Raw genomic sequence first — 72,089 nt, forward strand, 5'->3', positions numbered from 1 at the left:
ACTCTCACATGAAAGTGGCAATACAAAACACGATGTTGGTCGTTATATTTTATTGTTTTACAGCCTTAAATAGCATATTATTTATATGCCACCCTGCATGACCTCTTGCCACTGTAAAATGTTCTAGATCCACCGCTGGCAATGTAGTTTGTAGAAACAGACGGGTGTACAAGCAGTTGCGTTTTCTCCTGGAGGCCAAGGGAAGCCAGGCTTCCCCTGTTTTTTTGGATTGTAGTAATAATTTTAATAAGTAAATAAAAACACTTCGTTTAGTTTCGGAAATTCTTTGCTGTGTGTTGCTGCCGGCCCGTCTCTCCCCCATTCTCATTGAGTATTTTACAAAGAGTGAAACAGCGCCCCTCTAGATGTTATGGTGAAACAGTAGATTGCACTCTCTTCTGTTGCGAGAGGAGGCCAGCCGAAATTGGCTTCCCTTGGGTAGTACCATGGATGTATAATAAGAACTAGATACAGCGTGGGAGGCGGGGCCTCATTCATTTCTATGAGAGTTGCTCATTAACGCATGATGATAAAATGCCCAACTTTTGAGAGCGAAACGTCACAGATTACCCGGCATGCCTGAGAAGTACCCGTATGTGCGCTCATAGCGCATGCGCAACTTTAACCAAAATGCTCGTTCACATCAAGCACGTCAATTTGCATACACGTAACAGCACCACACGTTCATGACAGCATGGTAATGGCTTGTTGTTGTTATCATGGATTTGATATTAACGAGGCGGCAGTTAGCAGCTAGCTAGTAATGATGCTAATATACACATCAATCGTTATGTACTTATATTACGCTGTAACAAGTCTAGTGATATCCAAGCAACAGAGCTTCATTTAGCATGAAAGAATTATTGCACTGTATTCTTTCACACACAGTGACGTCCCGAGCTACCCACAATGCAACCCACGCATATAAATACGACATTTTCCTGGAGGTGCAAATATCCTGGAGGTGCAAATATAAACAGCTAGCTAACGTAGCCAGGCAGAGCGCACTAGATTTTTTTCTGAATTAACGACCGAAGAAATCGCTGCATGTCTTCGGATTACATCTCTGCTTGAGGGGTGTGCTTTAGGTCGTTACCAGCGTAAACTAGAGCTGTGTGGGTTGTCTGATTGCCCTTACAGACTGCCTGCAGATGTATGGATAAACGACCCCCGAAAGTGGCCTTCGTCGATTTTGGCTGCATCTACGTCTAATTTCTGGAAACACCAGGTGAATCACTTGTCACAATAATATTATCATGCCATTGCATATATGTGGTATTTTAGAGTTGACTAGATATTGATTAAGGCAATAGACTATGATATTCTGCTTGCACCTCGCGTGAAATGGCAGATACCGGAAGTACGGTGTCACCCTCGGCCCAATACCCGTATGTGTGTGTGAAAGAATAGCCTATATATACACACACAGTGCAATAAGCTTCTTAGTGCAATAAGAAGCTACAGGGACGTTAATCTAACGTCGGTAATATTAACTTTATTTAATACAACATTTACGGTTTAAGATTTAATCATACATCCCATGTATATAATATTTTACAAATTATGAATTACAGCAAACATGTGCAATATATCCATTATTAGAGCTCCATGGGCTGGCAGTAAGGCGATATGGGTCCGTCGTTATTGTGCATCCATGGGTAAAGATAAACGCATGCAGTGCTGAACACCGAACACGTAACATGAACGTGCAGGGGGGCGCTGTCCCGTAGGTTAGATACGCGTTCATAATGCAGAGGGAAATAACTCTCAGAATAACGTTATTAGCACATTTTTACAACTTGAGAAACGAATGTTTTTAATAAGGGCTATACAAGTGTTCATACTGGGTAGTTTATTTAGTTTAAAAAAAAGTATCCAACAATTTACAGACCACTCTTTCCCAATGTAAGTCAATGGGAAAAAGTGTTTCCGGGCCTGGCAACCAAACGGATGTGCAGTACCGCCGTTTGACTACAACGAATATTTTCATCTGAGTCCGGCGCACTTCCTGGAGGCTTGGGTAGTACCCCTCACTGCAGTGCGCAGTACCTCAAGATGGGCGGGAGCTCAACATGGGCGGAGCCTCAATGCCCCTCCTTCTCAACCTTTGAGGCACGTGACGGGACGGCCCTCCTTCTCAACCTTTGAGGCATGTGACGAGCTTCACAGATGACTCGTTGCATCCTGTTTCCGGGGTAGCAGTTCTGTTCTGTTAATCATAGCGTCAGAGTATTAACTATTTTAACATATTATATCTTATATTATTAATATATATATATAATGATACCGGTAATATAATGATACCTTGAGGTCTGTGATGATGGCGAGTGATCTGTCGCCATGGCAACGGCATTTAAAAATGTAAAACTCAAATTAAACACATTAACAGCCTTCAAATCATATTTTAATGTCTATTTGCATGTTAATTGCATCAATTATTTCAGTTATGACTTCAAGAAAGGGCCTTCATTTGTTTTTTAACGTACACCTTTTTAATTTTAATTTCAGAGGCAATATTGTATATTTACTCACTTTTTACTGAAAAACATGTGATATAAATGAAATCATATAGTACTGTATTTCCTACCAGTATTTAAAAAATATATATTAAAAAAGTGCCATTGTATTGACAAATATCAATGGTAATATAATACTGTGAACAGAGCCATTCCGCATGTACTTCTACTTTTGATACTTCGAGTACATTTAGCTGATAATACTTATGATAATACTCTTTTACTTAAGAAACACTTTGAATTCAGGACTTTCAATTTTATTGAACACAGATTCAACAACTTCTACCTGCATTGCCTTTTCCTCCCGTCGCCTCTTGCAGTCTTGCAACCTCTCTTCTTCAGACCTTGGTGAATGAAAGACAAACATTAAAAACATTCATTAAAAATGATATAGTCAGGTTACAGTGTAACAAATAGTCTCAAGAATGGAAATGTAAATTGTAAAATTAAAGAAACATACGGCATGGGAAAGTTTTTGAGGAGAACTAGGCACCACCAGTGCCTAATTTGCTGCATGTTTGTCCTGGAATATAAAAAGCACACAACCAGATGGGTCAACAACACATGTCTTGTATCCACAAGTGATATCAATGAAAAACTGAAATATGAAACCCTTATTTCTACATACCTCATTGAAATCAAATTGGGCTCTTGCCACAATGTAAAATGCGTACTGTAAATAAAGAAATAGTATATTATGTTAGGTTGTATAATATATTGTGATGCTATGGTGTTCATTGACAAATAATATTCCTCCGTGAATGTTGTTTTGGATATAAATAAATCACAGCATGTCTCAAACTATGAGCAATAATGGAGTGCATAGCATGCTGAAAGCAGTATACATTTGTATACATTATTATAAACAGAAAAATAGGACTACTATATGTATACTGTCTATCCAGTATCTTACCATCAAAACAAACCCCACAGTTGCTCGAGAACCCTTGTCTTGGTAGGCCTGTAGTGTGAAAAGTCAAAAGTGTCAATTACATCATACTCTTCAGTAGAATAATTTTAACAAATCTAACCTGGACATCATCCACACCAAGACTTGCCCAAGGCCCAGGGCACAAGATCTGAGCAAGGTTTCTGTGAACACAATGCATGTGAAAGTTAAGAATAAGTACAATTTAATTCAACTTTATAAGTACTCGAAAATCATGCAGAAAATCTTTGAACACTGTTGGAACAGGAACAAACTTGAACTTCCAAAAAAAAGTCATTAAGGGGTAAAACAGAACAGCCCCGCTGTCAAGTGGCATCTATGGTTCTGTTCAATGCCTTTTATTCAATACAATGCATCCCATGTTAGTTCAAATAAAACAGAGCCATAGATTCAAAAAAGATAGACAAGTGGTCTAAAACAGAACTACCACTGTCCGGATGTGATGTAACTGTGCGCCAAAAGACCTGAATGGTTTGGTGCGACTATCATCTCTCCAGCCAGCGCCACGGAGGGGATCTAGAAAGAAAATCTCCCTAGCTTGTGGCCTCAGTATCTGTTAATATCACACGTTCCAATATCAACAGGTATACTTTGACATACAAACGTTATATTATAAAGTTGTAGGATCTGTATTATACAACTAAATGAAGCGTTTAAAGATAGCAACACTATTTGCGGCATGGCAAGCTTCATTGTACAGTAAACAAACAAAAGACTGAACTACATGTACTCACACAGAGTGTCCATGTTCCCACGCTGGAAGGAGAAGCCGTTGGAGATTTGCTGCATTTTCCTGGAAAAGCAAAACAACAGTTGTGTTGTGACTTCAGTAATGAGTTGGAGAGTTCAAGAATATGGAGCAGCAACATGGATAATCATGATACAAACACCGGCAGGTGTTGCATCGGATTCAGCGAAGATGGTGGAAACCAGGCAGCTATAACTGTTGGCAGCAAACACGCCATCTACTCCCTGTAACAGATGTAGTTTCATAATGTAATATCTTATAATTGTTTGGTATAATATAGTATGTTTTATACATATATTTACATATTTTAGAACAGCTTCAATACCTTCTCAATAACTGTAAGACAGCTGTTCAGGATCTGGCCGAATACAAACACACAGTCAGTCAAATACAGAGTACATGAACCATGGCAACAATTAAAACAAAATCAGTTAGAAGAAACAAAGAGCGTGATCACTCTGATTACCATCCCATCCATGTCATTAGCCAAACCCAAACTCCAACGATCTGAGAACCATCTTGCTCACAAAGGCTAGATGTGTGTTTGGGCTTTGGGTCTTGTGCAGAACCTGTGCCTGTAACATCCCGTCATGTCTTCTAAATTGTTCATGTCATGTTAATCAGGTTCATGTTATTGTTTCACGTTTAGTTCATAGCCCAGGTTAGATTTATGTTTAGTCAAGTCTTTTGTTCACCTGTCTAGTCCTGTCATTGCACTTCCTGTTTTATTTTGTACTTACCTCTGGTCTCATTTCAGGTCCCCTTACTTCCTCCCTTTGTGTGTTTTCCCGCCATCGTCAGTGTCTGCCCCGCCCCTGATTGTTTCCACCTGTTCCCCCTTACCTCATGTATAAATAGTCCTGTCTCCCTTTGTCCTGTGCCAGTTCGTCTTGTGCCTTGTGCCATTTAGAGAGCCAGCTTGTCTCGCCCAGAGATTATTGTATTTTGAGACCATAGTCAAGTTTATTTAGTTTGTAATTTGCTTTGCTATGTTTTGCCTCTTAGGAGTGATGTTTTGTTTGAACTTTATACTTTTCCAAAGTAAAGACTATTTTTGAACAAACTTTCTTTTGAGTCGTGCGTTTGAGTCCAAAGAGGCTTCTCAATACTCAAATGTCCCCTCCTCGACTCCTCGGTCCTCCGGTAGTGACCCGGAAATGAATTTCAGCGCGCCATTTTGAAGGACGTCTCATTTCTCTAAATGCACACCGAGGACCGAGGACCGAGCGTCGAGGAGGCTCTCTGGAGGAGCTATAACCGAGGATACACTGATGGTTCCTCCACGGCTCCTCCGCGGATGCATTTCCGGGAACGGTGGAGGCGTGACACACGGCCGGACTTATCTCAGCCAATGACAGCTCTGCATGCAACCCCTGGATATTATTTTAGAAACTGCTCTCATCGCAACGCGATGTTTACAGTGAGAACAGCTGTGAGGCCCTGCAGAAAGCAGAGCAGTGTGTAAAATATATCACTCAGTATAACCAGGCCTACATTATTCTCTTTATTTGCTTTAGTTTAGTAGATATCTACAAACAAAGAGTCGATATTTTTCTAAAACCATTTAGTGCTTCACATAATAAAATACACAACGGCTGTAGCCTGATTATGCTTTAGGAGCTGTAGGTGTGTGTGGTACAGTGTGTAGGTGTGTCCTGTACAGTGTGTAGGTGTGTGTGTGGTACAGTGTGTGCGCAGATGCGGCGGACAGACAGGTCTTAGTTGGTTTGGTGTCCTCTGCTTACTTTTAATCCTTGCAAATACAACTTTTGGCCTGTAATTTCAATTCCCCATTTCAGCGACCAGAGAGAGAGGGGGGGGGGGGGGGATATATCCAGTCTCTGATTGTGTTACGTTATTATGAGAGTGCTCTCATACTTTAAATTGCATATATTTATATAAATATATTTGTGTGTGTGTCCGCATCTGTAGCCTGTTATTGTCTCATTATACCGCACTCTCAATTAATTCAAGGTAAATATGTGGGGGAACAATGTTCAGATGATCTAACAGAGATTATAAAATATGACATTGTATTTTGTTCATTTTGTTGTGTTTTCTTCTTGTTCTTTATTTGTTGTTTAAGGGCGGCTGGCAAACAGCTTTTAAGCACAATACCGCCCCCTGTATTATATATAGTGTAATGGATACTGCCCTGAGTCAGTGACAGACTTTTTTCCCACTCATAAAAAAGGCGTATTCGTCGTGTGACAGCACGTGCCGAACCGTGACGGTTCGGGACGAATACGGATACCGTTACACCCCTAGTCGTTACCCATCCCTACTCCCTATTTACGTCCCAAGTATAGTATGTGCATTGTTGGAGGCGCCTGGGATTTAAAGGGGAAAGGAAACACCAATTACAGTTATAATATTCCAGTAGTTTATTCATTTTACAATGGATATTGATCGTAATATTTATTGTATATGATATTACTAGCCAAAAGAAAATTAATTATCCGCCGGCCGGGTGGGGAATTCCGGGACCAGGCCGCCGCCATTAGGGGAGTCCCAAATGGTGACGTCACTGGCTGTGTTTTCGCTCCACCAAAAGTCAACACAACGTAGCAGATATGGCAGCGATGGAGGAATTTTGCAATGAGATCGACGTTTTGAACGATGAATTTGACTATTCGTCGGGAGATGACATTGATGTGGAAGCATCTACAGTTACCAGGCATCCCATGGCCTATGCTTATGAACCGATTCGGTCGAATAGAGTGGCATACGATCCGGAATAAAAAAATTTAAAAAACACAATGCTAACAGTGAGCCTCTGAATTAGCCCCGAGCGAAAATGCTAACCTATTACTGCACCGATAGCTCCCTTATTACTTATCCTAGCCGCACATCCAACACATCGTTTATGATCGCAAGGAGACACAGAATCTAACGGTGCCCACCTCAACACTGAAAGATACAAACTCGCGAGGTTATCCACAAAAACGTACATCAAAACAAGTGGCGCTAGGTACTAACATACGCCAGGCTAACGGCTTACCTTCCTCATTGTCTGGTCTAAACTGGTCTTCAATGGCATTACAACGATAAAAACGATGATGTAGTTAATCCATAGGTTAATATCCAATGGGGCTGTGTCCCCTTTGAAATGTTCTGATAATCTATAAGCAATACAACTGCAATTCCATTATCTGCTGTCCGCTCTGTGCTCCGTGCGCTCTGGGTCCTGCAATACCATCCATCAATAGCAATACTAGCCTTTTTAGGGCTGTTTTCGACAGATGAGCGTGTGTATGCCAGTTTAATTAGTTGAGCTATAGAACACCCCCAATTCTCTATTGTACGTCATAATAGCTACCATTTAGTTTGGACGCGATTGCGTTAATTAATAAGGTCACACTGTGTCAGTAAATACATGTGTGAGCTAGTAATCTGGTAGTGCTGCAATATTTACCTCTCTCTCGGCAGCTGAAGCAACTCGTTTGGTGGCTCGAACTTCACGTTTGTTGACACTGTCATTGTCTTGCGCGGCCGACGTGCTGGGACGGTCGGTGTTCCCGACTGCATACGTTGAGAAATCGAATATTGTGGGAACAGATCCTGGCTTCAAATCCAATGTTTTGTATTGAACCAGGCATCCAGACTGGACTTTGAGCAGCTTCTCATCCTTTAGTGGCAGCCTATGGAAATGTACTTCTTCCTTCTTTGTATAAAATCCATTTGTGCAGCCTGGGGCAATACAATAAACTCCTGACGACGACCGTTTTCTTGTAATGTAAACTACTGGTGCATTGCACGCCATGTTGTTTGTTATTGAGCTTTGGCCCAGGAAGCCGTACCCAATCAGTGACGTCACTGGGAAAGTCCCGAGCAATGGAAGCGCCCATGGTCATTAGGCACATATTTCAAAAAGTAAATTCGCGTATCTCGATCGTTTATATTGGAAATAGACTAGATAAATACATTTCCTAATGGTAATATTGTCGCATGGAAAGCAGTTTGAAAAGTGTTTCCATTTCCCTTTAAGTCAACATAGGCACAAGACAACACTGAACTAATAAGTTAACTTAACACATACACTAGACCAGTGGTGCCCAAGGCACACCAAAGGACAAGTAAAAATCTCAAGGCACACCTATTGTGCAAACTAGCCCTTATAACACGTGTTATCACTCATATCATGTAAAATATGTGTAAATGTGCATCATTATTTACTAATGCCAAATAAAATGTGACAAAGACAACTATATTACTCATAACATATTTATTAACGAAATATTTCAGAAATTAATTTGAAACTTTATCAAATTAGGCTTCATCAAAGCAGCAACACACTCATTTAAACCAGACAGGTCACACAATTAAAAATGAGGCAAAGGAAACTCAGCAGAAATTCAGCACAGAGAACTGTCAATGCAAGGAAGCTGCATTGTCCATGGTCCTGAACTACAAATTATAAATGTAACACTTCAGCAATCAGCATTGAAACATGTGCTATTGTAAATATTTTGGCGACTTACAAATTAGTGAGATACATGTGCCTGTTGGGCGCACAGATTTTTTGTAATCCTTGGTGGCACTGAGGAGAGGGCCACTCGCAAGTCCTGTTCAACAGAGAGCTGTGACCTCCTGTTGTTCCGCATGTAAACCAGAGTAGAGAACGCCAACTCACACAGGTAGGTAGTGGGAAAAAGAATAAGTTGCTCAATCACGTGGTGGGAGATGCTTGGGTACTCCGATGCAGAAGCCAACCAAAACTGATCCAGTGGGAGCTCACTAAATTTGAGTTTCAGTGTGTGGTCCACACGGAGCTCCGCGCACTCCTCTCTCTCTTTCATAGTGAGCTTTTCTGTTGAGGATTCCTGGTGGAATGGGTCTCGGATCCAGTCATAGTCCTCGATGTCAGCCACACGTGGAAAATAGCGCTCAAAACTCTCTTTTAAGGTCTGAAGGTGTTCGGCATATACAGCGCGCTCCCTAGCTGCCTGCGGCGCAGCTGATGCCAGCGGGAACATGTCCATATGTCTGCGAGGTAAGCCAGCCTGGCGCACCACCTCTCATCCGCGAGCTTGTCTTTATGTGGGACAGCGTGTTCACGGGAAAACTCCAAAAGCTCTTCCCGAAGCTCATAAAGACGGGATAGGACTTTCCCCTGTGACAGCCAACATACCTCTGTGTGGAGGATCAGGCTTTGGTGGTCGGCTCCCATCTCGGCGCACACAGCTGGGAGAAGAGGCGAGATTTCAGGGGCCTTGATTTGATGTAATTCACCATCTGCACAGCCTGATTCAGCACCTCAGTCAACTCCGGGGGAATGATTTTGGCAACTAATGCCTCTCGATGCAAAATGCAGTGGTTTGTCACGATATGTGGGTTTTGTGCTCTCACCTTAGCAATAAATCCTTTCACTCTCCCCGTCATGCTTGCTGCACCATCTGTGAAAAGACTGACGCACATATTCCAGGTCAGACTGTTCTCTTTTAAATAGTTATTAGTTACGCTGAATATTTCTTCTCCCGTAGTATGGCTTTCCATTTCTTTGCAGAAGAAAAATGTCTCTTTGATAGAGTCAGCATCAACATATCTGACGTTTGAAGTTGGGCAGCCCCACTTATGTCAGTAGATTCGTCTATTTGTAGGGAAAATCTGCCGCTCGCCTGCAGTTTCTCTGTCAAATGTTGCTCAATGTCTTCTGACATGTCGTCGATTCTTCTTTTGACTGTATTATCAGACGACGGCACCTTGGATAGCTCATTTGCGGCATCTGGACCCAGCATGACACCTGCAATTTGTTTGCAAGCGGGGAGGATGAGTGTCTCCGCTATTGTGTGAGGTTTCTTCTGCTTTGCAATGAGCTCCGCTAGCATGTAACTAGCCTCCATTGCCTTTTCAGACACTTTCACACAATCTAACAAACGGTCTTGCTGCCTCTGGTTCAGATCCCGCGCTCTTTCGAAGTAGGCCAAGTTTCTCTGGACATGGAAGGGATGTTTGGTTTCCAAGTGCCTCTTCAGCTTGCTTGGAACCATGTTCGCATTAGCTAACTTCTCCCGACAGACGACGCACTCGGGCTGAGGATTGTTGACATCCCCGGTCCAACTGAAGCCATAAGACAGGTAACTTTCATGATACTGTCGGCTGACAGTTTTTTTCCTCTTTTCTTTCGGTGGTGGGTTGTCGGCAGTCTCTGCACTGGTGGTTGGTGGTTTGCTCCGCACAAGAAAGCGCTGCATTTTCCCTCTTGCGTGTTTCTCTGTTTTAATGTTGTCCTTCAGCCTTTGATGTGTCACGGTCTTATAATTCCCACCTGTGCAACTGCGTTAACAGCGAAATATGGGGTTCTGTGAGATTTTTTTTTAGGTATAGAGTTTGCCTCTGTATTATGAAATGAGTGCATACAAAATACTGATATGGTAAATGAAAAAAATATTATTTTTGTGTAGTTGTATATTGCAATAATAACATATGGTTGTCACAAAATCCCACGGCACACCGTTTGGGAACCACTGCACTCGACATAACAGGTTTACAAGAAGTCACTCCCAGTTTATATCATGGAATAACAGTCACGGAGCGTCCACACTACAGCTCCAAAAATAGCTTGGAGCTGGGCGTGTCTGGAGCTTGGGGATTTTATTCAAGCAACACGGCCAACAACCAATCACATGAATCTCCCGCCCCCGACATACAAAGCAAAAACCCCCGGGGATTTTATGCGAGCAATATATATATAAACTCCCCAAACAGGCGAAAACCTACCAGTTTCCCCCACTGTCTCTGCCACCTCCCTCCATGCCTGGTTCCTCCGGTTTGTATCCCGGGAGGTGAAGAGGGTCTGGTCATACAAAACCGGGTGATTCGCTACGGCGATAGTTAGTTTCTCCTCCGACTTTTTTTGAAAATATAGAAATGAACGGCGGGATATCTCTCCCAGCTTAGGCGCGGTTTGATTGGCTAGCGCTTCAGCTGTCAGATTTTGGGAAACGGGATTTGATTGGCTGGCGCTGGCTACTCCGGCGTCCAGGCGACCAGAAGTTGAACAATGTTCAACTTCTGGTCGCCTGGGTCGCCTGAGACGCCTCGCTCGGCTACCCACAATTCAGTTCGGCGAAAAAGCGCGGCTACGTGACGTCACCCCATTGAAAGTGAATGGGCAGCTTGGAGCTGCTTGGAGCTTTCGACGCTGTAGTGTAGACGGGCCGTAACAGTGTCAGGGTTTGAGTTTTGTTGTGTCTAGTTGTGGGGTTATTTTGCTGTTTTGGTCTTCCTTGTTTCTTGTCTGGTCCTTCTCCCTGTGTTTTCCTCTTGTCGTTAGTTTCCCTGGTGTGTCTAGTTGTCTGATTGTGTTCACCTGTGGCCCTTGTGTTTCTCCTCCCCTGCCCGGCTGTTTCTCATCTCGTGATTACCCCTCCCTATATTTAGTCTTGTCTCTTCCTGTGTTCGGTGTTGGTTCATTGTTTGTTTTTCCCGTCTCCCTCCATGTCAGTCTTCGTCAGCTTTTTTGTATTATATCTTCCTTGTGCTTCCTTTGTGTTTTTGCCATGTTTTTGCAATCAGCTTTTAAAATAAAGCTCGCTTTTGTTTTTCTAGACCAACCTACCTTTTTTTTGTAGTCTGCTTTTGGGTCCTACCTTTTCCAAACCATAACAGAATGAACCGACCACATATGGACCCAGCAGATGATCCATTTGAAGTGGAGTTGTACTCATTTACCTACTTGCTGGCTTGCAGCTATGGTAAATGGAGGGGAGCAACCAGTGTGGAGCAAAAGAGGGCTGCTCTGGGAGAGGGCAACAGAGAAACCAGGGTTAGTGAAGTTCTTACCTGGCTGGATTATGGAATTCCTACAGACATGCGTTTCCCGGCCTGCTAGCCCCCTGCCTGCCACAGTTCCCAACATAGCTTCTTTCGAGAACGCTTTTGATGGGTCTCGTCTGGCTTTTGGAGGTCCACGGAGCCTCCAAAAGGCTCCTAAGAGAAGGAGACCCAAGTCCATGTTTCCGGCTCCAGCACCGGCTCCTACAGCCATGTTTCCGGCTCCAGCACCGGCCCCAGCAGCCATGGTTCCGGCTCCAGTACCGGCCCATACAGCCATGGTTCTGTGCTCCAGTGCCGGCCCACACAGCCATGGTTCCGTGTTCCGGTTCAGTGCCCAGCAGCCATGTTTCCTGCTCCAGTACCGGCTCTCACAGCCATGGTTCCGGCTCCAGAACCGGCCCACACAGCCATGGTTCCGGCTCCAGTACTGGCTTTCCGGCCGACGCCAGCTCCCCGTATCCTGTCGGCGTACTGGCCGACTCCAGCCCCTCGTCTCCTGTTGGCTCTCCGGCCGACGCCACAGGAGGCCGCAAGCGGAGAGACGCCCACAGCAACCGCCTCGGCGTCAGACTCGCCCTTCGGCGGCTGCAGGGGCTCTGTCCCACGTCTCCGCTCCCCCGCCACCCCAGAGACAGGGTCTCCCAGCGGCGAGTCAAAGGGGAGTGAGGCTCCCCCGCTCCTGGTCTGCTCCACGAGAGCCTCCGAGGAAGCAGAGCCGGTAATTAAGCCGGCTGCCACTAATCTGTTGATTAAGTAGACAGCAGGGCTCCTTGCAGAAGCCTGCCGGTTTTAACCTCGGTTAATAACCTGCAGAGCTCGCGGCATTCCTCTGTCCGAGATACGCCTCCTACACACGGTCATAATAAACCCATGAGCGCCGTTATAACGCCTCGTGTGGACAGCACTGCACACACCTCCATCCATCCCCTGAGCGTGTACGCGCCTCATGATGAGAGCCGGAATGAAACGCAGCGTGTGGAGGCTCCCTGGCGTGGCTCGTCGCATTGACGACCACAGAACATCTCGAGCATGTGCGCCCGCTCTCAGAGTGTTTCTTTGAGTGGCAGCGCGTGTGTCTGATGGGCAGATGGATGAGCATGCTGATCAAGAGGGTACACCCTGCAGTTCGCCCCCCCCGCAGTTCCATGGGATACAACAAACACTCCTGTCATCCCAGGAACAGTGTCTTGCGCTCCATTCAGCGCTGCTGGAACTCCTTTTGAAAGAGGATATTTCCAGGGTTCCTCAAAGGGAGGAAAATCAGGGGTTTTCACTCCTGTTATTTTTCTAATCCCGAAAAAGACTGGGGCAATGAGACATCCTCGATCTGTCAGTATTCCACATGCTGACGATCAAACAGGTGCTGGAATGTGTTCACCAGGACGACTGGTTCACTTCCACCTGAAGGATGCATACTTCCACGTACCCATCATCCCGAAACACAGGAAATTCATGCGTTTTCCATTTCAGGGAATATCAGACCAGACAATCGTCTGCCGTTCGGATATTTCCTGGCTCCTCGCATTTTTGTGTAGAGAAGGCTGGAGCCGCTACACAGGAGGGATGAGAGGGTGTTTTCCTCTGGACGACCTGCTATTTGCTGGCTCGCTCCAGGGAGGAAGTCGCTTTACAGACGGTACATCTCGTATCGCATCTGTCAAAGCCTGGGTTTCATAATAAATTGGAAGAAGAGCTGTCCTCTTCCCTCTCAGACAAATGTGTATCTGGAGTGGAATTAAACTCAGCCAGCAGAGCAGCTCTCGCGGCAGCGAGTGGAGGAACTGCTGTTTTTAACCTATTGGTTTATAAACTGCAGAGCTCGCGGCATTCCCCTATCCCAGATATGCCTCCTACACACGGTCATAATAAATCCACGAGCACCATTATAACGCCTCGTGTGGACAGCATACACACACCTCTCATCCTCTGAGATGAGAGACGGAGTGCAATGCAGCGTGTGGAAACTCCCTTGCAGCCCTTTTGCCTCACGGGCAGCGGCGGCGATGGCGTGGCTCGTCACCATGACGACCATTACGGCACATCACAGAGAAGCCTCTCCCCCCAGCAGTTCCATGGGATACAAGAAACACTCCTGTCATCCCAGGAAAGTGTCTTGCACGGTTTTTACTCCGCTATTTTTCTAAATCTCGGAAAAGAACGGGAGAGTCGCCCCGTTGCTGTACAATCAAACATGTGTTGATTTGCACAGACAACACGGCTATGGAAGCAGCCTGCCTCAATCGCCAGGGAGGAGTACGATCTGCGCAGCTTCTGAACGCAGCCAGGCGGCTGCTGTTCTGAGCGCGCACACACGTTGCTCTCCATCAGAGCAATGTATATTCCCGGCGAATTGAACAGAGGGGCTCGCAGAGCGCAGCAGCCGGTGTATGCGAGGAGTATGGAGACTCAGACCTGTGTCACGCGCACTGGCGCCTCAGTGGGCTTTGGCTTTGGTGTTACGCGCACTAAGCAAAGCCCCATTTGAACCTGATCAGGTTCCCCTTAAACTGTTGTCAGCCAAAGTAGTACTACTTTTGGCTCTATCAGAGAAAAGGGGGAGTGATTCGTCTGCTCTCTCTGTGGCTCCGTCATGCCTCCGGATCCAAGGAGATGGCAGTTCAGCTGTTTTACGCCCTAACCCGGCTTCATGCCTAAGGTCATCACAAGCTCTTTAGAGTCGAGAGTGATCACCCTGGCTGGCTTATTCCCCCCTCCTCACAGGTCGGAGGAAGAAGCCACATCTCATCTCCTCTGTCCGGTGCGCGCGCTGTCCTGCTACAGTGTATGTGGCGCGCACGGCTGCCTTGCGCCGTTCTCAGCGCCTGTTTGTGCACTATAGAGAGCGCTCGATCGGGCAGCCGCTGTCGGCACAACGGCTGTCACACTGGCTGTGTGAGGCTGTGTCACAGGCATATGTCTCCTCTGGGGTGGAGCCCCCGCAGAACATCAATGCGCACTCCACCAGAGGAATGTACTCCTCCACGACTTTGCACGGAGGAATGTCAGTGGAAGATATTTGCACTGCTGCATCTTGGTCTTCCTCCTGTTCATTTATTCAATTGTATTTGAGGGATGTCTCCCATTCCTCTCTGACGCACCCTGTACTGGGTGTCCTGTCACAGTGAGTGACATCAGGGATCCAGCTGTGCGCTCTCCTGCCTGTCTGCACGCAGGGAGCTGCTGTTCCCCGTCTTTTTGTCACTGGACACAGTATGAACTTCGTCTCTACTTCTCACAGCAGCAGGTATGTATTGTCCCCCTTGGAGAATATTCATGTTTTGCTATGTCCCAGGGACGGTGATGCGCCATTACGCATGGCACAACAGGCAGGGGGTGTTATTGAGCAGGTGTGTCTGTGCTTCTAGTGCCGGGCGGACCCAGTGGGGCGCAGACTACATCATGCTTCGCCCTTAACCCAATAGTGATAGCCTTAGAGGGCGAAGCCATATACGAAATAGAACTGGGGTTACCTACTGTAACCCAGCTTCTATGAGTAATGGCGCAGCCCTCTAAGCGCTGGGCCCCACTGGCTCTACGAATAGCTGAAGAAAAGTTATTTTGTATGGGAGCAGATTGTCGGGCCGCCTTCCTATTTATACCGGAAGGAAGCCCGAGGGTGGGGCCCACCTTGCGGGTGGGCGTGGACTACAAGTGTTTCAGTGCTGCGCGGGGCGCAGGGGATTACCCAATAGCGATAGCCTTAGAGGGCTTCGCCATTACTCATAGAAACTGGAGTTACAGATAACCTCAGTTTTATTCCGTAAAATAATGACATCACTACACTCGCGTTTATGTTGGCGCTCCGACACATTGCACGTGATTGGATAAGGGGCGGGAAATCTCCAAGCGGTTAATCAATCACAGCAGCGCCGGCCAGCTAACTAATCAGACAGAGGGTGAAAAGAGGTGCTGCAGGCAGTATGAGAAAAATAAAGAGTTTTTGAACATTAAAGCATGTGAACATGTCATAGTAGAGGCACTAAATGAGCATAATATGTCCTAAATAACAATGTAAAAAAATATTTCTTGTGATGTAGCTAGTTGGCTTGTCTTACCAACAGATTTTATTTTTGGTCTGTGATGTAAATCGGGAGACAGTGGCATTTTTGGGAGATCTCAATAAAGGGTTTCAAATTCAATATATAAAACAGTAATTACAACCTATGGAAGCCCATTTCAGCCTCCAACAAATAAATATGATGATGAAAATGTACCCTTATGATGAAAGAAAAATTATCCTGTTCTGTTTAAGGACATAAATATAATAACCACTTTGTACTGCAAGATAATGATTTTGTATCTCAAGAAAAGGACATATTATTGCAAAATGATGACACAGTATTTCAAAATGTATAATAACTTCCTATATGTAAACATGAATTGAACGTTTTTCATTATTATGGATCATGAATTAATTGATTTTACTAGTCACTATAGCAGGATCTTTTCCCCCAACCAAAATTCTTGAACTGGGCCAACATAAATTAAAAAGTTCAAAATAACAAAACAAAATAGCAAAATACATAAAGAAATATAACAGATAACCCAACGATAAAGAGATATACATGTTTAATTTAACTGAGCACCACAACAGCTTTCAAACATTTGCATAGTTTTAAATTCTCTCACAATAATGACGTTTTGGATTTTATCGGCACAAATATTTTTCTTCCTTGCGAAATTTAAAGTAAAACATGACAATTCAGCATTTCAGCAGTTTTCAAGTTTGTAAAGTGCTAATGCTGTCACACAAAGACTGTCTCTACTTTAAAAATGTATTTAAACATCCTTCATTAAAGGACATCCTACGAGTATAATGACGGAGAGACACTAAGGAGAATAAACACCATGTTTGTTATTACTCTGAATATTCTTGGCAGCCAGTTCAGACACAACTAACTAAAGTGAATCACTTCTACTCATCTATCACCAGTGACAGACAGTGTGGACCTGAAGACCAGCCTGTGATCTGAAATGTGTGAACTATAAAGTGCATCATGTGTTTCTACATGTCTCTGTGGAGGAATGTGCAACTACTGTTTTTGGACGCAGAGCTGCTCTGAGGACAGAAATAAATAATCCATTTGTCAATCAAATCACGAAATTAGTTGACGCCTGAATTGATTAGGGAGATTAGGGAGTAACCGAAGTGGAGGAATCAAATGTAACGCTCTTTGATAATCCACACAATCCAGTGTAAACAGTTTTTATGGGGACTACTTTCAACCAAAGAAATAGTCCCTACTGAAAAGTGATGGCAGTGGCACTTTTGAACACGAGTTGAAACCTTTTAGACAAATGATTTGGCCTATATATAATGCAATCCTCAATATTTTCTTTATAAAATCTCAAATTATTTTAATATCACTTGTATATTTGAGCATGTTTAATTGTATTCTGTGTTGGTAAAAGTGTGTTGCATTTCTTTTTAGTGAAGCATCTCTTGACGTGCTCTAATGATAACATGTTATTATCTAATGTGTAACCTAACATAAACATAAAAAGCTGCATAACTGTTTTGTTCTCCTCATTTAATAATACAAACAAATGTTATTTCTGTCTCTGGGGAGCTCTGACTCAAACGTGGGAGCTGAAACAGAACTCAGCAATGTGGTAACTCTTTGTAAACAAGTCCAACATTTAAGAGAAATGTAATATGGTGTATTTGGGTCACCTAAGGTTACAAACAAATAACCTTCGAGCCGGGGGAGGGGGGAATATTTAGGGGGGAAAAACAGCCTTATTATTTATTTTAGTGCAACAAAAACATTTGTCCTGGTGCAAGAAGCACATTCATTCTGGTGATATAAATGGTCTTATTTTAGTGCGAAATGACAGTGTAATTATTTATTTTATTTGAATATTTAGGTTGTTGGCTGTTTTTGTTATTTGTTTTTTTCAGTATTGCCAAGTATTTTATTTATAATTTAAATCTCAGATAATTATCCATTCCCGTAGATTAAAAATGTGTCTTTGGGGATATTGAAAAAGAACATGTTTTCTCTGAGAATATCTGAGGTTTTTTTTTCCAGTGAAACTTCTGATTCTTTTACCATTTTGATTTTGGAGAATATTTTTTCATCTCGCAAATGTCTTTTGTAAATGTTTCACTGTAATCCTAATTCAGAATGTATTTCACTGAATATATATCACCTCCCACGGCTCTGTACTACATGTACTCAATGTTTGACCTGAAATGATCCAAAGCTACCCCGTAGAGGTTGGACTGTTCCTTTAAAGCAGCTGCCTCCCTGTTAAATCCCCTGTGTAGTGTGTGAAGCAGATCTTTCATCTGGATCCTGGTGCTGTGGGTCAGAGGGGGCGGGGCTGATGCAGACCTGCTGTCTCCGGGCTCAGAGCCGGGCTGTGTGTTGCCTTCGAGGGACTCCAGTTCCCCAGAGAAGCCTGCACGGCCTTACGGTGGGCCAGCCTGTGAGTGATGGAGAAACCAGCGTTCCCCTCCAGCTGAGACAGAACCACCAGCACCTGCCTGAGAGAGGAACACCTTCACATGCACAGGAATACACGTTCATACATCGTATCCAGTATTTATCACAAGTTCAATGTGAGCACATTCATGTAGCTCAATACATCTAAACTGAGGAACTATTCACATCTTTTCCTGAAACAATAATCATTTTATAATTAATAGAAATAACAATAATGTTTAACACTAATAAATAACGGTTGTTGTAGATATATTTATAGATTTGATTTAAATTAAATACATTAAAAAATGATAACAGAAGGTTCGGTAACTGAGTTAACGCAGCCTTAAAAACCAAAAAAAGACGACACACAATAAAAAAATATTGAAAATCTACGACCATATCTAGCCTTCTGTCACAATATCAGTATATCTATGGATACATGGCCCAGCCCTAATTGATGTAGGTTATACAAGTTGAACTGGCTGGAGAATCTATTTAAATGACATGAAAGCGGAGGAACTAAATAGTATATCTACTCAATTACTTTTCAACATCTTTGCCTAAAACTTTAGGTAAATAATAATAATATTTAATAATGATACATAACAATCACAGTAGTTATATATTTGATTAATGGTATAATAATACAAGTACACCAATTGGGTTTGGTTCAGGGAATCGTAAATAAAGTATATATATACAGTTATTTTAATGTAAAATATTTTGTAACTCAATTGAATGAGATTTAACTTCAGGGGAGATGGAGAAACTCTTTTCAAGTTTCTCTTAAGATTTATGAGTAATGATTCGATTAAACATCACAATATTAACAGGAAGGCTCAATGTTTTGTCTGACCTAGCATTCGAGCAAACAGACAAACATAAGCCTTGATAATGTTTCGTCATCTGTCCTGTCAGTTTGACAATAGATAGTTTGTAACCTGTGCAGAGGCGGGATGCTGTCGATGGTTTTGAGGCTGCTGCGCGTCGACACCACGTTGAAGCTGTCGCTGCAGTCACATGACACGTGGAGGTGATGTCTCGGGTGTCTGTTCTCCACCATGACGATAAGCCCCGCCCACCCGTGGGTCAGGTAGTAACAGGTCATCCCCTCTCGACCCTGGGGGAGAAAGTATTTGGTAAAAGTACATGAAGCTCACCTTATAACAAATACTCACAGAAAAACTCCTGTGCATTCGAACGCTTACTATTGACAATGAAGTACAATGTTCTTAATGTTCTTCAAGTAAAAGTATTCATTGTGCAGTTTACTGTTCCTTCATTGTTTAAATGCATCATGTTTCTGGAGTAACATTACTGCTGCTGGAGGTTTTCTAACTCCTTTACATTCTGCAGGCCAGTTTCATCTGCAGCAATGCATCATACTCTATCAAATCACAATATGTGTGTATCTTCTCCTGTGAGGAGGACCACAACTTTTCAGTTTCAGGAGAATCTTCTTAACAAAATCGGTTTTCAATGGAAAGCAAAGTAAGAAATACTTGAAATAGTTTTTAATAACAATAATCAGTGTTAGGATCAAAAATATTTGATTTGTCAACATTCTCTTGTCCTAGAAGTAGTGCTTTACTTTGTTGTACAACAGTTGCGGGAACACTGTGTATGTGCGTGGGGAGTGTTGCAGTAGAACATTCCACTGTAGCGCCCGGTACATTAATGGGAAACCCTACATGTTTGAGCACTTTTGTTTTTCTCCAAAGGGGGAAAAAGGGGGCCTGACAGAAAAAGGTTTGAGAACCACTGCTGTAAAGTACCAATAGTGCAATGCATTTTCCAGCATTGGAAAGCAGTTGTTGTGTGTGTTAGGTATGTACAATACATCTGAGTTGACAAACTGACCTCGTGTCTCTCTCCTTTAGTTTCGGTGAGCTGGATGATGGCGTCGGCGATGGTGTTGCTGGAGGCCGTCACCTGCTCCACCATCACCAGCCTGGAGCTGTAGACCGCCAGCATGTAGCCCGGCTGCTCAGAGGCTGGGAACACACAACATTAATACATTTAAATAAGGTGCTGCAAAAGCATCATTCTTATTGACATTTAAACTGGCCTTGGTGGCCGAGACTCTGTATTTTTAACACAAGTTCCTGTTCCACATTATTGATATATTAGGGACATTCAGATAGCCTGCTCGTCTGTTTTAACTGAGAAATATTACGGTTGAAAATCTGCCATTTTCTTGAAAAGAAAACCTCGTGATGTTGCACCCTTACTGTTCCCCTCTGGGGGGCTGCTGTGCCAGTGGTTGAAGGCGCAGCAGAGCACGGCGTACTCTCCCGGCTCCAGCATCACGTCGCAGCCCACGAACCTCCTCACTGAGCGGCGGCTGTGAGCCAGCAGGCGGCCGAGCGTGGGCGACCCCGTGCGGTTGTAGGAAACTCGGTACAACAACACACACAGATCCAGCAGGTGGCTCTCCGCTGTGTCCCACCGCCTGAGGACACAGGAGCAGAGACGGGTTCAGATCGAACAAGGAGCAGTCTGCAGTCATTAAGACATGTTGGCCTCAAAGAGCGATCATGAGAAATAAACCCAAACCAAGGAGCGGGAAAAGAAGGTAATAAAAGTCATACAACTCGTTTTCTGTAAAAGGTAGGACTTTATAAAGTTCTACATTTATGAGAAAAAAAACCTCTTAGCTTACATTGTAAAGCAATCACATACTATTCCTTCTTTTCATCTCAGGGAATATCCAGGCCTTTCTTTCTTTCTAATACATTTAAAATAGATATCATCCCCCGTCCCCGCGGTCATTGCTTTATGGTCGACATATGGAACTGACTCATGACAAGGATTACATGTTAAGATAAATAGGATTGTTTGCTTGTCTGAATTCAATCAAAACATTTGTTGTATTTGTTTAAGAAGGAGAGAAAGGACGCTTATCGCCGTGGTAATACAACTTTATTCTCACTATGAAGAAATGTTGCTGCTGTCAACGATTTCATGACTTTTTTTTTTTTACGAGGGCAAAGGATGAGCTTTTCAGAATTGTATTCAAGTATTTCAAAATGTTTAACTGCAACTATTTCCTGCAAACAGTAGGTTTAAAAAAAGGAAATCATTTTGTTTGTGTTATTATTGACTCTATTGTCTATTGCCTGACTCTAGGAGGAGATGTAAGGTGACCTTGGTAGTACTCACCATCACCCTTGGCTCCATAGATATGTTATCATAGATTTAGTTTTACCTGAAATGGTCTTGATACCCTGAAATAAAACGTGATGGGTTTGTTAAATGTGCATTAAAGAATGATTTGTTTATCAACTTGCTTAAAGCTGTTTTTATTCTCCACCAACATTAGAAACGTGTAGAGCCCAATCTGGCGTACTGTAGTTCTTACTGTCTGAACGTACTATCTCTATCTGACTGAGGGGTACTAGAAGGGTCTCGGGCGAGTAGAGCTGGAGTCCTACCTGCTGCCCTGCTGGAACAGAGCCAGCTCCATGGCGGTCCTCTCCAGCACTGTGATGGACACCAGCGTCAGCGGGACGTCGGCTCCTCGGGGGAAAACACCCGGCGTTCTCACCTCCTGCCAGTCTGAATGAATCTTACAGATATCCACGGAGTCAAAGTACCTGCGGGTCAGACAAACACAGACACGTGTAACGCAAAAACACATAACACACATTTTGGGGGTTTTCAAAATAAGGGAAATTCCTTATTTTCTGACATGAGGAAACTGTGGAACTCCTGAGAAGCAGCTGGGAGGAAACACGTGGGGCTCCCCTTACTAAAAGTTGTCTCTCCTGTGTTTAACGTGGGGGGGGAAGGTTGGACGACAAATAGTTCTGGTGAATGATTATCATTGGCTGAGCCGCTCCGTAACTTATACTCATATTACTTACATTTGACAGCATCGTCTTTTGAAATGACCTTCATTGGTAAAGGAAGGTGGAACAAAATGTGTCAGGATATTCTTTTTAATGTAGTTTCCCCTTTTTTGAAGGAACAAAAAGATGATCTTTTTTTTACCTCGAGTCATAACTTCCCCCTCTCAGGGCTTCCTTAGCAATCACAGTGTTTAACATAGTTTGATCTGAAAATGTCAAATGGATGGACAGAACCTAAAAGATCACAAAGCAATAGAGAAGTGCCGCGTTCTTTACTTCTGATTAGCGCTCAAAGATTTGGAACAAATAATGAACTGCAATTGTTTTAAATGTTATTGTAACTCATTTACAGTATGATTCGCGATATTTGGGGGAATGATCATTTCTGCATCAGGATTTTAATTTCCATTCGAATATTTATATACTTCGTGCAATTTCGATTATTTGGGTATTGAACTGGTCCATATTGAAGGTCGTAACCTTCTGATGAATTGTGCGCTGTGTTCTGGATCTACCTGATGAAGTCCCAGAAGTCCATCCAGAAGAGGCCGTCCTCAGCTCTCTGGGCACAAAGCTGCCTCTTCAGGCTGGGAGGCCAGCTGGGCCAGTCATCGGCCCAGGACCCCGTCCAGGAGAAGCGGCCCCACGGGTTCCTCAGCTGCACTAACCTGAAGAAGAACACCAGATGTTAAAACACTATTAGCTTAAAGAAGTACAGTGCAGCCACAAGCTACATCATAAGCAACCTGTACGCTTTCTTTCATGGACATTTGGGAAGAGAGCACTGGTTTTTTCAAATACCAGAGTTTGGTAATATCTATCAGGAGAGAAAAGTCAGTTTGTCGCATCTTTTTTGTTATTGATAAAAAGCAGAACTATTTCAATTGAATACAAGTTGAAATGAAACAAAGGCACACTAACTGGAGTATCATTTGACTTACTTGAAAACGCTGTCTCCTCACCTGTGAGCGTCTACATCCCTCACGTCCAGCACAGAGTAAGCGTGTCTTGGACGTAAACCCAGGGACTCGTACTCCAAGTCACCCACCTTCATGTTACCCCCCCCACAGGACGCCCCCATCAGGAAACTAGCAGCACGACAAACAGAGTCAAGATGCATCTTTAAGGGGGGACACTACAAATGAATAGGGCACAAATGCATATAATTACATCTTATATTTAAATATGTTCAAACAAGCCTAAAAGAAGACATGTTATAGAAGCAACATATTGGATCAGTGCATGTAGTGTCTTGTCTTTTCAGAGTCTTTCCCCGACGCTCACCCTGCCTCCTTGGAGCTCAGCATTTTGGCCCAGATGAGGTCTGTGTCGATGGGCTCCTCCTTGGGGTTGGTGGTGCTGACCTGCAGAGCCAGAGACTCGCAGGGGGCCCCGGTGAGCGTGGACAGACCCTCGATAGCACGGCCTGCCTGCAGAGCAAAGTAGGAGCCGTGCAGCTTGGCCAGAGCTTTTTCAATCAGAGCCACCCAGAGCTGCTTCCGCTGGGCCTGCGGAGGGAGAAGGTTAAGTATCTTCTGCACTGCAGCTTGAAAAGCACATTAGGGGACCAGCATCTGCATTAAGAGATAAAAGGCAGTGTTACCCAGAGGAATTAAACTCATAAAAATATATATATATATACAGTATATAAGTACTGTTACGTGCCAGGCAGGCTGTACATGTGTGGTTTTCCTTCCCTCCTGTGTTTCTCTCTTCTCCCTGTCTTCTGCACAGCTAATCAGCAGCTGATCGGTATCTGCCTGTGCACCTGAGTCTGATGGCTGATTGGATCCTCTCACCCTCAGCTGGCCTATCAGCAACCAGGGCCGACCATAAAGGAGGCACCCAGGAAGTCTTCTCTCTCTCACTCTGGGCCTGTTGCTGAGGAAGGAACACGGCTGTGTTTAGCAACTAAAGCTATTTGAATAATCTGAACTTTGTTAATGTGTGTGTTGAGAGGTGGAGGAGTTAGGTAAGTCTGGGGTACCCTGTACATTTCTCACCACCGAGCTAACTATTGTTTAGACACACTAGGTAAGCGGATTGTTGCCACCCCTGTATATTGTTTTGTCAAATTCTTTGTAGTTAGTTAGTGAGGGTTTTTGTTTGAGTTTGGTTTCAAAGGATAGTTGTAGAGATAGGCCTGGTTTTGTTATGCTTGTTTCTTTTGTTTGGCACAATCCTTTGACTCCTCCTCCTCCTCCTCAGAGTGTTTCTGTTTAGTTGTATTATATGATAGGTTACACGGAATAAACCTTTTGTCAACCTTTACTCTGACTCTCTCATAATTATTGGTTGTACGTTATTGTCTCCAGGTCCCCTAGACCTTAGTGGGGACGTAACAAATGGGGGCTCGTCCGGAATCTATTTTCCTGAAATAAAAACAACCAATAATTGAGAAGTCATTGTAGGTGTTGTACATTGGCTGAAAAATGGGTTTTGACTTACAGGACTTTATTGAAAGTCCAAGTGTTGATACGTTGTATTCCTGTCGCAAAGATGACATGTTATGTATCGCAGCTCACTTTAACATTACAGTAGACAAGTATAAAGTAAAAAAAGAGATAAGAGAGAAAATCCTGCAAAAACTAGAGGAGTTAAAGATTCTTGTAATCCCAAGCATGTCAACTCAGCCTAGGGCTGAGGTGTCTATTGAAGATGATAGGGAAAGAGTATTAGCTACACCTAGAGTTGACAAGTTTAGTCCTCAAGCTCCTCCTGCAACGCTTCCTAGGTTTGAGGCTTTCTCTCCGGGTAGCTTAGGTGCAAGTAGTGATGCCAAACTAAAAGTTCGTCTTGTCCGTCTTCAGATGGAGGGCCAGGAAAAGGAGCGTAGAGCGGACTATGAACACAGGCTGCAGATTCGCAAGTTAGAGATAGAAGCTGAGAAAGAAATCACGTTAAAGCGGCTTGAAGTTGATGCCCTGAGAATCTCTTCAGAGCAGACATTTGAGAGGTCAAGACCTTCACATACAGTCTCTCATACAAAGAGTTTTGATGTTAGTAAAAATATTGCTTTAGTGCCAACTTTTAGAGAGTCAGAGGTTGACTCATATTTTTGTGCTTTTGAGAGAATTGCTACCGCACTGGTCTGGCCTAAAGACATGTGGCCAATCCTACTTCAGTGCAAATTAGTAGGTAAGGCTCAGGAAGTGGTATCTTCACTTTCTTTGGAAGAAAGCTTGCAGTACGAAGTGCTTAAAGAGTCGATATTGCGTGCTTATGAGCTTGTGCCGGAGGCCTACAGACAAAAGTTCAGAAACCATAAAAAGTCTGCTACGCAGACATTTGTTGAGTTTGCGCGAGAGAAGGGCATTCTCTTTGATAAATGGTGTGCGGCTAATGAAGTGAAGGATCATTTTGAGAGTCTTCGTCAGTTACTTCTCTTGGAAGATTTTAAGAATTCTTTGCCTGAAAGGATGGTGATATTCTTAAATGAACAGAAGGTTACTTCACTGGCTAAGGCAGCTGTTTTAGCAGATGAATTTATGCTCACTCACAAGACTGTTTTCTTCACCCTTGCGCCCAGATAGAGTTTCAATATCACAAACCGGAAGACCTGATCTTGGCCCAACAACTTTTGAAAGGTCTAGAGGACCACCATCACCTCCACGGGGGCCCGTGAGTGTAACTACTGCCATAAAACAGGACACCTTATTTCAGGGTGTCATTTCTTAAAGCGTAAACAACAATTTTCGCAACGCTTTCAAACGCCAAAAGGCATGGGACTCATTAAAGGAGTTTCCCTATCAGACATAGAAATGTCCCAGGAAGATGATGTACCTGATCCCTGTTTCAAACCCTTTATTTCCAAGGGCTTTGTTTCTTTAACAGGGGATCCTAAAGACCAGCTGCCAGTACAGGTACTTAGGGACACAGGAGGTTCTCAGTCCATTATTAGGGAAGGCATCTTACCTTTAACCTCCAGATCATCATGTGGATCAAGTGCTGTTGTTCAAGGGGTAGGCATGACACTAGTTGCGGCTCCTTTGCACAATGTTTATATTCACTCATCTCTTGTCAAAGGATTCTTTAAAGTAGCTGTCCTCCCTGCCTTGCCCATCAAAGGTGTTGATTTCATCCTCAGTAATGACTTGGCTGGGGGCAAAGTTAAGCCAGTACCTGAGGTCATTGATTCTCCTGATCTAAGTTTAGACGCAGAGAAATCAGCTGAAGTACCTCCCGAAATCTTTCCTGCTTGTGTTGTTACAAGGGCACAGTCAAAGAAATACGGAGAGGACTTGTCTGATTCTTTTCTTGCTACAGGGCAGTTTCTTGAAGACATGACAGTGTCGGACCGACTGCCAGAGGAGGCCCGGTCTGCTGGTGCTGGATCACCCAGTAACAGCTCAGAGCTTGTACAACTGCCTGCCACTCGGGAAGAATTCATGGCAGCCCAGTTAAGTGATGAAACACTTTCTAAATGTCTCTCTTCTGTTATCAGTCAGGAAGAGGCCAAGTCAAAGAAGATGGCCTACATTATGGAAGATCACCTATTAATGCGTCGCTGGATTAGTGATGCCTGTGAGGAGTCAGACTCCTTAGCAATTTATCAAGTTGTCGTGCCAACAACCTATCGTTCTCAGGTGATGTCCTTGGCTCATGATCATCCATGGTCAGGTCACATGGGGGTAACAAAAACATATCAAAGAGTTTTAAAACACTTCTTTTGGCCAGGACTTAAGTCTGATGTAGTTCTTTATTGTCGAACATGTCATGTGTGCCAAGTTGTTGGTAAACCTGCTCCTCTCATTCCTATTCCGGTAATGGGAGAGCCATTTGAAAGGGTGATTGTGGATTGTGTGGGACCCTTACCTAAAACTAAAACTGGAAACCAGTTTCTCTTAACTGTCATGTGTGCTTCCACTAGGTTCCCAGAAGCCATCCCACTACGGAAAATTACTGCCCCGGTCATCACCAAGGCACTTCTGAAGTTTTTCTCCATGTTTGGTCTACCGAAGGTAGTTCAAACAGACCAAGGTACCAACTTCATGTCTAAAGTGTTTGCCCGGGTACTTGACACCTTAGGTATCAAGCATGTGACATCCAGCCCATATCATCCTGAAAGTCAGGGGGCATTAGAGAGGTTTCACCAGACTATGAAATGCATGTTAAGAAAACATTGCCATGAGTCTCATAAAGATTGGGATGACGGTGTTCCTTTAGTGTTATTTGCTGCCCGTGAAGCTGTTCAGGAGTCTCTAGGTTTTAGTCCTGCTGAGCTAGTGTTTGGACATGAGGTCAGAGGTCCTTTAAGGGTTCTTAAAGAGCATTTGATCATGCCTACGAAAACAGTTTGCAGTATCCCGGAGTATGTCGCCAAACTTAAGGATCGTCTAAATCGTGCTTGCTCCTTGGCTAGGGAAGCTTTGACCTCTACCCAGGGGAACATGAAGAAACGCTACGACCAGAAGGCGGTAGCACGCTTGTTTCAGCCAGGTGACAAGGTGTTGGTTCTATTGCCTGTACCTGGCTCTGCTCTGTCTACTAAATTTGCTGGTCCTTATGTTGTAGATAAGAAGCTCGGTGAAACAAACTACGTCATTCAAACACCTGACCGCAGACGTCCTACCAGAGTGTGTCATATCAACATGCTAAAGAAGTACTGCACCAGGGAAGACCAAAGTGAGTCTTCTAAAGCTCACCAGGTGGAGACAACCGTCTCTCCTATGGCTTCAGTTTCAAAGGTGAGCTCAAATGAGGATGAGTTGGTGATGCGCAGTGCAACACCACAGGGGGCAAGACTAAGCAATACTGAGGTATTAGCTGATTTGCCCAATTACTTGTCTCATCTTCCTGATATCCAAGGAAGTGATATACAGAAACTGATATTTGACTTTGCATGTCTTTTTAATGACACTCCATCACAAACTTCTGTCCTAGCTCATGATGTGGTTTTGACCAACCCCTCGCCCATCAAACAGCGGGCGTACAGAGTTAACCCAGTTAAGAGAGAGGTTATGAAAAGGGAAGTTGAATATCTACTTAAAAACGGATTTGCAAGGCCTAGTTCCAGTCCCTGGAGTTCCCCTTGTGTGCTAGACACAAAGTCAGATGGCAGTCCCAGATTCTGCACTGACTTTCGCAAGGTTAATGCTGTCACTGTCCCCGATGCACACCCATTACCGCTCATTGATGACTGCATCGATGAAATTGGTCCTGCACAATTTGTCAGTAAACTGGACATGTTAAAGGGATACTGGCAAGTTCCTTTAACACAGCGTGCTTCTGACATCTCGGCCTTTGTGACACCTGACAGTTTCCTTCAGTATACTGTGATGCCTTTCGGTATGTGTAACGCACCTGCCACCTTTCAGAGGCTTGTAAATCTTGTATTAGGACATGTTCCAGACTGTAAGGCATATCTGGACGACATTGTCTATTCTAAGGACTGGTCTAGCCACATGTCTACCTTAAGAGAAGTTTTTAAGTGCTTGTCGGCCGCATCCCTAACGCTTAACCTTGCCAAATGTGAGTTTGGAAAAGGTACCGTTCTCTACCTTGGTCAGCAGGTTGGTCGGGGGAAGGTGTGCCCTGCTGATGCAAAGATCAGGGCAATTGCCTCCCTCCCAGTGCCATCCACCAGGAGGGAACTTCGCCGCTTCCTAGGAATGGCAGGGTACTATCGCCGTTTCTGCAGAAACTTCTCATCGGTGGCGGCCCCACTCACTACGTTGACCAGTCCCTCAAAGTCTTTCGTTTGGTCCGGTGAGTGTCAGCAGTCATTTGAGAGCCTAAAAGGTATTCTGTGTTGTACTCCTGTTCTTTCTGCACCAGACTTTTCGAAGCCATTCAAGCTCGAGGTCGATGCCAGTGGAGTTGGGACAGGGGCTGTTCTTCTACAAGAAGATGCACAGGCTATCGATCACCCCGTGAGCTACTTCTCCCGAAAGTTCAACAAACATCAGTTGAAGTACTCTACTATTGAGAAAGAAGCTTTAGCTCTATTGTTTGCCTTGCAGCACTTTGAGGTGTATCTTGGCTCCAGTGTAAAACCTATTAAGGTATACACTGATCACAATCCGCTGGTTTTTCTTTCAAGGATGTACAACCACAATCAACGCCTTATGCGTTGGTCGTTGATTGTCCAGAACTACAACCTTGACATAAGCCATAAAAAGGGGTCCGATAATGTTCTTGCCGATGCACTATCTCGTGCTATGTAAATAGAAGGTTCATTGTAAGGGCCAAACATACTGTTTGGATTTATATGTGTGGGGGTGTTACGTGCCAGGCAGGCTGTACATGTGTGGTTTTCCTTCCCTCCTGTGTTTCTCTCTTCTCCCTGTCTTCTGCACAGCTAATCAGCAGCTGATCGGTATCTGCCTGTGCACCTGAGTCTGATGGCTGATTGGATCCTCTCACCCTCAGCTGGCCTATCAGCAACCAGGGCCGACCATAAAGGAGGCACCCAGGAAGTCTTCTCTCTCTCACTCTGGGCCTGTTGCTGAGGAAGGAACACGGCTGTGTTTAGCAACTAAAGCTATTTGAATAATCTGAACTTTGTTAATGTGTGTGTTGAGAGGTGGAGGAGTTAGGTAAGTCTGGGGTACCCTGTACATTTCTCACCACCGAGCTAACTATTGTTTAGACACACTAGGTAAGCGGATTGTTGCCACCCCTGTATATTGTTTTGTCAAATTCTTTGTAGTTAGTTAGTGAGGGTTTTTGTTTGAGTTTGGTTTCAAAGGATAGTTGTAGAGAGAGGCCTGGTTTTGTTATGCTTGTTTCTTTTGTTTGGCACAATCCTCCTCCTCCTCCTCCTCCTCCTCACAGAGTGTTTCTGTTTAATTGTATTATATGATAGGTTACACGGAATAAACCTTTTGTCAACCTTTACTCTGACTCTCTCATAATTATTGGTTGTACGTTATTGTCTCCAGGTCCCCTAGACCTTAGTGGGGACGTAACAGTACTGAGAAATAAACTTTACATTTAAGGTTGAAAACATGTCTCTTGATAGTAGTAGTATAACCTTTATTTAGCCAGGAAAATCAATTGAGAACAAATTCTTATTTTCAATGATGACCTGACAGGAGGCAAGAGGCTTCCTGAGGGGATGGGGCTTGGGAGGAAGGAACTAAAAAGACAGACTCCAGCAGGCACTACAGAACCCAGGAGATGACACAGAGAGATGACAGGCGAAGCAGTTCAACATATAACATCTCTAAAACAATACTGCTGGGGTTCAATCAGTCGTTCAAACAATATAGAACATTCATCCATTCATGGCAATGCGTACTATCCGTCGGAGAGGTCATTGAAGTGTTCTGTTTCTGAAGGTTGTGGTGCTATAATTGTATGAGGTTGTTTATCTTTCATTTACATTTTCACAGCTGTTTTTGCACAATGGGTACTGTACTTTCAAAGGGTTATATTATTATATTATATTATCCGGTTTTAAATCACTAATGACTATAAGAGCATTTTAATGTTGTAGTTTGTTAATATGGATCCAATTTTAGATATTTGATATTCTTCTGGGGAGATAAGTAGTACAGTACTGCATTATATCATATGATTTACATTTAAAATAAATGTAGTGCAGTAAAAAGTAGAATATGTACATGTGTGAATATTTTGTGTGTATGCAAAAATGTTTAAAATGCACGCTCGTAAGTTGCCACGGCAATTGTGAATTTTCTCTTGTTCACTTGCTAAAATAACCCGTGTTATGGACTCAGTCACGGGGACTCAAACATATCATGAATAACCTGTTTGTTCTTGATGAATGAAAAGTCAAATGAGTATTTGGTCAAATGTTTTTCACCTGAGAGAAGAGGAGGTGTCCGTTCTCGTCACACGGCAGCATGTCGTCCACCAGCACGGTGGTCCACGAGCCGTCTTTGCACAGACGCACCTGATAGGCTCCTTCTGCACACAGCGCGCGCGTCACCATCACCTTCTCCACCAGCTCGGGGCGTTCAGCCAGAACAGCCAAGGCGCTCAGGAACCTGTTCTCCAAAACATGCAGACACACAAAGTGAGACATTACAAGTAAAGACATCTCTCTTTTCTACTACTTGGGTTACTTAGTTTCACTAACATGTCTTTTTTTAAGACTAATTGGAAAGAAACATCCAACATTTCTACACCAGGCTCCGTATAAACAACGACCATTGCTCAAATACAACTTTGAGGAGAGAAAAGTACGATGGGCTCGCAGAGTGAATTAATGATGTATTGTTTATTTTTGCTTACAATTTTATAAAGAGAGATTCAAAACAAGAAATCCATTTGGCCTTGTGCATTCTACATTAACCGTGGGCTCACCAGCAGTTACCCAGAAGTCCTTGCAGGATGTCGGACGGACGAAGCGTTCGGAAGACAGACCACTTCACTGTGCGGTCTCTCGAGTTGCAGCAGTTGATTTCGTGAGGACGAAGCCACTTTCTGACCCGATGCTGGACGCTGTCGTCCACTGGGAAGCCCACCGACTTCGGACCGGGGGGGAAGCTGTCGTCCACAAACGTCACGGCATTCTGGGCGAAGCAAATCACAGAAACAAATACACCTCAACTTTGTTGTAGAAACAGAAATGTAATAGACTTAATGGTCCACTTTCAGATTCCCTTGGAAACTGATTTTTGCATGCTTCATTTCGTTTGGCAGCCATTGTTTTGGGAGTGTGTGTGAGAGAAACTCCCTCTGCAAGGACCTTGGGATTTTAGCCTTCAGACTGTTGACATGCAAAGTCTGCAAAGAACTGGTAAGTAATATTGTCAGATATATGTAGTGGATAGAAAAGTACATATTTATACCTGAGATGCAGTGGAGTAGAAGTATAAAGCAGCATCATTTGGAAATACTCAAGTAAAGGAAGTTTGTACTTCAGTAAAGTACTGGAGTGGACAGACCTCAGTGCAGAAGCTGACGATGTTCTCCCACAGCTCCTTGGCCTCTCCTTCATCGCTCTGCCGCAGCTCCTCCACCAGCATGCTCTCCTTCCTCCCCGGGGACGGAGCATGCTTCAGCTGCCCGCCCTGCTGCTGAGGAGTGTGGCAGGCCAGGCAGTGTTTGGCTTTGCCCACGTTAATGAGCGTGCACGCTGGACACGCCCACTCCTCCGTCCTGTTGACACTCTGGTGGAAGGATGCAGGGGCGGGGGACAGAGGGGACATCTCCTCCTTCAGGATGCTGAGCCGCCTGCAGGGCTGCTGCTCCGGCTGGGTGGACAGATGCGAAATAGCGAGCGTGGACGGAGAAGGACTTAAGTTGTGAGTTTGATTGAGGCAGCCTTCTGGAGGCGGCACCTCTCTGCGGCTGCAGGGGAGGGGGTTATTATGAGAGGAAGGCCCTGCGCTGAGCATGGAGGAGGAGCTTGTGTGTGGAGATGAAGCTTCTACGGGTAACCTCTCTCCTCCGGGGGATACGGAAAGGGAAAGCGCGCCGGCTGCAGGCTCTGCTTGTTGCACAGTTGGATCGTCAGGCAGGGCGTCTGCAGGGATCTGGGGGAGAGACAGTTTGCGAGGCCCGCCACATGCGGAGCAGGACATGGAGGCAGGGGTGTTCTGCAGAGTGCACCTCGAACACTCCCAATGCAGGCTGCTTGGAGCTGCATCTTTTGTGTTTTGCTCAGAGTACGACGTCCTCAGGGGTCCGGAGCAGCTGCTGGAGCGCTGGGGCCGCGGCTGCTCCTCGGAGGAACGCCGGGGTCGCTCCAGGGCTCCGCTGTAGAGACACAGAGAGCAGGACGGGCTGTCGGGGGGGTTGGCGAGTGTGCAGCGTGGGCAGGACCAGCGACCATCCTCCCTGCTGCCCCCTGGCTGCCACGTCCAGCGCCGGGGGGCTTCACAGATGGAGCAGCGGTGGGCGCCGGCTGCGTTTAGAAAAGTGCAACAACCACAAACCCACTGGCTCCTCGGCATGGGCATCGAGCCTGAAGAGAAACTGCAGAGAAAACATAAAGCACAGTCATAATAATTAAAACATTAACATTGCTCCCTTTTTTCTGTTCTTTTCCATTTAAAAACACATATATATATATATATATAAATATATATGTAAAGGGGATTTCAATATAAAAAGATGAAAATGTATTTACATTTCAGAAAAAACTATAAAGGAGAGATCAAACTTAATTTAAATGTTAAATTCATCTTTAGTGTTCACTTAGTCTGTGCTGCAGTATCTTGTGCATTTAACCTCTGGCAGAAACAAAGTCTCATCTCATGTCATATTGATAAAGAAGTGTCTTGAACATGTAACCGTGAAATCCTGAGGGGAGAGAAGAAAGGAAAAGCCGGGAAGACGAAATATGAATGTATGCATTAACATATTTCTGTACCCTGTGGTGGAAATGTAACACATGAATATGGAAGTAATACGAGAAGCTGCAGCAACACTAACTTTTCCTCTCAGATCATATACAATTATTTCTTCAGCGTTTTATTATCAATCAATCAATGTTTATTTATATCGCCCAATATCACAAATGTTACATTTGTCTCAAGTGGTCTTCACAGTGTGTACAGAATATCAGTATGACAATACACACCCTCTGTCCTTACACCCTCTGTCCTTAGACCCTCTGTCCTTAGACCCTCTGTCCTTTGACCCTCTGTCCTTAGACCCTCTGTCCTTAGACCCTCACATCGGACAAGGAAACACTTCCAGAGAAAGAACCCACCGTGTGTTATCATTGCAGCCTTTTCCCCATCGCTGAGATCAGTCCACAGCACGTTCAGCTCCTTGTAAAACACACATTGTGCTCAGGCTGTGAAACAGACCCCATTATCTTTGCATCCAGGGGAGATTCAGACTGGAGTGCGCACGCTGCCCCACATTGTGTTGCCGCGGTCTAAGTAGCTTTGGCATGAAAGCGGAGACGTGCCGCTCACTGCAGAGCGAACTGTGAGATGCAGGAGTTCCTGATGCAGAGCTCAGACAGAGCTCCTGGCACTGACTGAAGCACAGACAGAGTTGCTATTGATGAGTTTATTTACAAACTAGCTTCAGTATTTCATAGTTTCAAAGTGTCTCCGGGGGCTTTACAGTGTGTACAGCACCCTCTGTCCTTAGACTCTAGCAACGCACAAAGAGAAACTCCCAAGAAACCCCACCAGTATTGGGGAATGAATATAAGAAACCTCAGGGAGAGAAGCAGAAGAAGGATGCCTCCCCGGGGTGGACAGAAGTGCAGTACCGGAGGTGACATGATCCGGATGCCATCTTTAATACTGGCAAGAAACAAGAGGAGAGAAACAACTCTCTGGATGCTGAGTTAGGACACATGCATTGTTGGAACTTGAATGCATTCAGATAAAGAGAAAGACAAGTATAAGAAGAGAGGTGAAAGTCCAATGTCCCCCAGCAATCTAAACATATAGCAGCCGAACTACGATAACTAGGAGCTTTATCAAAAAGGAAAGCATAAGGGGGCTATTGTGCTCATTTCAGGGTCATATCAGTCTGTAGTGTCTCCACTGGGACATGTCTCTACTGGGACATGTCTCTACTGGGACATGTCTCCACTGGGACATGTCTCCACTGGGACATGTCTCTACTGGGACATGTCTCCACTGGGACATGTCTCCACTGGGACATGTCTCCATGCTTTAATGCTCAAAAAGCTCTTTATTCTTCTCATACTGCCTGTGCTGCAGCACCTCTTTTCACCCTCTGTCTGAAACCAGAGCCCAGTCTGCTCTGATTGGTTAGATGGCCGGCTCTGTTGTGATTGGTCAATTGCTTATAGATGTCCCGCCTCTTAGCCTAGTAGGGCCTATATATAAATATATACCCCTTGATATTGAAGTACACAAGCTACTGGAGCCATCAGCCTGATATTTCCTGTGCTAATATATGAGGTGCAAGTGATCAACAGCTGGTCAGTTTGGACCTTGTTTGTCTGATTAGGGATTTCTTCTGGTCAACAATTGCACGCCATCTGTGTCCGGGCTGTAACGGCCCCCACGCACGCCGCCGTGTGTCCGGGCTGTAAGTGTGTCACGTTCTTTCCTGAGTATCGAGCCAAAGATAGTCTTTCATCTTCATCTCTGCAGCAGCTCTGTGTTTATTTTTTTATTTTGTACCCACAGCTAAGGTGTCTTCCATTGTTCATCCTATTGAGAGATTTATTTTGTATATTGATGCAATACTTAGGTAAAAGTATATGGAGCTCATTTCCTGCCATAACTCCACAAACAAACTAAACAGGTTTTACAAATGCCTCACGATTCACTACCAAACACAGTGTGGTTAGCAAATACAAAACACCATCTACAAACTAATGCATTTAGTTTTGCAAAGAATACACAGATCTATCAAATAAACACATACCATTCTTTTAATAAATCATGTTTCAGAGACAAACTCAGCATAGGTTTTACAAGTACACACATTTGTTGTACAACTACAACACTTTTTTTTACAAGTACAAAACTTTTTCTTCTCACGACGGAATATTACTGCCAAAAGTCACGTGACATTTTGAACAAGGTGAATTTAGCGATCACAACGAAAGCAGCCAAGACACATATTGAGCCCAGAACATGAATGTTATTAGGCTGTAAATATAATAAGCCTTTGTCTAAAATGGACAACATTGTAACTAAGGAGATTTAAACTATACAGCGATTCTGCACTCTTCATGTTCTTTCCTGCTATATTCAATGAGTGATACAAATATCTTTTACCACAAGTTCTTAATAAAACTGACACTGTTGGACTCGGTACTAGTTGACTGCTACCAGAAATAAAATGAAGTACTTTACTGTGTACTTTGTGAGTAATCCTGTCAGAGGCCCCTCCATAGTACATAATGCATGTTTTCTGCTATCTTTGATGAATGATACAAATAAAATGTTACCATTAGTTCTTAATGAAATTGATACTGTTTGACTTTGTATTAGTAAGCCTATACTAACAATACATTGAAGTACTTTTACTGTGTATTTTTTGAGAAATCCTCTGTCAAAGTCCCCTGCTGAGAACAACATCAAGCCACTTCTGCTAAGTTTGATGAGGGAATTATTTTTTGTTGCCAATAGTTCTTCGTGAGATTGATCCTGTTGGACACAAGTACTACTGTATGAAGTACTTATTGTGTACTTTTCCAGTAATCCTCTGTCAATGTCCCCTCCTGAGTACAAGAATGCATGTTTTTCTTTGAATAAGCGTTAAAAATCCTTTCTTCCTGAGACTGATATTGTTGGACAGAGTATTTTAAGAGGATGGTGGACATGATATCAGCAATACTTCCAGTCAGTACTCCGGCAGCAGCATTTTACACCTTGGAAAGTCTTTAGAGTCTGGCCTGGATAGCTGGTCTGTCCTTCAGCAAAGTGACACACTCTGTCACATGGTTGGCCTCTTATGATGCTGCTGTCTTTTAATATATAACTATTCCTCTGCTGCTAGTTCGTACCTCGCAGATTCTTCAGTCTCATCAGCCTCATCCTTCCATCAGTCCCAGTCAACGCCTCCAGCACACTTCCAGTGTCTGACTATGATATTGTCCTGATGCCGTAAGGGAGATGCCCCATGATCACAATATGACTGAGTGCCAAGGACCTCATATTATGTCATTAATGTCATGTCAATGTCATGTCATCCCATTATAACAATTTTCTTTCCTTTTTTTCTCTTCTCTTAACTGAATAGCCCTTTCTTTAAGTATAACCCAATGTAAAGTCCTGCACCATTTTAAGGCTTCATAACAGGCATGTTTACATGTGTTTGGAGAAATATCAATCAATGGCCCAGAATTGTACTTTATAAACTATGAATCTTGGTGCTTGAAGAAATACAGACTGGTTAAGCCGGCCAGGTTATATATATATATATATATGCCTTTTTCTGAGCCCTTTTTTGCAATATTTATTAAAATGTCACTAGTTATTTAAACAAACAACTATCTGAGGATAACAAGCAACCATAAAACGCCCTTTATCTAGAGAGCCATTGAAGCCCATGAAGAACTTTCTTTCCACAAATCTGTCCATCTGCTGTATTAATAAAGTTGCCACGTGTTTTCAAATTCAAGTTAAGGCACTATCTGTGCAGAACATTACAAATATTCTTCATTTGCAGTATTTTAAAAGTGTTCAGAAAGACTGCATCAATTATATGCTATATATATATCTATATAATATCAATATTGGGCAAAAGTGGGTTAATTGCCATGGATGTGGTGTTTGATATAGTTTACGTTCAATTTTAATTATTTTAGGCAAAAAAACATATATTGTACATTTTTTAATAATTTACAATAATTTAGAAAGGTTTTTGTGAGAAATCATTTCAAAAGTAAACTTATTTTTCATTTTATATTTCAATTTGAAATGTTTGCACACAACATTATTAATTTATACATTTTTATAAAAAATTTAAATTATGAATCCATTTATTTTATTGTATTTCCATGAGGCTGGGAAGATATCCAGCATGTGGTTCAACATGTAATACAAGTAAGTATATGTACAACATGGAAAAGTAAATAAAATAAGTTTAATAGGATGTGGATTTATTTTCTCTCACCTTGTAATTACACAATCAAACAATCTATCATTTAGCTCTGACCTTCACAAAAACATTTTGTTGAATTGGACAACATTTTTCGGAGGTCTATTGACAGACATGCAATGACTGGGACTGATGGAAGAATCTGAGAGGAATGAACTAGGAGCAGAGAAATAATCATATTTAAAAGACAGCAGCTCCATAAGAGGCCAACAAGAGTCACAAGGGTTTGTCACTTTGCTGAAGGATATTTGTGACCAGCTATCCAGGCCAGACTTTGAAGACTGGTGCTGCCGGAGTACTGACTGGAAGTATTGCTGATATTATGTCTACCATCCTCTTAAAGTATAAAGGTGTTTTAACGCTTATTCAAAGTAGCAGAGAAACATGCATTATTGTACTCAGGAGGAGACATTGACAGAGGATTACTCAAAAAGTACACAGTAAAAGTACTTCCTAGTACTTGTGGGACTAGTACTGAGTCCAACAGTGTCAATCTCACGAAGAACTAATGGCAACAAATATTTTTTTCCCTCATCAAACTTAGCAGACTTGTGGCAAATATTTGTATCACTCATTGAATATAGCAGGAAATAAAATGAAGAGTGCAGAATCGCTGTATAGTTTAAATCTCCTTAGTTACAATGTTGTCTATTTTAGACAAAGGCTTATTATATTTAGAGCCCTAATAACATTAATGTTCTGGGCTCAATATGTGTCTTGGCTGTTTTCGGTGTGATCGCTAAATTCACCTTGTTCAAACCATAGGTTCAAACACTGACCCAGATCGCTGGATCGCTAGAAACACCGCTGTCATCAGGCTGGCAAGGGCTGTTCCATGCTCTGCTCAACCTCCCGCCTTCCCAATGGACTCAGTAGCGCCCCTGCTGCCGTGGAGCATGTGCCCATAGATATATATATACAGTGGGGCAAAAAAGTATTTAGTCAGCCACCAATTGTGCAAGTTCTCCCACTTAAAAAGATGAGAGAGGCCTGTAATTGTCATCCTAGGTATACCTCAACTATGAGAGACAGAGTGAGAAAAAAAAATCCAGAAAATCACATTGTCTGATTTTTAAAGAATTTATTTGCAAATTATGGTGGAAAATAAGTATTTGGTCAATAACAAAAGTTCATCTCAATACTTTGTTATATACCCTTTGTTGGCAATGACAGAGGTCAAACGTTTTCTGTAAGTCTTCACAAGGTTTTCACACACTGTTGCTGGTATTTTGGCCCATTCCTCCATGCAGATCTCCTCTAGAGCAGTGATGTTTTGGGGCTGTCGCTGGGCAACACAGACTTTCAACTCCCTCCAAAGATTTTCTATGGGTTTGAGATCTGGAGACTGGCTAGGCCACTCCAGGACCTTGAAATGCTTCTTACGAAGTCACTCCTTTGTTGCCCGGGCAGTGTGTTTGGGATCATTGTCATGCTGAAAGACCCAGCCACGTTTCCTCTTCAATGCCCTTGCTGATGGAAGGAGGTTGTCACTCAAAATCTCACGATACATGGCCCCATTCATTCTTTCCTGTACACGGATCAGTCGTCCTGGTCCCTTTGCAGAAAAACAGCCCCAAAGCATGATGTTTCCACCCCCATGTTTCACAATAGGTATGGTGTTCTTTGGATGAAACCCAGCATTCTTTCTCCTCCAAACACGTCTCGTTGAGTTTTTACCAACAAGTTCTATTTTGGTTTCATCTGACCATATGACATTCTCCCAATCCTCTTCTGGATCATCTAAATGCTCTCTAGCAAACTTCAGACGGGCCTGGACATGTACTGGCTTAAGCAGGGGGACACGTCTGGCACTGCAGGATTTGAGTCCCTGGCGGCGTAGTGTGTTACTTTCTTCACACCAAGCTGCTTACCTATTGCAGATTCAGTCTTCCCAGCCTGGTGCAGGTCTACAATTTTGTTTCTGGTGTCCTTTGACAGCTCTTTGGTCTTGGCCATAGTGGAGTTTGGAGTGTGACTGTTTGAGGTTGTGGAGAGGTGTCTTTTATACTGATAATGAGTTCAAACAGGTGCCATTAATACAGTTAACAAGTGGAGGACAGAGGAGGCTCTTAAAGAAGAAGTTACAGGTCTGTGAGAGCCAGAAATCTTGTTTGTTTGTAGGTGACCAAATACTTATTTTACAGAGGAATGTATCAATTAATTCATTAAAAATCCTACAATGTGATTTCCTGGATTCTTTCCCCCCATTCTGTCTCTCATAGTTGAAGTGTACCTAGGATGAAAATTACAGGCCTCTCTCATCTTTTTAAGTGGGAGAACTTGCACAATTGGTGGCTGACTAAATACTTTTTTTCCCCCACTGTATCTATGCATGTGCCGGCCCCTGCGGAACATTACTGCCAAAAGTCACGTGAGTGAGTCACGTGACTTTTGGCAGTAATATTCCGCCGTGAGAAGAAGAAGTTTTGTACTTGTAAAAAAAAGTGTTGTAGTTGTACAAAAAATGTGTGTACTTGTAAAAACCTATGCTGAGTTTGTCTCTGAAACATGATTTATTAAAAAAATGGTATGTGTTTATTTGATAGATCCGTTCTTTCTTTGCAAAACTAAATGCATTAGTTTGTAGATGGTGTTTTGTATTTGCTAACCACACTGTGTTTGGTAGTGAATCGTGAGGCATTTGTAAAACCTGTTTAGTTTGTTTGTGGAGTTATGGCAGGAAATGAGCTCCATAAAAGTAGCAATACTAAATTGTAAAAATATTCTGTTCCAAGTATAAAGCCAGCATTAAAAATCTTGAATCTTCAAAAGTATTGGCATCAAAGAATACTTCACGTACCGAGAGTAAAAGTACTCATTAACTGTGTGTTTTGGCCCATTTCAGCATCATATATTACAAATGACTGGATTATGATTATGGATGCTTTAATATGTCTTTTACAGCCTGTAAAGGTGAGGTTGATTTTGAAATACGTTGTGCCATATCTTATCTCTATAAATATATATTAAAGTTTAGTGATATGTTGATTTACATGTTGTATTAGCTAAAAATAAGAAATGGAGAAGTAACTTGTAACTAAAGCTGACTGATAAATATATAGTGAATTACGATACTGGCTTCCAAAATGTAGTTGAGTACAAGTATAATGGAGCATAAGAAAAGAAAATACTCAAGTAAAGTTCAAGTAAATGTATTTTCTTGCCTGCTGCCTAAAGAAAGAGGATGTCATGTGCTGAATAGATGGTAAAGCCCCCTTACATACATAACACATTGGTACCCAGTAAACACTTCTCTAATCGACTTCTTATTGAACGCTTTTACATTTGTTTTGTATTCTTATTGGCTGATCATCTAATTTGGACTTTTGATATGATTGTTTTTCATTGTTCCTTATTTATTGCTGTTTATATATTGATTCTGTATCGTGTCATCCTTTTCCTAATGTGTAAACTGTATAGAATACATGTATCTTTATACTCTCAGGTTTAGTGTCAAATATGAATGACTCAAATGTCAATCAAATGCAGTAATGATGGGAAAATAGATAAGGACTACTCATGCATGTTGGGGAATAATATGCTTAGGTATTCAACCTTCGACCCAGTTCATCGTTTTCTCTTTTCACTGTCTCTTTTCCCACGGCATAGTTCTATGGCCTTGGGTATTGCTGCTATCTCTCTTTAGGAGGGGCAGCTTGGGCGCATTGTTGTTGCCAGATTATGACCGAGCACAAGCTGACATGAGATAGTTTATTGTTCAGGGACATCTAGAAGCCCTTCTTTTTAGGAACGTAGGTTCCCTGGCGCACATTCTTTTCTATGGACGACAGCTCTAGTTGGATTCAGGGTCCATATTTGTTTAGTCTCGCTGATAAAGAATGTTGATTATTACACTCCGAACTAGTTAAAACCTGGAACTACAGAAGAGTTCTTCAGAATTGATTGTGGCATCTCTACCGTGTGGCATCTCTACTCGTGGCCCGTGACATGTCTTGTGAATTCTCCGGCCGAAGCTCCAAATAAACCGTCAGTGTTTGCCATCAAAGCTCCAGCTCTCCTCGTGTCTCTCTGAGTCCCGACTCCAATTGCTTCAGAAGTTTCCCCCACAATGCGCATATTAAAATAACACTGCTTAGAGGTATAGACCTGACATTAATGAAAGTTCATGTGCTACCTGAGTCATGTGACTAAATCACGTCAAATTCTCTTTTTTTATAAAACTTCATCATTCGTTTTTTCCCCTGACACTGTGTTGATCCATTAAGATCATTATGCATCAAACTTAATGTAAACATTCCCTCTGGAGATATCTTGTTTGAGACCCTTGTCTACAGTGCAGCCATCAGGGGTTTCCCTGGTCGCCTTACACTTCCTGTCAGAGAGTAACCTGACTCCGGAGGCCGGGACAATGTGGCCGCAGAGGAGACTCAAAATACACGACAGCACATTAGACAGAGACGCAGTAATAATTAATAAGGCTGAGGTTTACTTTATATCGAACAACTGATCAAATATTCATGAACACATTCTGGAGCACGGGACTACCAACCAAATGTAGGATATAAATTAAACATCCATCTGAATCAGCCTCCACAATAAAGGTGCAATGTGTGGAGTATTGACATGAATAACTTATTGTTTTTACATGCAGAGTTAACAAACTAACACAACTGACAGCCTCTGATGGCCTTTAACCTGTTATATATTACACACAGGGTTGAGTAGTAACAGATAGCATGTATTCAAGGATTAAGTCATCAGATTACAACATGTAAACAACTTTTTTTAAATTTATGAATGAAAAGTGTGCTTTGTAAAATACAAGTTGTACACCTGGAGTGTGTGCCTGTAGATTTTGTAAGTGATATTTAATTTGATCAACAGTAATGCTAGATATGCAAAAAGCAATATAAATCAAATGTCAATGTTTGTGAATGTTTGTGCCATATTTGAGTTAGGTAGTATTAGGTGCAACATATTACAAATATTTGTGCGTTGATTGCAAATGAGCAAAAATATAGTTTGGAAAAGATGTAATGTTAGGCAGAAATTAATGTTTGTCTTGATCGATCCACGAATGCAGCTTCAACACGTTTTCTTCCACTCCCCAAGATCTCAAAGTGACATTTAAAAAAATATATATTCTAAAATAGCTAAAAAAAGTTTCGTAAATACAAAAAATGCATATATTGCGAAGTCGTACTTCAAAAGCTGACATTTTGTTGAATTTCTTCGATAAAGTTTTCCTCTCTTTGCGCTTTGGAAGTAGGTGCAGTTGTGCCAGTAACCCTGTGCTACTCCCCGTGAAACTGTTTTAAAATCACTTGTTGCCGACAGGTTTCCCTTCTCTTCTGTCTCTTAAGCAAATGAGTGCACGAAAAGAGAAACAGACTCAAGTCAAATAAACAAACAACTAAAATCAAGACCACATACGCAGCTTTTCATTTGATCTAATCATTCTAATACTCAGGTTATTTTACAACAACATGGCCACCTGTAATAAAACTAAGTGGTGCTCGTGAAAATGTTTTTATTTTTTATTTGTGTGTACAACAAAAGCTTGTATATCTAAGTTTGCTGTAGGCTTGTGGTGCATTTAAACTTTTTGGCCGACTTGCAGGCAACGTACTGTGAGCTCTTTAAAACTAATGATTTGGTGTCTGTCTGTGTCAGAGTCTTTACCTGCGCTCTCTGTGCCTGCTGGGTCTGTGGCTCTGTCGAGGGATGGAGGTGCTCTGGCTGCTCCTCAGACATCCCATGACAGGGGAAGGGGGCAGAGCGGCACCCCGGGGGGCAGATTCCCCCTCGGCCTCATCAACAAGGGAGGAAGTAGAACCTCCCATGCTGCTGGCTCAGGAGGAAGCGCCCTGAAGGAGGAGGCAGAGGGAGAGTTTGAAGTGAGATCAATTATTCTGATAATGGAGTACAGAAATGTTTACAACAAATAATGCAGAATATTCACAGAAAAGTGGTTGCTTTGTATTTGGATAATCAATAATGTAACCTTTCATGCAAAAATGTAAGAAAAATGCAAATCTCAAAATGGGGAGTTAACTGCTTTTCTCATTTTGTATCATACTAAAGTAAATATGTGTAACAAAACAATAGTTTTAGAGTGATCACCTTGGACATATTTCTCCTTTTTTGTGCACAAAACAACTAATCGATAAAACTAAGACATATTCAGCAGATTCATCGATAATGACAGAGATTAGATTTTGCAGCCCTAACTTGTTTTTACAGTCAGTAAATGTGACTCATAAAAGATGTCATGTGATGCAAGTAGCACATATTTTCATTGTTGCTTCATTGGTTTAATTAATTAATTAATTAGCTGCTTGAATTAAAAAAAAAGAAAATAGTGTGAATAAAGAAGAAAAATATTGACATTTAAGAAACCAAAACCAAATAATTTTGACTTTTTAAAAAAAAGACTACTCAAACTGATTAGTTAATTATCAAAATAGTTGGTGATTATTTTAATAATTTAAAGACTAATCGATGAATCGACTAATGGTTGCAGCTCCCTCCCTGCTCACTCCACAGTTTTGTCCTTGAACAAGGACTTAAAAGGTGTGTGATACCATCAGGAGCTCCAACTTCAGATGTGTTACAGACTCACAGTTCAGAAGACAAATGTTCTCCATCAAAAATGTCCTGTATCATAATAAAGATACAATCTTAAAGCATTTGTCACATAATGTATATCTGGTTTTTCATGCATCTGCTTCTGCATGACTAAAATCAGTACATTAAAATGTAAGACTCAAAACTTGAAAGTGAATAAATACTCTGTGTGGTTTGAAGAAAGCATGCAGGCTGAGTGAATCCCTCTGCACCTCAATGCAGATGCTTCCCTGCTGGTAGTGAAGTTCAAATAGACTTTAAGGTAACCTGGTGCACCTGCAGTACAGCTGGTGGCTGCGTGGGAAGCTGCAGAGCGGCCGGCAGGAGGACGCTGAGACACAAAGCAGCGCAGGGGAGAGTTAGTGAGACTTACCCGACTGCAGACAGGACACTCAGTGCACCAAGGAGAAGAATATTCCTGTCAGCTGCCTGAGATCTCCATGCATCCTCTTTAATTTAAGCCCGATGTGCACAGTCACCACTGTTCTCCTCTCACCATCATAGACAAGCCACTGGGAATAAAACACACTTCCTGTCACATAATTCACAATAAAGCTGCTTTTGACAGATACGGTTTGCAATTAATTTAAATGCATGCTTTTGATAGGCAAACAAATACAAATGTTCATGTAAAGTGCGATTCTGTCACAAACTCATCATATATATTTGTTGTGATCTTTTAAATATCATTTGGAAAATCAATTGATCTAGCTTGAAATATTTTCTTCTTTGCACTTTTACACTTCATATATGCTTTGATGACTTTATGTTTTTAATTATTAATCAATTGTTTATGTTTTTATTTGATAATCTATTGTTTCTGTTGTTTTATTCTAATGTTATTAATTTTGAACTATTTCTTAGCTATCAGCAACTCTTTTGATAATTGATTTACTATAACTTGTTTTACAAACAAAACTGGGAAAACGTGTTTGGTTCCAGCTTCTCAAGTGTATATTTGCAGTTGACATATTAGGGACAATCTAATATAATGACACATACAACATTTTGGGCTGCTGGTTGGACAAAACAAGCAAACTGTGGACATCTACATTGTACCTAACAATAATTAAAAAAAACTTGTTTATTTTGTGTTTATTTTGTAAGGTTCCCTCTGCTTCCGGTCCTCGCAGTGGCTAACTGTGGCTAGCTTCACTGTGCAGCTCGCCGCCGTGGACAATTACCTTTGTTTCCCGGGACATCTGTAGGACGGAAAGGACACCGGGCAGCCGGGACGTATCGATCTCTCATCCGGTCAAGATGAATATCTTCTTCCCACATTAAGTTCCAGCATAATGGAAGCTACATACCGAGACAGTCGGTTCCGTTACATTTCCCCACCAGACTCCATTATAAATATAGTAATATAATATTGCTTGATTTATACACGTGCGTACATTCTGTAAAACATAAATTAAAGTTTGTCTTAGGAATCATTGCTGCTTTCTTTTTAATTCGGCATAGAGATAACACACCAACCACTTAAAACATGTATAACAACATTAATTAAATAATAGCAGCACTACTTAATTTCCAGGAAAATATCATTCAACATTCCTAGGTTTTTAGCAATGACTATGGTTTAGTCTTTGAACTAACAATGTTCCTGTCAAATGGTCAACACATCTCTGTTCGTCATACTTATTGGAAACAAAATAATTAACAGCTAAAGTTAAAAGTGACCTTCGTTTCTTGACATATCACAAAAGTGGTTGAGCAAAGTAGTTTGAGGTAGTTTATGAATGTTCTTACCTGCTCATTTTAGTTAACTTAGCATTATGAAGCTTAGTTGCTTTTGAACCCATTTAAAGTTGTTTCGATTCGGAAAACGTTGCTTCTTGTCGTAGTACATTTAACCAATGTTTACACCAACAAGTCTAAGTTATAGATTAAGTTTTCCTGGTTTGTGGCAGAAATAAATCGTTAATTGTTTGTCTACCATTTTGAAAGCCTTTTTAACGTTCACGTTCAACAAGAAGTAGACAGGCGAGGGGGACCAATCAGATTCGACCAAATACAAAAAACACTTTTTGAAATTAAAACATTTGTATTTTGCCCTTTTCTTGTTGTTTTAAAAATGGTTTCCCTTACATATGACTTTAAGAGTATATGAACGTCAAAAAATCAACAAAAAGACAGGCTGAATCATGCAAACAAATAGTAATGTACCCAAACGTCAAAGATCCACCTGGAACAACTATAAATACAACACTCAATTTTATTGAGGAACATTCATGTTACAGTAACATTTACTACAAGTTGATTTATTTAGTTTAATACCAAAATGTATCCCTTAAAATCGCATCTGTAAAACATGTGATTCAAATAAACAGGCTAAACAAAAATATCTTTTACATCAGAAGCAATATCATTTATCAAATCTCAATGTCAGAATAAACTTCAAATCTGAGTCAGTGTTTGATTGCTGAAACTTGAATTAAAGATATTTTAATATAAAAAAAGTTTTAATAGAAAACTGCAATGATTACTCTCAAACACACGCAGAATAACATTTCTGAATGGAGGAAATATGGAGAGACAACTTCTATATTTTTATATCTAGAGGTTTTAAGAAAAGTCCTATTCATCAATATTTAAAAAGGTTTATCCTCTGTACAGTGGCCTTTTAAGGACATTACATTAATCGCCTGATCTGACGTGTTTTTAGTGTAGAGCAGCCTAGGATAAAGAACAATGTTTTCTGATGAACTAAAACATTCAACAGAATTTTAGTTGTGTGTTTAACAGCGTTCCCTGAAGGCACCACGGTGTCCCAGCTGCTTCTTCTTCTTCTATGGTCATTTTCTCCAAACCTCCTCCCCAGAAATAAATGTGGCTTTGACGTTGAGGGTCTCATCGAGCAAAACCAGGTCTGCAAACACAATAAATGGATTATCGTTTCCGTCTGTACGCTGCAGAGAGAATGATTCATCTTCCAGTAAATCCTCACCTGCGTCCGACCCAAAGTCCAGGTTTCCCTTCCTGTGGCTGAGACCCAGGAGTTGAGCGGGATGCAACGAGGCAGCTTCCAGAGCCTCCTCTACACTGCAGCCTGGGCGTATAAGAAATTGAAAGAAGATTAGTTAAGTTAGTAAACTATTTGGTTATCTTTTAACAGTGAGACATATTAATCCCTGGGGAAAATTGAGTTTTGTTACAGTTGCTCCATTTCAATTAAATCAAAAATAATTAATTTATTAAAATATGCAGACTGTACTGCAATATATTACAACAATAGATATGTAAACATATTAATATAATAATATATACAATAGTGAAATTATATTGTTTCTGAAAATAAGATATATACAATTGTGTAAAAAGTGTTTAACTCTGAGTGGCACAATTAAGGTACGCACAAATATAGCTTGAAATATATATTCTAATACAGTATTAATGCCAAAGTGGTATACATTTTACACAATGTAATTGTTTTTGCAGATATATCTATTTTTTTCTCTTTAATTTGTCACTCTATTTTTGTATTACTTGAAATGTTGTCCAGAAGTTAGCTGTAGTATAGGTTATGCGTAAAGTATCAGTATCATTTTGTTTGTTGAACTATGTATTCTTTTAAATTGTCTTATTTATTGTTGGATAATAGCATGTTATTGGTTTTTCCATTTCCTCGAAAAGTACCTGCAACATTCTTGATTGAATATTAAAAATAATGTTGATACTATAGGACGAAGATGTCCTGTCCAACCTCAATGTTATTAATATGTTGTGATCAATTGTCCTTATTTCTGGTTCTGACAAATCATTTTTGGTGAGATATCTCAGTATTTTCTGGGAGAACAGAGATGTGTATAGGTTTTCCAAAATGTGTAATCTCTTATTTTGTTGCATAAAAACTCACCTGAAGCATGTTTAAAGTGCCGCACACACATATCCATCGTGGCTATGCTGCCGCTGAGTGTCTTAGTGCCTATAACACAAAGATTTCAGAACATGTATTTATTTGATAATACATGTGTTGCCTCTCAGAAAATGTGTTACTTTTATTTTTCAAACCAAGATAGGAAGTAGAGACCTGCCACGTAGGCATGGAGACCCTGGATCTCGATGACCTGCTGACCCAGAGTGTGACGACCAGGGGGGAGCCCCATCGCTGTGATCGCATCCGTCACCAGCACCAGACCTGAGGGTCACAGACAAGAGGACGGGAGGTGATGTCAGGACAAGGGCAAACTCTTACTACCAAACACAACAACAACAACAACAACAACCATGATCTCTCTACTGCCTACTGGGCCAAAGAGGTTAGGGGCAAAAAGAGTTGCAGCATGACCTACAAGATACAAAGCAACCACAACAAGATTCACAACTTCCACAAAAGAATGCAAAATGTCCACAAAGAGACACAACAAACCAAAAATAACTCGAGGCAAATCTTTGTTGACTGATAGAAACAAAAACAAAAAAATGCAAAACAACCAGAAAGAGATGCTTCACAAACCATAAGGAAACAACAACAATAATACATAGAAAATAACCAAAAAGAGAAAACATACCAGCACGAAGAGATGCAAATGTACCAGAATAAATGCAAAACAACCAAAAACAATATCTACAAAGAGGTAAAAGGTACAACTAACTTAAACAGACACAAAACAACAACAAGACAAGGCAAGAGCACAAAGACATGCAAAATGAAATAGCCCAAACTTCACGGCACCGACCGGAGGGGTGGGCTCGGTGTGCGATCCTCAGCGCTGCAGGGTTGGTGTGGATCCCGTCAGCGATCATGCCGTAGTAAACCTTCCGGCCTGCAGGGACCTGGTCACTGGTCAGCAGACCCACGATACCAGGGTCCCTGTGGTGGAACTGCAGAGCAGACAGCAGGAGTGAAGGAAGTACTCAGATAGTCCAATGCAATACAAGTACTTATACCACACTGTACAAATATTCTCTTACAGTAAGAGTTCTGTATTGAAATGTTCCGTCAGTCATAGTTTAATCAAGAAGTATTAAAAGAAAGAAAATGTGCAAGGCTGTGACAAATGAAATGATTGTTTATGTAAATAACATAATATCACAACTAATTTGACCCAAGGGGTTACACAGGTCAACTAGACGTAGATGACAGATCAAAGAAAAGCCCGAAGTGACACCTTCACAAAGTACAGTAAAGCATAAACAAAGGGAAAGTCGCCCCACTGTGATGTAAAACAAGATACTGTAAGTTATTTTATCAAGAAACTATCTTTAAATAATGACTTGTCATTTGTTGGACTCACAGGCAGCATGGCATTGAAGAGGTGGGTGATGAAGGAGGCTCCGTGTTGAACGGCCTCCTCCGCCTGAGACATGTTGGCCACAGAGTGACCTGCCGGAGCAGAAGCATTCTGTTCATAGAGCCAGAGGAGCTAAATGCAGCTAACTAAACTGCTTCATGTGTTTTTGATTTGTTTATATTTGCTAAGGACATGTGTAGCTTTTATTTACATTTTACATTTAGGCTGTGTGACTTTTTATTTGTATTGCAAGTGTACCCTCCGTTTCTTTCAAATGTACATAATAAAGTTTTTGTAATTGTAAAACACACCTTCTCAAAGCAGTATTTATCCTTGGGTTTTTTGGATGCGAGTAAACGCTGCTCACCTAATGACACCGTGATTCCCTTCTGGCAAAGATCCCTGATCACCGATTGGCTGCCGTCCAGCTCCGGAGCCAGTGTCACCATGGCAACGCTGTCCAGGCCGCCGTAGGTTTCCATCAGGTCCCTGAACCCGCCGCTACTGAAGGTCCTGAGAAACTGCTCCGGGTGAGCTCCCTTCTTCTCCAGGCTGATGAACGGGCCCTCCAGGTGAAATCCTGCAGACAGGAAATATACAATTATATTTATAAAAAAGATAGATACAGATAATACAATATTTTAAAGGGTATGTCTGCCAATGTTGGGGTATATCAAAACCTGATGTATCTCAGTACTGTCTTACTGACACAAATACTCTCTTGAAAACATGTTGTTACATTTGCAGATAAGTAGAAAAGCAAAGATTCAGAAGTCCTAACATTCGGAAAAAGAAGGTTGTAATATTTAGTGGTTTTATTTCAACTCAATCCCACAAACGCCGTCCTTTTGACACAAATACTCACTAGAGAAAAAAAGTCAAGCAAGGTGGAAAAGGACAATTATAATTAAAAAATGTTTTAAATGAATTTATTTGAAAACATTTATTTTATTTTATATTTTACTTTTATAATTCTAAAAGTTACCAGACATTTTGTGGGGGCAATTCAAGCTTTAAAATACTTTTTATGTCAAAATTGTTCAAAAATAAGTAATATTTCAAGAAAAAACAAGCTAATATTTAAGAATGAAATAGAAAGATAAAGAAAATCTTAATAATTCCTCCTTTTTGTTGATGAAGCTAAACAGAGCCACCGACAGGAAGCCAGACAATATTAAGAAGCAATAACAAATTGTTGGTTTTCATGGGAAGACAAACAACATAAATATACAGAATATATCCAGACTAATCCTCTAACATGATTCAGTCAGATTACACTCACCAAGAACCCCAGCTCCATGCGCTCCTCCATCGTGAACTTTGACCTGAGGCAAAACCTGAAACACATTTTGAGTAAGATTCTATGTTGTAGAAATACAAATGTATTTCAGTCCTCATTGGAAATCCAAAACAATGCACATGTTAATATGTTTATAAATAAATAACATTTAATTTGTAAAAGATATCTGATTTAAATGATCTAGTCTGATATTGCAAATGTGATATGATCCACAATATTGTAGGGAATTATACTTTTTGTATAAATATTCTTATTCTTTATATATAAAAAATAAAATATATGAAAATTAAAAAAATATATGAAAATAATTATGGTGTGATTTTCGCCTTTAAGCATCTCTTACGATTTGGATTTTGCAGTAATCAATATTGTGAAATGAATTCATTCTTATTGATTGCAAATAGTTTGGTGCTTGATATACAAACAATGCAGGACCTATATAGGCCACAAGGTGAACCTCGAAAAGTCCTTTCGAAAAGAAATCCCGCTCCACAGAAGTGGAACTACATAATCTTAAATTCACGTGACGGACCGTGGAACTACTTTTGACCAAGATATTATTACGCTTTGAAGGGACTAGTTCAGCCAATAATTACGTGCGTAGAAGAATTGACAGGAATTTTAGCGACAAACTTTTTTTTGGTGGATAAGCATGACTCGTTCTTTTTTATGAACTAAAGATTGTGTAGTTCCACTTCTGTGGAGCGGGATGAAACGATAACAGGGTTCACCTTATGGCCTAATACTGACTATCCCTCCTCTGGTTCCTGATGGGGAATAAAGATTGAAAGCTGGTTATAAGTGTTACCTTGTGGTAGACGTGGGGGGGCGAGGTGACCAGCGTGGGGCAGAAGGACGTCACGCCATGCTCCAGGATCTTTTTGGCCACTAAAGAAACTCCGCTGCCGGCATCGTCGCAGGCCTGAGAGAAATCGATCCCGTATCCTCCTGCAGAGGAAATGACATGTTTCATCTGAATAATCTCCAAAAGGAAGATTCTCATGGTTTGCTCATTGAGCTTCAGAGTGTGTGATGCAGTTAAGAATGAGTTGCAGGTTCAGTTTTTAGTCAGGGGACCAAATTAAAAAACATTTGCGATCTCTCTGTGAACTTTTGTTTAACCTCTTTCTTTTAAATCCCAGATGAATAGAGTGCCACAGTGACGCGCCCTAAAACCCCGAAGTAAGTTAGCATGTTACCACTTCCGGTTCCTTCTACAAAAACCAAAGCAATTTCTCCATAGGATTTTGGAAAATAGCTGGAAATAAGGTCTGTGGTTGAGACACATTGAAGAGACAGATCACGTTTTGTTCAGCCGGATAATCTCCACATGTCTACCCTACTTTTATCATTTACCATTGATCTGAACGTCGATAAAGCCCGGGGCGATGATGCTGCCTTCACAGTCCACACACTTGTCGGCGTAACCGTGCTCATCGAAGAAAAGTTTCTCTGGATCTAAAATCTTTCCGTCACGCACCCACAGGTCCTCTCTGCATGAAAACAGACACACACACACACACAATCAAGTATTTCCATTTAAAAATACATTTAAAACATGTACTTGTTACTCCATTAGATTTATAGATTACAGTTTTTATATAGTTTATTGGATTGGGTTAGGGTTAACAGTGAAAACGCTACAAGAATATGATGATCCTATAGATTATATTGCTGCAGATTAAACTAAAATGCAACATAATGCAGCAGTAATAATACATCAGAAACATCATTTATAATAGTTTAGTGTAGTGTGCGTGCGTGTGTGTGTGTGTGTGTGCGTGCGTGCGTGTGTGTGTGTGTGTGTGTTTACCTCTGCAGACAGTGGTCTCTCAATATCCTGCAGTTGATGAACTGAGTGATGGGAGCGTCGGACACTGATTTGTTGGATGGCATTTTTTGAGTGGAGTGGATAAGCTTCCTCTGACTGAGAAACACAGCAGAACAAATCAAACACTCCTCTTTGGGTGCATAATGTCATTAAATGTAACACGTAATGACAACAACACATTTGAAGATCAAAGTTCCCAAAGATCCCACCTTAAAAATAACATGGAAATTAGCGCTGCAACTAACAGTTATATTAATTTCAGGACATAACCTAAACCCCTGCACCTTAAATAGTGGTTGCTGCCAATGAATCCACATTTTTTAGATAATTTAACAAATGCCTTTTTTAAAGTGTGTGTTGACTTGTAATCCTTTTGATAATTACCATCTGAAAGACATGTCTCAATCACTTTATCTGATGATGCACCAGTATTAAATCATATCTCAAATCTTATCAGTGTAGGTGCAGCAGTTGACTTTGACCTGTGGTCTTCTTGTTGCTACAATAACTCTCTGGCTCTGGTTCTCTGGGGGGAAATGCACAACACCAAACTCCATGCAAAGAAATAGTAAATTAAAGCTTTTGATAGCTCTGACCTACTTTACATACCTTGAGAGACAAAGACGTAAAATGTCAACACTTGGAAGAGTCCAGTAGTCAACTCGGCATACACTAAATGTTTAATTCAACACTTCCTCCAGTCAAATATGAACTTCTTCTACCGCCACACCGTCGCTCTGCTTCCACACAATTACAGGAGATAGCTACGTTAAAACCCCATATTTTATAACCGAGTTCGTTGACAGTACATTCCGTATTTCCCTTCAGATATTTTGACTTTAGCAGGCAAAACTTAAGCGAACTGTTGTTTTACAGTGTTAAAGTACTTATCTAGAGTTGGTACCTGCCCCAGCCAGGAGCGTTTTCAGCTGATTCTGTGGAATAGAAACAGGGGAAACGGATGTCATGTGACGAAACGGAGCTGCAGGTCAGCTGATCAAAAATAAATAAAATAATTGATCATTTGAATCCTGCTGAATGCTGTATTCCGACCTATGATTCCGACACTATACTTCAGTACAAATACATTAATGCAGTTGTATTGTGGCATTCCTTCATTTAAAACCACAAGTTTGATATTTTTCAAAATACATTTGAGAAATTACTGCAAAAATAAATAAATATGCAAAATTATATTAACTGTATTCACACAAAGGAATAGCTATGCAGTGTGTGTGTGTGTGTGTGTGTGTGTGTGTGTGTGTGTGTGTGTGTGTGTGCGTGCGTGCGTGCGCGCGTGCGCGTGCTCAGAAACGAAAGGCACGCGTAGACACCAGGTGGAGCTCAAACACAACACTAGTTATTTCCCCAAATACAGAAACCTCACTTGACTTCTCTTCTAAAACCCTTTGTCAGTGCCACGAGTTCTGTATATTATATGCATTAGTACATGATGCTTTTGAAGCAGCATCATGTATGTCTATATCTATCTCTGTTATTCATATCTTAAAGTCTAAAATGTTGTTTTGTTCTGATTACATCCTTTATGGAAAGCCAATTCTCTGCAGGTTAAACACGTTCGGCTTTGATACATTACTGATAATCTTTCTCTATGTTTACTTGAGTTTACTACATTAAAAATGTAGGACTTTAACTTGTTATTTTGGCTGCTACTAACGACTGTTTTCATTATTGATTTACCTACAAATTGTGCCATAGATGTATCAGTGTACAAAATGTTAGAAAAAAGTAAATAAAAGTCTACCCCAGTAACTCAAAGCCCAAGGTGATGTTTTTAAATGTCTTATTTTTTGGTCCAAAACCCAAAGATATTTGCTTTAATATGAAAAAAGAGCAGCAAATATATAACAATTAAAGGCAGTCCTGCATGAGTTACTTTTCTTTTCTGTGAATCTACTAACGTTTGCAGCACAGTGTGACTCGTGAAGCGTTGACTGCAGCTTGTACCTGTAATGAAGTACTTTTACAGTCATCTTTTTATACTTTTAATAAAGAAATCCTTTGCTCGCCCAACAGCAGGGAAATGTACAGTGTTAAAACAGCAAAGGCTTACACATTAAATACATATAGTAAATTAAAGCTTGGTTAAATGAAGTAGCAGCATCATAAAAGTAAGTGAACTAGTTGGCAGAAATAAACAGTATACAGTATATATTACAGTCAGTAATAAAGTATTTCTACATCAAAGTATTTGTCCTTTGATCTCAGTACTGCTGCCACACTGTACGTTTGCACACAGTGCAGGTGCATGCCCACTTACCGTCCCACCTGATGTGAGGTTAGCAGGACAATGAAGCTACCCCTCTGCAGGATATCTTCACTCTACCAGGAAGTAGCACCAACCTCTGTCTGCAGCCCTAACCCCCCCCCCCCTGCAGCCCTAACCCCCTCCCCATTCCTGAAAGTCAACAATAAACTACGTTTCCAGTAAGCCGGATACCTCCCGAAGGCCTGCTCATCCCCATGGAGACCACTACGAGGGTCCGCAGGCCTGCGTCCCCTGGCCAAACCCGGCCAGGGGAGGTGGGAGCAGCTTTGGAGAACTCACATATAAGTAAATATATATACAAGTAGTAGTAGAATAATGCTGCTGCAGCTGATCTATAGTCTGGAGTCCTCACTAACACTAAGAAAGTGGATCACTCCAGCTCTGAGGTCTTTACTCTGACTTCCTTTCTGCCAAATACTTGTTACTTCAGAAATGTTGATTATCTTAAAACACTAAAGGGTTAAGGGCCATGAGATGTTTCCTATCTTCTGCTACATTACGAACCATGTAGCTCAAATGTCCCTCTTCCTTATAACCACCGATATCAGGCAGCATAAAGAGGAAAGACTCAAGAAGGTACAAGTACCTTAAATGTGTCTTTAATAGAGACCTTGAGTAAATGTACTTTATTACTTTAAAACACTGGAAGAGAAGGACAGTTATATTTCCCCAGGATGGATCAGAAAGATCTCCTCAAAGCGTCTCTGCGTGGACATAAGGAGGATTCTTGGCCGGTGAGTATTTGCGAGGAGAACCAGGACTGGTGTAATATATTTTACGGTCTCCGTGTCCCCCTCTTTGTGGGCCGTGACGTCAGTGTTCCCCTCAGTGACACAGTAGCTTTGTTTTGGAGTCTCCACATCTCATTCACGGCCGCTTAGCTCAGAGTCCGGGGTCTGCGCAGTCAGCGGCCTTTCAGCATCCCGACTCCTTAATCCTCCAGACTTTTAAGGCCCTGAATAAGCAGCCGTTTGTGTGCCGTTTGAGTGCTTCTTGTTACGCCCAGGCCTAGGGGAACCTCGGCGCAGCACAAAATAGCCCTCTCCCCACTCTCCCCACTCTCCCACTCTCCCCACTCTCCCCACTCTCTCCCCACTCTTCCCACTCTCCCCACTCTTCCCACTCTCCCCACTCTTCCCACTCTCCCCACTCTCCCCACTCTCCCCACTCTCCCCACTCTTCCCACTCTCCCCACTCTTCCCACTCTTCCCACTCTCCCCACTCTCCCCACTCTCCCCACTCTTCCCACTCTCCCCACTCTCCCCAACTCTTCCCACTCTCCCCACTCTCCCCACTCTCCCCACTCTTCCCACTCTCCCCACTCTCCCCACTCTTCCCACTCTCCCCACTCTTCCCACTCTTCCCACTCTCCCCACTCTCCCCACTCTTCCCACTCTTCCCACTCTTCCCACTCTTCCCACTCTTCCCACTCCCAATAAATGGTCAATGACACAGGAAAATGCGTCTGGTCATTTTAATGACCTGTTTAACGGGAAATGTCGACTTGCAAAACAGTTGCTGAGGACAGAGAGGGGACGATTGCTGGCAAGGTCATGGTGAAAGGTGACACTGCTCACATTCGGAGTTGCAACACAACAATATGAGTTTCTTCTGTGTTCTTCTCACATGATTTTAAACTGAACCTTTTTGAGATTTAAATTAGTTGTTTTCAGCTCACTTTTCCTGACATTTTAGGTTTGGATAAGATAATAAACGGGCCTGTTGGCCCCGTCCTCCGGTACGTGGCCAACAGGTGCAACCGCTTTGAAACGGGTCAGAACTCTTACATTCGGAGAAACACGCTGCCGTTTCACAGTTTGACACAAATGTGCCAAAACTAATGAAAGGAAGAAACATCTTCCCAAACTTCACAACACATGCAAAGCATTTGGAAAACATTCACTAACTTGACGAAACATGTGCAGCATTTACTAAAAGCATCGCGTAAACAAAAGAGATTTGCGTGCGTGCACCTGTCAGCCACCGTACTCAGGGCGGGCCCCAGGTGAGAGACCCTGTTTCAGGTAACTGCTCAAATGTCCTGTGGAAGTTACAAATAGACACAAAGTGATCACAAATAGACCAAAACTAAATATAACAAAAACACATAATATGATCACAAAGACACGCAAAGCCACCCACATGTGAATTAGGAAAACCAAGAGACACTGAATGTTTAAAAAAAGATGCTAAATAACAAAAAAGGGAAACAAAAAGACCAAAAAGACACACAATCAAAAGAGAAAAGAACACAAACGGATGTAAGACCTACAAAAAATTGAAATACAAAAAATTGAAAATGAAGAAAGTATCTATATATAAATAATAACACAAATAGGAACCAAATATAAAAAAGAATATATATAACTTCTCTCTATATATATATGTATACATGTAGAGAAGTTAGAGTTTAGATGTGGACATTTGAGGTCAAAGCCATCCAGATGATCTCCACCTCTCCTCCTCAGCGACACGTCACATCCTGTGAGATCTGAGGGTTTGGGTTGTTTGCACACAGACGTGGAGGGCTGGAAATAAAAGTGAATCCATTAGCAAACAAAGCCGCAGTGAAGCGGCTTCACACTCACTAATCTGCTCAATCTGTTGTCGTGTGTCCTCAATGAGCAGCCCCCCCCCCCTCTCATCCACGTCCTCCTCCTGGTTTAGATGTCTGAGGTAAGAGAACCGCAGCACAGACAGTTTCCATATCCATATACTAACAGGGCCCAAAGATGGTCAGTGAAATGATTACACGAGACAAAGTCAAGCAGGACCACATTTAAAGGATTCACTCATTATTAAAAGCAATTGTTACCAACAACCTTTTGCTGGTGGTTGACACTTGATTAATTGATCATTAGTTAAAATGTACCTTTAAATAGTATTAATTATTTGCATTATTTATTTTCCTTGTTGTAGTTGTGCTGATGTACATTTCTTTCTATTGTATCTGTTTCTGCTTCTGTGCTGCCACACCTGCTTCCCTATGGACATTTCCATTCATGGGATTTAAATGTTTTTTTGATTTGACCTTAGTTCATTTTATTTTCCTAATTCTTAAATATGTGTCATTCTTTTATGTTATGTTATTAATTTAATCTTTTCATCATTTATCTTCATTTTAATTGACCTTAATCTATAATAATAATAATAATGCTTTTATTTGATCTCTTAATCTTATTTTATAATCTTGTAATTGTATTTAATGTTAATCATATTTTATTTAAATTTAAATGTCATGTTTTATTATATTTCCTTTCTTTTTTAATTGTATCTTAATCTAATCTTATTTTATCTCGATTTTATTTCATTAAATGTCATTTATTTTATTTATTTGAATTTTCTTCATCATAAAAATCCAAGTAATTAATGTATATTAGTCAGATAATTAAAGTTGATGTGACTTCATGTTCCGTCTGCAGCAGCATGTATTATTGTTCTAGAAAGCTCTGGATCTCCTGGAAGGGGAGTTTACAAGAAGTAAAGGGGGAAGAGGATAGAGGAGGGGGGGGAGTATCTCCTTTCCCTTTCTTCACCTCACATCCTCCCCCATCACCCCTCCACCCTCAGCAGCTCAGGCCTGTTTGCATTCCTCTCAGTTAATAAGTGTTTGTCTGATCCCTGGCGGGGGGTGTAAAGATCACCCCACACAAACACCTCCTCCTCCCACCTGACTCACCCAGCTATAAAGACAACAGGAGTGATGCTGTGAGGAACAGAGGGGGAGGAGGGGGGAAGGCGTCATACACGCTGCTCAGCCATTAACTTTATAACAACCAGCAGGCTGCAACATTACATTCAGTACTGTGGGCAATCCCACAGGAGCAATTTGGGGTGAAGTGTCTCGCCCAGCGACACAACGACATGCTGACTGCAGTGGGACTCGAACTTGCTATCCCCTGACTAACCGCTGAGCCACAGCCTCCTACATGCAGGCTGAAATCCATGTAAAGGCAACATCTAAAAAAACAGGTGTTCATTTTTATAACTTATGCTGTTTGGGTCGTAGATCATTTCAACAAGAGTTAGCGCGAGAGGATGCCATGTTTGCAGAACAAGCCCACATTTAATAAGATCATGCCTCGTATGCATATTTAAACATAACATGTCAGAACACTTGTAATACAAAAAACAAGTGTCCTAATGTTAGTAGTCATCTGGGGAAGTTTTGTGGTGACCTCTTTAGGTTACATCTTTTAAACAAATATTACAATACATATCTTTAAAGGCCGTTTTCTCCAATGAGTTTTCTCTCTCTCAGCAAATCTCCACGTCAGTAGCACTTACATCCGGCAACAGTTTCATTCCAATCTATATTCTGAAGCTGAGAGGGCTTTGTTCACACATCACTTAGAGCCTGATTACAAAGAGATATCCAAAATCCAAGAGGTAAACAACGTTCACCCTAACATGTGAACAATGTGTATATCTAGACATTTCACCCTGTTCACTTGTATCGCAAAGGAAAAGCCATAACTGGCCTTTTACATAAATAACAATAGCCATGGTCTCCTTGTGTTAAAGTTAAAACCTTCCGTCAGCTTAAAGTGTCCGTTGGCTGCGGCGTCACTTTCCTCACGTCAAGTCAATCATTCCTCAAGTAAACAGGTTATTAGATCACATATTAAACCCAAACTAAGTCTCTGGCGTGGTTTTTTATCCTGATTTCGGCAAAGGATCAGGGAAATGTCATAGCCTTTTCATTTGCAGGACTTTACTGGCTACTAAGGCCCCTTTATAGTGAGCAAACTATGTTTTTCTTTCACAGATTTTGAACACCAAAAATTACATTTTTAGTAGTAACATTTATCAGGATCACCTATGGAGTCTGTTACTCACATTACCGGACAACAAAATACATTCTGAGATATCATAATAGCAACACACAACAAGGAACATAATGTCAAGTCAGGGTTTTTTTCCTGGATAGGTGAAATGCAGTCGAGGACGAGGGAGGGCTCCTCAAACAGAAGCTGGAGCGGTGATAAAACACGGCTCCATATGAAATCAAAAGCTGCCATTGAACAGTCCTGCTGCAGCACACTGATAGCAGAGAGAGAAAAGAGCAGGCTGCTACAGAGCAGGCCAAAAGACGGATGGACGGATGGACTTTATTGCATTTGTTAAGTAAAACTAAATGTATAGTAAATACATACATATCAACATTATAAATAGTTTCTATTGGATACACAATATCAATTATAAAGAAACAAGTTGGAGCACACAATATAACTCTAAAATACAAACATAGGATGGATTCTACAAACATTACACAAGTGGGCAAAGAAAAAAGCTCAAATGTAAATGTTAAAACATCCCGACTGTGAGCTGGTTGTGGGAAATGGAATCTTCCTGGAAGCCGCCTCTCCCACTCCGATCAGCTCATTCTGCTGACGCACTGAAACACAACAGAGTCTTTGCTGGGGGTGTGAGGGCCGTGCCGAGCAGTGGGGGGGGGGGGGGGGGGGGTCCGGGCCCCGCACCAGGTCTGACGGGGCGTGCCTGCACGGTGCCTTTTGTGGCCGGCGTCGCCCCGGCAGCTCACCTATTGAGGGGAGAGTCTAAGATATGTAAAGCAGCAGTTGGAAGAAACAAAGACATAAAGAAATCAAATGAAAGTTTGGGAAGGAGTTAGCGCAGAAAGTGCCCTCTGTGCTAAATGCTTACGCTCTGGGCCGAGCTGATGGGCGCTGAAACACGGAACAAGAAAGGAGTGATTAAAGAGACGCAGAGGTATTTTTCCTTTTCTCATTGAGCTGGTCCAAGTCCTGCAGCAGGCGGCGGGGTGAGGCCCCCCCGCCCCACAGCATTCAGAGGCAGGCCTGGGCATGCCCGGACGCCAAGGTCAAACTGTGGCCGTCAAGAACGCACACAGGGATCAGCCTCCCCCCTCCCCCCTCAGCCTCCCCCCACCACCACCACCGCCGCACCCAGCTGCATGCAGGGCTCTGTTTGTTTGTTCAGTGGATTCCCTCCTTTTGCATCAGCATCCCGCCTCTTTGGAGCAGCACACGCCGGTATCAGGTGACCTTTTCTGTTAGTGATGTGCAAGAATGAACAAACGTATATTTTTCAATTCAATCTTTTTGAACACGTTTTTTTTAAACAATTGTTTTTAGTGTCCAGCATGTACCGACTTCTCCCATCTTATTTGCTGTACTGGCTCCTCCTCAGATAGTCCCATTTCAGGGGTTGGGAAGTTTCATGAGCTGTAAGTCATAATGAGGAATGTTTAAAGTATGTATGTGACGGGCTCATGGATCAGATGAGCCAAGAATACATTTTTCCAACACCACTTGAATGCAGCACAAACACCCTTTAGATCATTGTTCAGTGACATCTATGACAGTGTATCGATTACCCTACCTATAAATGGGATGCTAAATAAAGCATACTGATGAATATTTTATTATTTAAATGAATTCATGATGACTGTTATTGTATAAGAGAAGTTTTAAGGGAGCACGAACGTGTGTACTATAACAGACCAAGGATTAACTGACGCCATTTCATGACAGAATAAGGGCTCAATCAATTTTAAAGGCTTGATTCATTGACATGAACCAACTTAAAGTGATACTGTGAAAAGAGTTGGTTGCCCATGCCTACCACCCGGTTGATTTCGTGATTTCGTAAAAACAAAAATGTATTTGTTCTTCTTTTGCACATCTCTACTCCCAGCAGCACCGTGTGGCTGTGAGTGTCAGAATGTCACCTTATATATCGACCATCAATATACAGTATGTTACTCTAATATATGTGGATTGAGATTTTAAAGAGCCATGTCATTGCCTTGTCATCGCATGAGAAGCATCTGAAGCACACAATGCACATATCTGGTGTGAAATGTCGCTGACGTCGCAGTGTAAGCTGAGAGTATGTTTGGTAACTGACTCGAGTGTTTAGACCACATTGTTCTGTCCCTGCAGTGAGTCACTAACCTTTAAGTTACCTGGGGAGCAAAACACTGCAGACGACAACAACAAGCAGGAAAACATCCGACATATTAAAAGCAACTTTAACGACATTCAAGTTTTAGTTGAAGTTTCTCAAGGGTGAGCTGCTACACAAGTGGCACCATTTACAAGCCTGTCTGTTAAATATGTTTATATATACGTATAGGTATATGTATATGAAGTTGATATACTACTAACAGAAGTAGTGTTGATGCACTTCATGTATAGGTGCTTTGTACTTTGTTTTAATATATGCTTTATGAATCTTACTCACGTACCTACTTATGTAAGCTATTCATGAAAAGTAGTTCAAAAAAGAAAAAAGAACAAATTGACATTGAAATTCTGATGAAATAATAGAATTAGAAAAAGTTCAATTCTAAATGGACTTATTACTGGTTATAAATAATTCAAAGAAAATTAAAATACCACACCATTTTTTGCTATCACCTTTTTGCTAGACCTTTTGACCATCTTAAGCATGAGTCTGTCGTCCTTCCCTCTGCTTGCATAGCTCACATGCAAACACTTGGGGTCAAAGAGGTCAAATTACAATAAACAAGCAACAGTGACCTAAAAAGAAAAAACAATTCCTTTCCTTTTATTGACCAAAAATGTATCGCAGGGTCAGTAGGTGACTTATCAAAAAAAACATTGAGAAGAGTAATCCTTTTCAACAATAGGTCATTAACATCCGCCTCCATTTTGACCAAAATAAACAATGAATTATAATAATATTCCAAACTTTTTTAGGTTTAGAAACAGTATGGAATGTTCATTATATCTAAAGTTACAATACAAATTGTCATATTGTGTTTCAAACAAAAAAGCATGCTACTTTAACGCCTTTTGGTGTCACGTCCTGGCATTTAGGATTTGCACCACTTAAAACCCCCGTTTCCATTCTCAACTTGTCACAAACAAACAAATTGCCAACGAGCTACGGGAAGGCGGTGGTACCCCCGTCATGGCATGCTTCCTGCTTGCTCTACGCATGCGCCCCCCCTCGCCTAAACCAAACAGAGTATTTCTAGTAAGAGAAAGTGTCAAATGATACTTGTTGTGTTCGACAAGTGAAAGGGAACTCAGAAAATGATTTCAGATTCAGTGGTCTCCTGTTAGTTAGTTCGATCCATTCCTGTCTACTATGTCGCTCTTTAAATACGTCCCGAGTATAGTGATAAACTTTCAAAATGACTTGAGAAATTACGATATGATAAAACTGTATTATCCAATTATAGTGGACAAGGGGCATGCTGAACTCTCCTTCCCTGCTCTCTGTGGAAGTTTACTGGTCACTCCAGAACAGGCTTTGTCATGCCGCTCTCCTCCTGAAACACCTACAAAAGAGCGTCCCCCCCGCTCGGCGTAATGAATGAAGAGGCCCTCCCACTGTTTCCCTGGGTATTGTCTCCATGTTGTTACACCGAGTTTGTATTGCTCGCTAAGCCTGTGATGGATGTCGGATTACCCCTTGGCCTGTGTCTTCCTGACAAAGAAGGCATCAGCCTGCACTGCAACAGAGGACACACACAAACACACACAGGCAAACATGCAGACACACACAACCCAAACATACACCCACCATCACCCTGAAGATCCCGCATACAATGATCTACGAATCTCTGTCGTGACCCAGACACCCCGAACTCATCCACACATATGGCACTGACAGGATATGCATGTGATCTATAGACAACTGTCATGTTTTACTGCATTTTAATAGACTTTGGCATGTAGATATATTGTATCAATCATATTTTTGTTAAGCATTTAGGAAATTATTAAATCTTCCTTTTCAAATGTTGTTTTTGAGTTTGGGAACAACAAAACGCAAAACGTCCTGTGAATGGAGATTGTACAGTCCACATTTCAAAAGAGAAGATAAATAGGTAAGAATTTTAACAAAAATGGCTAAAAATATGCCATTGCCAAAAGCAGGCAAATTCTTATAAACAGAGACACAATTAAGCTAAATACAATTATGAATCACCATGATGAATGCAACCACAAAACCAAAGAAAGTGTCTGTAAATGCAGGAGGGAAAATGTAATGAAAAGTGAATGTTTAAATCAACCGGTTGATAGGATCTTTTAAGTGTATTGAAACCTGTTTAACCCACCACCAAAACTTTTTTTAAGTATTAGAAGTCCTTTCAGAGCAGAGTTTAAGCAAACAGAAAATAAACTATAAAACTTAAGAGCTACTCAGATGTATTTTATGAAGTTGAGTTTTCATGATGAGATAAAATGCATTTTCACCTCCAAAGAAACACAAACTGTTGTCCACCTTTATTATGACTGGGAATGTGTCTATTTACCTTCCTTTTGGGGCCAGATTACACCTTCTGAAAATATTCCCAAAACAAAAAGTTGGTTTTCGTCATATTTCTAGTCTAGTATGGAGTCCCACAAGGTTCTATACTGGGTCCTCTCCCTTTATTTATTTAGATGCTCTTTAATGGTCACAAAACACAACCTCTTTTGTCACTGTTATACTGATGACATTCCCATCTACCGAAATATTTAGATCCTTTACTTCAATAAAAGTAATATATTACAACAATCTTTAAATAACCTGTTACGGTAATAGCTATAACTATACCACTATATTAACGGATGAAGGATTTTAGTCATTGGATGTCTGAATCTTTAGTTTTCAGAGAAACAAGGGAGAAACACGTTGCATCTTAAAACTGCTTTAAAAAGCTGACTGCAATGATGAACTCCCATAATCCCAAACTGCTTCCCCATGTCACCTAACTAGTTGGTATTTGTGTTAAATCCTCCATTGACGCTATTTCTTTCTTTATTTTTGCTTTCTCTTTTCTCATTTTTTTTCTCTTTTGTTCTATAAAGCACTCTAGATTAACTGTGTTAAGTGTAAAGTGATATATAAATAAAGTGAAGCTATCATGCTGAAGAAAAAACTGACAGAAGGGGGCCAGTGGAGCCTCACTTTGGTAAGGTAAGCGAACTTAAAAAAAAAAAACAGCTCTGTAATAAAGCTGGGGCTCCTTCCAGGCCCTCTTTCTCCACCATCCCTCCACAGCCCTAATCAACCTCACAGCCTCCGTAAGACAACCCCCTCCCTACCCCAGCCCTACATGACAATAGCACCAGCAGTTACCCAGGAAACAGGTCTTTCATTAGCTGTGTGATAAAAAAGATGTATACCCGTCTCCTCTTCATCCACTTTTTCCACATCTTGTTTTTTTCTGAAAGATCCTGCAGATAAGCTTCATCTCTCAAGGGCTCACAAACATTACTTTCTTTTCTAAGACTTCCTCCACAAGAATACCAGTTAAGTCGTGGGGCAACGGAAACAGACAGGTCCAGACTACTGAGAAATTATATTTTCATGAGTTTCAGACCTCCCAGTGCCAGTGTCTTTGAATGATCTGTCTGGACTTTAACACAATATGCTATTCTCGCTCTCCTTCACTCTGTGACTCACATGCTAACAAGAACTATATTAACATGCACATAGACATTCCACTTAAAGACCAAATGGGGAAATATTCAACATTTGATATGGGTCATGGATTATTTGGGATTATTCCATATTTCTTCCTTATGTAGTTTAATCTGAAAAAGAAATGCCGATATTATTCTGTTTTTTGGAGCATTCTTTGAACATGTTTACATCACATTCACAATATACTGTATAGTATATCGCAATCATGGTTTTTATTTGAGTTTGCAACACACAGCCTCTTGCCTGTTTAGGGTCAGCTCTGTATGTTGGATACAAAACAAACTGGCCAACAGTTTGCAAACCTTGGGTTGAGAAGCACGTTTAAAGAAAGAAAAATGAGAAACAAACTTACTTTAGCAAACATTAGTAAAACCAAGGATATCAACGGGTTTCTGAATATGCTCTAATAACACACAGCCTATCTTCTCTAGAAGGGGGTTGAAGGAGTGATAAAGTAGGCTGTGTTTGCATGGTCATAGGAGCACAGTTGTAAAACTTAAACATTTGTTATTCATATCCTATTTTAATTCCTATTCGGAACTATGACAAGGGGACATACTACAGTAACTGTAGTGTAATGTAATATAATGTAGTTTTGTGAAGCCATGTGAACACCTAACTGAGGAATTGTGAACATTTTCATCCATTTACTTACCGCGCATACCAGATTATTTATGGCAAACGTCTTTTACGTCCTAGTTAAAACAAACGCTTCAAATAAAAGTTGTTATATCAATCCATTTTAGGAAAAAAACTGTGCATTGGTGGCATAGAAAATCAAACAAATTATGAAATAGGGATACAAGAGGGCAAACTATTAGTATCTTTTTGCCTCTTTTAGGCTGAACGTGACCATCTTCCCTGGTGTGGGCGTTTAGCACTTTCAGTTTGCAGCGTTTCTGGGTTGGAACAAGCGCTAAGGGTTAGCATTTCACCAGGAGGCTCTTCTTACCTGCAGCCATCAGCGAGGCCAGGGAATAATACCTGCATCGGGTTACCTTGGGCCTCTCATCTAACCAGCCTGCCACATTATAATTATGAGCCCTGCAGTCCAGCTGGAGCGCTAGGCCCAGCAGGTAATAGCTGTCCAGGGGGGAGGAAGGGGAAACGTCAGCTCTCCTTTCCAGGAAAAAAGCGCTTGGGCTTGGGCATGAACATGCAGGATCCTGCTCTTCCAGCAGCGTGTTGGGTGTCCATCATACAGAGGTGTAGCGTTACAGCACTTTATTCTCAGTCGTCATTGCCTCATCAAAGAGAGACGCGCTTAGTGACAGTCAGAGAGCCTGTCTGTTCACGACCTCCGGGGGGGACGCAGGCTTCTTATATTCTGTGGATTTGCATTTGACTACTGGCCACTATTCGTTTGACTCTCTGAACGTGAGCCACCTTGCCAATCTTCAGCGGGGTCAGAGAGAGATGGTGTGGTCTACAGCGGGGCAGACAGGCAGTGATATATGGGGCCGTGGGACACTTGTCCCCGTTAGACCCCACACCAACCCAAAGAAGGACCACAGATCTAAGTGAACAAGAGTCTGACTGAGCACAGACAAAGTCCTGAAAGAGAAACCCAGCCACCCCCTGCTACTATTACCCATCCACTGTCTGATCACAGCAAGGGCCCGAAAGAGATGAGCAGGAAAAGACCAGCATAAATCTCACGTACAGGCACACTAAAGCAAAGGGAGGCTGGAGGGGGAGGGTAAAAGCAGAAGAAAACAAGTATACAACCATACAAGCAGCTCACAATGATAAAGTCAACATGCTGATGTACAGTGGGTAAAATGTTCACTGTTACATCAGTAAACATGGCTAACACAGGGCATTGTCATTAGTTCTGCAGGTATGCGATCATACACCAAAGTATTGCAAACATTTTATGTTTACCTGATGATGTCATTAGATTCAACCAAATCTAATGATGGAGAAGAATTAAATAACATCCTCTGGGATCGCTACAAAAGTTTGACCAATCTATCACGTTAAAAAATAGACATTTCCCTAAACAGATAAACAAGTAAAGTCAAAGAATCTTAACGTTATTTGACTTTATCATCTGGGAAACATGAATATCTACATTTCATAGCAATCCATCAACAGTTGTTGGGATTTTTTCAATAAAATACAAACCATTTCGATCTTATTATGATCAATTGATCCTCTGGGGAACATGCATCTATGTGAATATAAAATCACCAAAGTCGTTACCGTCTCTGGGGACCAAGAACGTTTTTACAACATTTCGTGGACCTCGTAGTTAGATATTTTATAATATTTTACTCCAGTCACAAATATCAACTTCATAATTAGCATTATAAGAAAAGTCAGATGATAATCAAAGTCAGAAGGATTGAACCTCTGGGGAACATACATATGATAAATAAACGTTTACTTATCCATCAAGTAGATATTTTATTGAAAAAAGCCTGTTAGAGCAAGTCAGACATTATCTGAAGTCAGTATTTAGTAGGATTCATTGATTGAATAAATGATAAAGTTACTCCATGAACAGTCAGTAAGATGTATCCTCCAGGGAACAAGAATTTCTTTTATCCAATAGTTAAGAAAAACAAAAAAATAATCTTTCTCTGTAAACCATTCAGTAGATGTTGAGATGTTTCAGTGAATACATTAAAAGTGGATGGTGGTGCTACATGAAAGCTCATAGCACCCCCTAAAGCAGTAAGGTTCATCCTCTGGAGATCACAAATGGTTTTTTGAAATCTCTTGATAATCCATGTGATTGTTGATGATAAATTATAGCCTGAGGAAAACCAAGTCAAATGATTAATACTAAATCAAACATATCATTTAAACAACAAGATGCAGTAAAACATGTTTTTATTGTCAAAGAAAAGTGGAAAATAAAATAAAAACAGGAAAGAAAAGATCACATACAGTGTGTCTATCTTTACAGAACCAATCATGGTATAATATAATATGCCATCATAACGCTTTAACGTGTTATTTGATCAAGAAGAGCTGACAAACAATTGTTTCATGACAAAGAGTTCTTTGCGTATTCACACCTCATAATACACAAGCTAGAGAAACTGGTGTCTGGAAAGTAAACTGCATGTAAAATATAACAAGTATCGCTGTACATTGATTGCACTTTCACACATTTGAGAGGAAAACAGGAGCAATGAGTCTATCATTAAAGTTAAGACTATGTGTATTCATGTGGAGTTGTTTGGTTATCCAACAACCTATCAGAAGTTATGTTTTAGAAAAAAAGGGAAATTCCTCTAAAAAACACTGCCACCCTGTCGAGTCCCAAGTGTTGTTCTTGGCACATAGAAGGTCAGCTATTCATTTACAAGGCTCTTTGGCCTTTCTAAGATGAGCTTTTTAAGGTCCTAATAGAATTGTGCCTCAAGCTGTTTAGGCTTTTACACCTTGAAGCTCAGGCGCTCTTCCTCAACTGCTTAACATCTACTCTGCTAAGAATCACTACTTCAAACTTCTAAAAGGAGTCTGATATGAAGGAAGTCCTCTTGAAAAAAAGATATGTATCCTGCATAATAGTTATTAATCTAGTAAACTGCTCCTAGTTAATTTTGAAAGATGCACACAGAGAATAGTTAGTACCAAAAACCCCACACAAAAAAACAACATACATTAAATCACTCCTACATCAAACATCATTTGGCAAATATTATTTATCATCATAGTGCTGGTGTCACAGTATTTACATAATAAAAACAAATTCTTAGAAACTTTTGTCAATCATATCTCCGGCTTTTACTTGCTGGTACCAGTTTAAATTGTGGATCAGTTGTTTTCTGAACAGTATTTAGGCCAGAAATAACATGAATAAACACTTTTTATGACGTAAACAGAGACTGTGATACCTCAATCTTAACGGCCGCATTTAAAAACTCAGTGAAATGGAATCTATGGCGTGTCGCAAAGTGAATCAATCCAGATCTTTTGCATCAACTTAAAACACCGATTTGCTTCATTAACCATTAGCATAACTTTCTGAGCCTTGAAGGGATGGAGAGTTCAACATGGAGAAAGCTTTGTAGCTTGGTGTGTCACCAATCTACTGTCAGACTAAATACTGTTAAAAGACAGGGGGCCATAGTACTAATACAGCTCATTTAAAGCGCAATAAAGTCAAACTTGTTTACCATGGATGTATTATACGAACTGGATACCAGATTCCAAGATGGCGCTAAGTTAATCGAAAACATATTGCTTGAAGAGCTCATAGGCGTTCTGACTCCCAACCAAGCAATAACGCGGTCAGTGGCCCTACCAAGCCCCCAGGAAGAGCGCTAAGCTTTAAAGCACATTTTTGTTGTGGCTAAACATTGAATTACAACTTCCATATTAGACACGTCATGTCATGTGCCCCAAAAATACTTTTCCCATTGGTTTACATTGGAAGGAATGCGTGTCATTTTTTAATAGTAAAACTACGTCTTAGTAGCGGCTTGGAGGCGGGGTTTAGGGAAACGCAACATGGCATGCTCGACAGTCCCCATGAATGCAGACGGTCGACAGAAGGTTCAGGTGATTTTGGACTTGAGAGTTAGGCCCTTTGTGTTACAGTACATTGAGGTAAGAGGTCAGGGCAGATGGACTGGGTCAAACCAATTCAATATTTTCCAGGTGGACTTACTTACATGACCCAAGCCACCATTTGTGCTATATATTTAACCATATATAAACCCTAACCCTAAACGTATCCAAGTCGTAACTGAACCCATCTTATATCGAGTATGTGACGTAATGTTGAGGTTTATCGGACTATCCTGCATGTTGAATTACGAGACTAAAGGAGTACCAAGTTCTTAAGAAAAATGTATACCGATGGGACCTGACTCATTAGTGCTTTTCCGTTAAATGTTCACAATGTCACACTCATTCAAATCTCTTACTCTAGTTACATTTTACAAGAACTAAACCTATAGAATTCGTTTTTCTATTTGTAGAAAAACAAAGTGACTGATTATTATGACCTTGTTTGGAATTCAAGCTATCCTGTCAGTTTGTTTGTTGTAGTAGGTATATAGTTGGCCACTGGAGGCACTGCATCCAGGGTTCGTGAAGAAGGATTATATTTCTGTTTAATTTTGTGGCGTGACCAGGGCCTATTTCTGGATTTCTTTTTGTCATTTCGTACATTTAGTTTGAGTTCTTTTTCTGTGTGATGATGTTTCTGCTGCTGTACATCGTGGCATTTGTGTTCATTAGGCATTGGGAATTCACTTCCTGCATGAATCAGCAACAAAAGCTCATTCTAAAAATACTTTAAACATCTTCAAAAAGCCAATAAACGTTGCTTTAGTGTAATAAAAAAAGAGTCTGATATTCCTCATGTATGAGTTCATTTTCCAACTATTCCTCAAAGGAGGGTGTCAATCCGGGTGTTGGGGTCCCCGCCTAAAGAGTCTCCAAGATCAAACAGCTGGTCCAGGTTGACGGAGGAGCTACACAGGAAGTCATTGCTGCTTTGTTCCTCCTCTTCCGGCCACGGGGTCTCTAGGAAGGCGGTGGCGAGGAAGGTCTCCTCATCAAAGTCTGACACCTCATTATTCCTTTGGGTCTCCACCAACACGTGGAAGTCCGCGGTCCCTGGGGGGGCTTCGATCGGAGAGATATGGGTCCCCCGCACCATCAGGTCTTCATCCTTTATGATGGGGCTCAGAGGTTCTCCTCCATCCAAACTGAGCTCCCCATTGAGAGCCGAGTCCAGCAGGGCGTCCCAGTCAAAGTCTCCCTTCAGAGGTCCGATCTCCTTCTGTTCCTCGGCGGAAAGCAGCGGCGAACTTGAGCGCCGGAGAGCTTTGGTGCCGCCATTTCTTGATCCTAGTTTCCTCTTGTGGCCACTTCTTCCCCTCACCACCGGCCAGGACCCCAGCATGGTCCCTTCAGCCATATGGGGGTCCCAGTTCTGGTCGGCACCGGTTGCCTCTTCGAACTCCTGGAGAAGCTGCTGAGACTCGGGGTTGATGCACAAGCCACTCTGACTCCCCGCAGGGATGCAGGGGCCTCTGGTTTGTGGGTGGACGTTGATTCGGAGACGGTTTTGCAAGGCTGGGTTGATCTGGACGGGGGGCATTCGCCTCTTCTTGTAGGCGCCGCTCAGGAGACGCTCAGCGTACTGAGGGTCGATCTTCCAGAAGCCGCCCTTCCCGGGTTCATCCTTCTGACGCGGCACCTTGATGAAGCACTTGTTGAGCGATAGGTTGTGTCTGATGGAGTTCTGAAAATACAGATGAATGTTTCAACTTACACTCGTCGTACAATACATCAAACGGCATCCTGAAGGAACGACATCTTTTTTTAGGAAAACCCAGAAATTCGCATAACCACATAACTTATTAGAGGCATCCAACCAAACGTCCCATTGAGTTCCAGGTGAGAGAATAAAAGTAAAAAAAAAGCTAAATTATTAGGATTTTAAATATATATATATTTGGTAAATATGCATATTATATTCTTTATTATAGTATAATAGTAACACCACTCTCTTGTCTCTAATGTTAATATAGCGCTACAACAAGCAGCAAGTTGGCTTAGCATGGTAACAATCTAAACATCTGAACATCAGCCTGTAGTGGGGCAGGAAGTACACATGGCAGAGCACCCCCCCCCAGCGTCTTCTTCACTGAAGTCTAAAAAGAGCAGCGACCCGATGACCTTTGTTAAATATTATCTG

At 41.7% G+C, this 72,089-nt stretch overlaps 3 protein-coding genes across 7 annotated transcripts in view; all 3 read right to left on the reverse strand.

Annotated features, from left to right (window-relative positions):
* Positions 1-16,407: 16,407 nt before the first annotated feature.
* On the reverse strand, positions 16,408-44,810 carry LOC117451421 (calpain-15-like). Of its 4 annotated transcripts, none has more exons than XM_034089715.2 (13): positions 44,701-44,810; positions 43,383-43,567; positions 32,132-33,164; positions 31,548-31,756; positions 31,045-31,228; positions 23,559-23,782; positions 23,237-23,362; positions 22,790-22,942; positions 21,858-22,019; positions 20,655-20,875; positions 20,284-20,417; positions 19,365-19,543; positions 16,408-18,482 (listed from the first exon to the last, which is right to left on the reverse strand). In XM_034089715.2, the coding sequence occupies exons 2-13, from the start codon at positions 43,541-43,543 to the stop codon at positions 18,305-18,307; spliced, it is 2,964 nt and encodes a 987-aa protein (XP_033945606.1). In that variant the 5' UTR covers positions 43,544-43,567; positions 44,701-44,810; the 3' UTR covers positions 16,408-18,304. The 4 variants fall into 4 exon arrangements, with proteins under 4 accessions (XP_033945606.1, XP_033945604.1, XP_033945605.1 ...); XM_034089713.2 differs by having other exon boundaries at positions 16,408-18,497; XM_034089714.2 differs by having other exon boundaries at positions 20,649-20,875.
* A 1,719-nt stretch (positions 44,811-46,529) lies between these two features.
* On the reverse strand, positions 46,530-55,018 carry amdhd2 (amidohydrolase domain containing 2). Of its 2 annotated transcripts, XM_034089772.2 has the most exons (13): positions 54,977-55,011; positions 53,305-53,630; positions 52,678-52,791; positions 52,221-52,357; positions 51,673-51,812; positions 50,847-50,901; positions 49,932-50,144; positions 49,568-49,656; positions 49,010-49,154; positions 48,361-48,468; positions 48,187-48,255; positions 47,278-47,379; positions 46,530-47,199 (listed from the first exon to the last, which is right to left on the reverse strand). In XM_034089772.2, the coding sequence occupies exons 3-13, from the start codon at positions 52,758-52,760 to the stop codon at positions 47,126-47,128; spliced, it is 1,215 nt and encodes a 404-aa protein (XP_033945663.1). In that variant the 5' UTR covers positions 52,761-52,791; positions 53,305-53,630; positions 54,977-55,011; the 3' UTR covers positions 46,530-47,125. The 2 variants fall into 2 exon arrangements, 1 of the variants encoding a protein (XP_033945663.1); XR_011643616.1 differs by lacking the exon at positions 46,530-47,199 and having other exon boundaries at positions 47,349-47,379; positions 48,342-48,468; positions 54,977-55,018.
* A 13,222-nt stretch (positions 55,019-68,240) lies between these two features.
* The window catches only part of foxj1a (forkhead box J1a), a 6,806-nt gene continuing 2,957 nt past the window's right edge, over positions 68,241-72,089 (reverse strand). The window contains exon 3 of the mRNA XM_034088405.1: positions 68,241-71,633. Within this exon, the coding sequence (XP_033944296.1) occupies positions 70,773-71,633 (861 nt within the window). The 3' untranslated portion in view covers positions 68,241-70,772. The remainder of the gene's footprint in view (positions 71,634-72,089) is intronic.

Source organism: Pseudochaenichthys georgianus, chromosome 8 (assembly GCF_902827115.2).
Source record: "Pseudochaenichthys georgianus chromosome 8, fPseGeo1.2, whole genome shotgun sequence".
NCBI lineage: Eukaryota > Metazoa > Chordata > Actinopteri > Perciformes > Channichthyidae > Pseudochaenichthys > Pseudochaenichthys georgianus.

Coding starts and splice junctions, on each gene's coding strand:
- LOC117451421 (XM_034089712.2), bottom strand. CDS start 43,543: ATGGGAGGTTCTACTTCCTCCCTTGTTGATGAGGCCGAGGGGGAATCT. Junction 23,363..23,558: donor CTGAGCTCCAAGGAGGCAGG/GTGAGCGTCGGG, acceptor TCGTGCTGCTAG/TTTCCTGATGGGGGCGTCCT. Junction 19,544..20,283: donor CTAAAGGAGAGAGACACGAG/GTCAGTTTGTCA, acceptor TTTCTCCCCCAG/GGTCGAGAGGGGATGACCTG.
- amdhd2 (XM_034089772.2), bottom strand. CDS start 52,760: ATGCCATCCAACAAATCAGTGTCCGACGCTCCCATCACTCAGTTCATC. Junction 50,902..51,672: donor CCCCCCACGTCTACCACAAG/GTAACACTTATA, acceptor AATGTGTTTCAG/GTTTTGCCTCAGGTCAAAGT. Junction 49,657..49,931: donor GGGAATCACGGTGTCATTAG/GTGAGCAGCGTT, acceptor CTGCTCCGGCAG/GTCACTCTGTGGCCAACATG.